Consider the following 72,089-nt stretch of genomic DNA (forward strand, 5'->3'; position numbering starts at 1 on the left):
TCGTGGAAGGAAAGTGGTGTCATTTAGCGTTCGACCCTTCTTTTTTTTTTTGGTTTTGTTATGAACCTCGTGTGACCCGGCTGAAAATCGGCACCAGCAATAAAAGTGAGAATGTGGTCTATGAGGTGCTTGTGTGTAGTTCTAGACTCTCATGGGAATTAAAAGGGAATATCCCATCATCAGCTGCCCCACGTGTGACCGTATGCAAAACGTGGCTTCCGTATGGGACACGGGACGCCTCTTGTGGCATCTGTATACGTGGTTATGTTCAAAAGGTAAGGTTGCTGGATATCAATTAAATCTGCATTCGGTGATGGTTTTTTTCTTATTCTTTATGGTTTCGCGGTTCGGATTTGGAGATTAGAGCTAGGCAGGTCCGTACAGGTTTCCCGTGGATATTCCCACAGCTGCAGGCAAGGAGTGGGGAAAAAATGTGATGCGTTAAATGTAAAAGGAACGAGCTCATAGTTGCTATCTGTCATTACAGTTAACACAGGAAAAAAAAAATAAAAGGTTTCTTTTCTTGGAAATGTCACTTATTTTTAAAGGCTTCAAAAATCTTTTCTAAAATGATTTCAAATATTTCTGCGTAAGAATATACGGAACACTTTCTGATATCCCGCTCTATGTGTTAAATTGAATTCCAATACCAATGTGAACGCAGCAAACGGAAGGAAATCTGGTCCCGATATATAAATCATTAAACTGCTATCTTTATGCTTCCAGACGGAATCAGTTACCGGAACTCTTCAGAACAATGAATGCATATCAAAGGACATTAAAGTTAATTTTTTATCACTTCACAAAATGATTAAGCAAACTTGCGCAATCGTAATCTTAAACACTTTAATGAAAAACTGTATTACTTGACCCATTCCTCCTAACTTCTACCAACTTCTAGGAGGGACTTTTCCCATCTGGGAATGGAAATTCCAAAGAGTGATGTCATATGTCATCTAACTAAACAATGGCAGGCTTATAACGGGGAAGCAAAGCGAATACCGCTTTATGGCTCGGATCAGGGTTTATCGTAGAAATGCGTTGGACGTTTGTGATCACGTCGGTCACAGTCTGATCTATAATTATTAATGTATAGATTGGAATCTCATGAAATATTCTACATTTAAAGCCGTACATTGAGATTGGATGTAATTTAGGTAGGATGTGTAGATCACCCCCCCCCCACTCATTCTTGGGTGACAAATCCGATTAAAAGGTAAAGAGGAGAAATCAAACCTACTTATTACAAGCAGTTGTCTTACTTTAAAGGATTGATCTCTGATCTTAAACCTCGACCTGAAATAAAAATCTAACTAGAGAATGATGTTTCTGAATTGATAAGAAAACGGTGAAAACATTTAACTTAAAAGTAATAGTGCTGTGCCCTCTCTCGCCCGCTCTCGGTGCTGTGCCCCCCTCGCTCCCTCTCGCTGCTGTGCTCTCTCGCTCCCTCTCGCTGCTGTGCTCTCTCGCTCCCTCTCGCTGCTGTGCTCTCTCGCTCCCTCTCGCTGCTGTGCTCTCTCGCTCCCTCTCTGGGCTATTCCCTTTTCGCTCCCTCTCGGTGCTGTGTCCCCTCTACGAATTTCATGTAAATAAAGTTTTTCCTGGTTAGTGTAAGCCCCGCTCTGTCTATGTGACAGAGGAGGCAGCCAATCAGCGAGAACGTTTTGTAGTGATGATGGGCGGGATCTGTTGTGCTGCTCACGTGCCCGCACGGTGACATCACCCCCGGGTGGTGCTGAAGTGCCGGAGAGTATACGCCGCTGGGGCGGCAGTGGGGTAGTGCGGTGCTGCCATGGAAAAGCCGCTTCACCGGGGCCTCTTGCTGCTATTGCTGACCGGGATCGGGCTGGCCCTGGCAGGTCAGTGTGTCTGGAGTAACGGGGGTCAGGCTGTAACTGTCTGCAAGGCCTTTTCGCTTTACAGCTGTCTGAAACTCTGTCCCTGACTGTCTGTCACTGTGCTGCGCGGCCTCTCTCCCCCCTTTAGCTGCACTCCCTCTGTATCTCTCTCTGTACTGTGCCCCCACTCTCTCTACGGTGCCCTCTCTCCTCTCTCTCTCTCTACGTGCCTTCTCTCCTACCTCTCTATTTCTCTACGGTACCTTCTCTCCTCTGTCTACGGTGCATTCGCTCGCTATTTACTGTGCTCTCACTTTCTTTCTCTACGATGCCTTCTTCTTTCTCTCTCTCTCTCTCTGTACTGTGCCCTCTCTCTGTACTGTGCCCTCTCTCTCTACTGTGCCCTCTCTCTCTACTGTGCCCTCTCTCTCTACTGTGCCCTCTCTCTCTCTCTCTCTCTCTCTCTCTCTCTCTTACGGGTGCTTGCTCCCTATTCTGTCTCTCTCTCTCTTGCGGTGCTGTGCTCTCACTTTCTCTCTCTACGATGCCTTCTCCTTTTCTCTCTCTGTATTGTGCCCTCTCTTTTCTCTCTCTCTCTCTCTCTCTCTCTCTCTCTCTCTCTCTCTCTCTCTCTCTCTCTCTCTCTCTCATGGTGCTGTGTTCTCTCTCCTGCTTGCTCTCTCTCCTATTCTGTCTCTCTCTCTTGCGGTGCTATGCTCTTTTTTAAAACCATAAAGGATTATTCACTAAGCAGGGTTTTCAGTTGCAATACCAGCTCCTCTTATAATGTGACCGAGGAGCAGGTTTTCAGGTTATTTTGGTTGATTAGAAAATGTTGTAGTTTGAAAAGCAAGGAGCGTCTTATTTAACAGCAAAGAGAGTTCAAGGTGGGCTGGAATGGCAAAACTCTGACAGATCTCGGTAGAGCGCTTGGCAAATGTCCAGAGACAGCCTCCCGTGTTGGACTTTCTTATATTGTATTACGCATCCGCTCCTGGAAACATCTAAACTCCGTCAGATGCTTTCTGTTTGGAGATCGAGCAGAGAGGTTTGTTCAGTTCTAGTCTTGAAGCCATCAGTCAAGCAGTACGAGGGCCACAGGCTGCGGGGCCACAGGCTGCGGGGCCACGAGTCACTCAGCAGCTCAAAATGCTTTTCTTAACCAACTCGGCTCATGTAAGATAAAAAATCTATGAAAACTTTCTGGGGTCTATTTACTAAATGGAGCTTTTGCAGGAGAATTGTGGTTTTAACTCTCTCACTTCACTGTCCGATATAACGGACCAACACCGTTGGGTTCCTTCAGCTAGAATGGTTGAGCTGGCCCTGTATAATGTATAATTTAAAGGCTGGGAAGACTGGGTAAATCTTACCAACTTAACTACACTATATGGACAAATGGAAATCAGGCGCGGTGCTGTGATCGGATGCTAACTTTGCAAAGAGTCAATGCGTGGTGGAGGAGAAATAATGGTCTGGGGCTGTTTTCAAGGTTTGGCCCCTGAGTTCCTGTGAAGGGTGATCTTTATGTTTCAGCATACCAAGACATTTTGGACAACGCTCGGCTTCCAACTTTGTGGGAACAGTCTGGGGAACTTTTCTGTTCCAGCATGACTGCGCTCCAATGCACTAAGTAAGGTTAGAGCTGCAAAGGGGGGCCAACTCCATATTAATGTCTATGTGTTTAGAATGTGATGTCATCAAAGCCCTGTTGTTGTAATGGTCAGGTGTCCCAATACTTTTGTCCATCTAGTGTATAAGCTGAAGCTTATCAGGGATGGACCTTTGTAATGCATATGAGCTGAAACACAACTCTCCTATCAACTCTCCCTTTAGTGAATAGACTTTCTTAGTGCGCTCTACAGAGTTGTGGCCCAAATCCTACATGCGACCTTACAGTAAATAATGTAACTGTGTTAAAATAAGCAACTGTATCAAAAACCTGTGTGTATCATGGATAGGATATCTTGGCTTCCTTTTCAGAGGCTCTGCCGAACCCTTCCTCCCATTGAGGTGTCTCTCCCGTGTTGTAAAGTTGCTGATTGCTGTTGATTGGTTCGGAGAACTTTGTAAACGTTGTGGATGAGACGGCGGATGCCTTCAGGACATGAAGTTAGATGTTGCTGCTCTTAGACTTAAGATCTCATGCGGTTTAAGCTAAATGTCTCAATACAGTTAATACAAGCTGTAGGTGGGTTTTCTACTACACTAAACGTTATAGCTGTAACTGTGACAATTCCCTTTTGAGTGATTGCCAGGGTATTTCCCACCTTCTGTTTGTTTTACCATTTCCTTTTTGGGGGGGCAGATAGGAGTGTTCTTTTAATACCATTTATTTATATATATATATATATATATATAATCATTTATTATGAATAAAATACTTTTCCCTTTTTTTTTAAATAACTGAATGCTCTTTTTTTGCATTTGTAGGTGCCACCGATAAAAACCCTTTCCATTTGTTTTCAGCAACGTCCATTGAGTAGTGTTTATGAGCAATGCATATGTTTTGCAAAAATTCCTCCTTGCATACAATGTTCTTTTAAAATTATTTTGGACTGGTTTGGCTGGGGCAGCAAAGGGCTTTTTTATTTTATATTTCCAGGCGGAAGTGGTGCGCAAGGTGTTAGGTCACTTTTTTATTTATGATGTTGTGGTAAGATCCTCGGAGCGTGTATGTGTGTATGTGTATATATATTTTAATTTTCTTTGAAGAGGGAGAGACTGGTTTCCCTTTCCTCACCTTCATCCCTCTCTGTCTCTTTAAACCTTTTTGTTGCAAACAATATATCTCATACATGGCACACAAGCAAGGTAAGAATCCCTGTCATGCATTAAAAAAACATTTAACAGTTCCAGTGTTGCAGAAGTAGGTGATTTGCAGCAGGAATAACACCTAAGGATTTGGGGTATGACAAAAGTCTGAGCGTCGGGGGTCAGAAGAGTCAGGACGGGAGATTAATCCTCCTCCTCCTCCTCGAGACTCAATGATGGAGTAATCTCCGATCAGCCTGTGACAGTCTCAGACAGTAACCTGTTCTCCACCTAGGTTGAGGCGACAACAAAGCATCCATGACAATTCTTCTATGGCATCTTCTGTATGAATTCCTAGGGAGACTTCCTACAAAGCTGAATCATAGGAGAACTTCCTCTCTACCGAGTCTTTGTTCGCTTTCCAGGGATCTCTATGAACCCTGTGCTAAAGCAAACTGCCAGAACGGATGTAATGCGGTCTCCTCTGCTACATGCACACAGACATAGGGGATTGCCTCCCTTAATGGTCATCCATGCCGTATGTTTGTGTCTATCGGTTAGCCTGCTTGATTATTAGGACTCCAAACCATCTCTGCTGTGCCATTGGGGAGTCCTGGAATCTGCACCGTCGTGTCTTTGGCTATGAAGCATATAGATCACCCTAAGGGGACCACAAGTCCTCCAGTCGATGGTCCTTCATAAACCTGGAAACACCCTGGTTTCTATTTCTGTACATCTACTAGATACATTTATTAGCGGTGGCTTCTTGGTAAATTTTGTTTAATTTGGTTTGCCATGTATAGGGGAATAATGGGCAAACAATAATTAGTGGTTAAAAAGAAAATAAATATATGGAAATGTCCTACCCTGAGATACCTGGTTTGCATGGAAGTAGGGGTATGTCACCAAAAAATTAGTCTATAGAGACCAAGAATGTATCACCTACGTCATGGGGTTTTGGCACTAGCAGGGTTAACTGAGATCAGGCTGTCCGATCTGGTGGCCCGTAGCTGCCAGATCGATTTTTTTTTTATTTTATTATTATTATTATTATTTTTTTTGTGCTCTAGTAGATGTCGCCATCAGGAGTTGTTGCTGAACACATATTGGGTTGTTGTTTGACAGCGACATTTTCCATCTGTAAATTCTTACCTAAAGTACGTGTGTGGAAAATAAACACACAAAAATACTACCACAAAATTTGACAAAGGGTGTTGGTCGAATTAGTGCATGAAAAGAGTTAAAACACTAGCATTTGAAATACCCTGGGGGTGTCTATTTTTTTTTAAATGTATGGTTTCGTAGGGTAAATTGAATTGGTCGGTGTCAGATTTGAAAAAAAGGTTTCGGAATAGCAAATGCAACTTGTACTACTTGCCCTATAACTTGCAAAAAAACATAAACATAAAAACATTGGGTATTTCTAAACTCAGGACAAATAGTAGCATCTGTTTAGGAGGGTTTTTCATTGCCATAGAAAGTGTGCCGTAATCTATTATTAGATAATTAGATGATACAATCAAAATAATGATATCTAATTGTCTGGGGGGAAAAGGGACAATAAATGAGAGATAAGAAAATTTGTAGCTAAACACGAGCACCGCTTAAAAATGTTAAAACAGCCTTGGTCACGAAGGGTACGCAAAAGGCCATTTCTGGATGTTTTTGTGCCTCCCGTCTCCTCTGTACCGACCCTTCTGGGTAATCTGTGCCCTGACGCCCCCCAGAAGGCAAAGCCCGATCGTCTTTCAAACCTTCAAGGTGTAATGATGGCTAATTAATAGATGCTTAATAGAATTAGCTAGGGACTATTGATGATTTCCATAATGACCTCTAATTGTCAACAAGGACGTGTATAAGTGATGACATTCTGCCTTTATTATTTAGTAATACCTGTGACTAAAGTTTGGGATGTTAATAGGGATTATGTTGCTTTTCTATCATAGGGCGCTTCTCCATTTTTTGTTTCTTTTTAACAACTCTCTTCACACTTGGAATCTTTACCCTTTTTCGTTTATTATAATCTTCTTTATAATATTCCCTCGCATGGCCTGATATTCTTATAGCCTTTTCATCAGCTTCACTGTAGAATCCATCTTCTTCTCTCCTTTTTTTTAGGTCAGAATAACCTGGAACCTCCATCAAATGTTCGTATCAGTAAAAACCACGAAGGGTTTTCAGTAACGTGGGATTGGAATAATTTAAGTGACGAGGACCCCGGCAACGTGAGGTTTTCCGTATTTGTTAAGAAGTACGTTCACTGGTTTTACGGCGATATTGATTTTTTTTTTAAACTATTTAAATAAATTATATACGCCTTAGCCAATTTCTGAAACGTACGCCCTTCTTTTCTAGGAGCTCAGAATGTTTGCTGGGTATGAGGCTATCACAGCCCTAAAAACCACGATAATAATGTATAGAGACAGCAGGAATAGGGTTTATAGATCATGCTGCATACACAAAATGCTATTTTTTTAATTGCCTAATTCGGTTACATAAATAACTGTGAACTGGTCCATAAAAATAGATAGGGACTCTCATTAACCCCCTGACTGCCAGCCACGTCTTTTATTATTGCCCGTAAAGCAGACATGTCCCTCTTTGGTCATTTTAGATTTTGGGAGGTGTACAAGACGCTTGTTCCAAGCGTACAAAAGTATTCCCCCTAACAATGTATACCCCAAAACTCAAGACATCATAGTATATATGAAGAAAGTAAACCCAAGTCTGCTAACTAAAGATGCACTTGTCAAAACATGGTCTTCTAACGACTGTTCGCGTGGCTAATGGTATTTAATTAATTGGTTAATACTTCATATTCACATACCAGAAATGTAGAAGAAGCTTATAAAGCTAGTAGACGATCTGAAATGTCTTTTCTCCGTTTTGTCTTGCATTTAAGATTGAGCACACGCCGTAGTGTAGAGTGGAGGACTGTTCCTGGATGCCTGCACGTTACTCAACGTCTTTGTAAAATCTACGTGAAAAATCTGAATCCTTATATGAGCTATAGTTTACGCGTCCGGTCTGAGATCTCACAAAAACATTCCCAGTGGTCTTCTATTGTGCCGTTTTCACCGGGAGATATAGGTAAGGTGCTTAAGAGCAATTTAACAAGAGCCAGATTTTTACTCTCCCAGGGCCAGGCTTTATGTGAAAAAGCTTAAAAGAAGAAGAAATATAAAACTTAATAATACTGTTATTGAGCGTCTTGTACAGAAAACATACGTACCTGCCCCCCCTCCGTTGTCTTCCCCAGTTAAAACTTACAGAATAATCATTTTTGAGTTTTTTTTTTTTTTAGGATGAAACAATTACGTGCATGATGAGGAATGTTATGTTTAAGAATTAAGAGGCAGATGCATTTTAGTGCAAAAATTGTTTGCCAGAATATCATGAAAAATGCTGGACGGCTTTTAACCAAATTATGCATCGTTTTTGTAATTGTTAGTGATAATAGAGAAAAAAATTGTAATATTCTATACAGTAAGTGCTACAGTTGAACAACAACCCAGTTTATGTTCAGCAACATGTCCTGACTACAGGCATACTCCACATGCGTTTTATTACTTATAATGGAAGGGTTTTTGGGGCTTGTTCTTGCCCTCGCATGGTTAACCCCACTCACACATAGTAATCTGACCTGTGAAGTTCCCAGTTATGCTCATCCCATACTATGATGTTATTATCCACCGTAAGAAATGTCTCCCAGATGCGATAATAGCGATGGATTTCTAACGATCGGCGCGTTCCGCACAGAGAAATACACACAGGAGTCGGAAGGTTTGAGGTGGATATTGAAGGCATGATGTAGGTTGAACTAATATAAAACGAGTACATGCTGTGTGATAAGTTAGTGAGCTTCCCATTAACGCAGCGCCCCTGTTCTGCAATAAACCGTATAAAATGTTAGGTAAATGTTGACAATATAATCGCCGTTTAGTGACCTAAAAAATGTATCGATGCTACGCCTTCCACAGCTTTCCGCTTATGTTTGCTGTGCCCTAATAACGTAATGGGGGTCGATTTACTTATTTCTCATATTTTAGTGGATCTCGACCATCACACTAATGTGTCTGTGGCGTTTGTTGACGGAAGGGTACAAGTCACAGTGTCGGATACAACAACAAGCGAAGCAATGGAAGATGAGGGTGACCTAATCTATAAACTGATGTTCTGGGAAAACAACTCGGAAGAAAAGGTTAGAGTCTGTTTTGATTAAATGGAAACCAAAACTGTGTGAGGTCAGCATTACTGCTTAATGTTTCCAACGTTATGCTCCTTGAGGATAAACCCTAGCGTTGTATACAGTGATGAAGGTTAACGTTCACAAAAACCTGGTTTTATCCAATTTTGTTCCAATAAAGGTCTTGTTTGCGGACCTGGAGGCGGCCATTGTTGTCAGTCATGTGATAGGACACGTGGGTGGCTTTCCCTGCTTCCAACACCACACTGAGCTGATGCTTAATGGCAATGCTAATGAAGTCTGTTCCTCCATAGACTTTCATTAGCTATAGTGTCTGGCTGGGTAATGAGACTGAGCCGCTCTGTTCTCGGCCAGGCAGTATAATAAGCAATCAGAGTGTTTGACTAGTAGGTTGGGCTAGGATTAATGAGTGACTAATATGGTGGTGCTGGAAAATATTATGTTCTGCGAAAAACAAGTACTCTTTTAAAACAGAAAACCAGTACATGATGGGAATTTCCTTTAACATTAACCCTATTATCATTAAAAGCCTGCCACTGCAGTGCCATTGCTCGCTCTGAATAGGGATTTATGGAACATTTTTATATTGACAGTGATTGCAAAGTAAACTCCAAACATTATGTTTAACCCTAGAATAGTCTGAAAAGCTTGCAATCGAATGAATATTAACCAGTAAAGACACAGCGATGAGCACAAATGCTGTCCGTGGTCTTTATTGCGTGACAAAATGAAGACCCGAAACCATGTCCAACATTATAAAATATTTCACCAGGTAATATTTGGCTGGACCCGTCGAGGACTATGTCCCCTGCTCCGTTCTCCATGTCTTCATTGCACGTGTGTTATTTGTTTACTTTAGACCCTCGCATCCTCGGATCCCGTATTTATTCTGAACGACCTTTTGCCTGATGTAGAATATTGTTTGAAAGCATGGGTGTATGACACGGAGACACAAAAGCCTGGCCCTTTCAGCAAAACCAAATGTTTTACGTTTAATGAAAAAGGTAAGCTTAGACATTAAGTTATCCTGTAATTTAAATCAAGTAAGGAAAGAACTCTGGATTATTTAAAACATACATCATGCAGGGCCGGCTTAGCCAGTCACTTGCTGCTGTTGACCCTTCATCATGAATATTGAAGTGAGTTAAAATCACAACTCTCCTCAAACTCTCCAGGCAACTCTTCCTTTAGTAAATAGCCCCATTGATATGTGCACTGAAAATGAGCACAATAAGTAGAAGCCCGGTTTAGCCGCTCCAGAGACAAGTTATTCGTGATGTATAGACCGTTCCTCCATTGTGTACACCTTAGACTCTGTGTTGTATATCTTAAGCTATAAGATTACGCGCCATATCTCTATTTACTGTACTGAGGTTTATGGTACATCTACAGCGGCGATGTAAAGGTAGAATATATTCCATTGAAGGAAAGAGTTCCTGCTCTGTAAATGTTTCCATAGGAGGGGGGCAGTGCCTGGATTAATTTAATAGAAACAGAAGGGAAATTGCGTCAGGGATGTCAGTCCAGTTTCTGTAGGTGCTTTATTCTAAATCCACGTGGAGTACCTGCGGCATGAGAACAAGTAGAACCACGGCGCGTTTCACACCTTAGTGCTGAGCCATTTCCCAGCCTGTGCCCCATGTTGTGCAATTTTATATTGCAGAAGTGAAAACGTCTCTACAATACGCAATTTCAGCAAAAAAACCCAAAACAAAGCAAAAAAAAATCCCATTGCAGTAATGACACTTTGTTTTTCAAGAAATATTTGCCTTTTTAGTGAGTAAATATTATTTGGCAAATAAGCTCATTAGAGCAGGACTCTTCTTATTCTTAGTTTCTGTAAGCATGAATTGGTATATGATCCTCTACTTGTTTATGTCCTGTGTACCCATTGTACAGCTCTGCGGAATACGATGGCGCTATATAAATAAATAATATTCCATCCGGCTGGGCCGAGGCTCTCGTCCTGCTGTAGATAAGCTTCGACTTTCTGTATGAGTAGTAACTCCAGGTTTGGCCTCGCTCTTTGCATCTGCGTTTCTGAATACTTACTAATTTCCACTTCTTTAACAGCTTTAATTTCATCTGCGTAAAAGAAAACAACATGTTTTATGCTGAAAGAAAAAAATGTAACTTTTTTATTTATTTATTTATTTATTTTGCAGGGCTCCCTGAAAACTTGAGGGTTCTGGCTGTTGACACAAACTATGTATTAATGTGGGACTGGAATTTTGAACAAGACCCAAATGTAACCTTTTCGGTAAAAATGGCAAAGTAAGTTAATTGCACATTCACATTTTTGTAAGTATGGACTTGAACAAAAACATTTTTTCACACTTTAGCCTAGCGAGAGCATCATAGGTGGTTGTAATATACTTTTTAAAAAATATATTATTTATTTATTGGGTAAAGGTATAGCATGGTAAGTAAATTTTGCTCGCTGCCTTTTACTGCATCTTCTTTAGCGATTACATTGATAATAAGAATTTAACTCCTCCCTCAGCTTCCCCTACAGAGAGCAGGCGGCGTACCGCAGTATGCTCCTTGCACATGCTCAGTAGACTCTCAATTATCGTTCCCGCTGAAAACAATGGAAGTAGCGGCAGCCTATCACATTTATCTGAACACAATTCTTTTGCTAGCCTGCATGTGATTGGCCGCTGCTTCACTCACGACAGAGCATGTGCTAGAAGTTTATTGACTAAGGCTTCCTAGTTTCAGTAGAGGCAGCTAGGGGGGGATTTAAAGGGGCAGTTCCACTAAAGAGTAATTTAATAGGCACTCTTTAAAAGAAAATCTGCCGCTACCTACCTACCATCTCCAGGGCCTACAATTCTTATTGGCTGCTGTCTTTAGATTCCGCCTCCCTTCCCTGCGACATTCGCCGAGCCGGCCCTGGAACGGACTGGCAGGAAGTATATCACGTGCCGGTACATGTGTTCTGCCAAACACACCTGCATGGAAAATATCCGGGGTATGGGGAAAGGGACAAGTGTATATGGGGATTTTGCACAATACCCACGTGCATTTTTCAAGGGGGGGCCGTGTAAATTTAAGGGGGCCACTTAGCTAACATATGCGTTATTCTAAATTCTAACTCCAATATCTAAACACACTCCAATTTGCTTGCAGTAAAATGCATTGGTGTTCGTGCAAAAAGGACTCCAAAATACAATTTTGATGACTAGAATGTTGATTATTTTTCATTGTACAGGGAGGGGGGTTAAAAATCCGCTTTTTTCTATTGCAATATAAGGTAATGTTTTTTTTTCCTTTTTTCCCATTTATTTCTTTTTTAAGGCCATTAGTGGACAGAAAATGGAGTACATTTGATGGGTGTGAAAATATATCCACGGCTGAGTGTGATGTATCCAGCATAGTGATATTAGGAACATACGAGTTTCGCGTGTTAGTACGTGATTCGCGGGGAAACCAATCCTTCTCTAGTGCTATAAAGTTTCAGCCTCTTAAGGACAGTAAGTAACGATTTCATTACGTTTGGGTATCTCCATATGTATTGTGGTGGGACTTTGTTCAAAGTTTGGACGGAGTGATCAGAAAAGTTAATTTTAAGAAGCATTTTTTTCTTTAAAATAATGAAATCCTTTCTTTCTATGTGCCCTGAATAATGACTTGAATTGGAGTAAATGGTTTCTTAGAGCCTAATCGGTTTTGAATTGCCGCAAATGCTTTTCGGCAATTCCTGTTAGGATTAGTGCTAAACCCCACCGCGGTCCATATGTCATTACATATGGTATCTTAAATCTGACGTTATGTATTGCATGCATATTCCATGCATATTCCTTAACCCCTCTGCCTCTGTCTTTCTAAAAGCTGTCATCGGACCCCCTTCTGATCTGAGGCTGAAGTTGCTGAATAACATGCTCAACATTGAGGTGGGGAATCCTGCAGGATTTGAAAAAGAAGCCCTCCGATATGATTGTGCTTGGTCCTACCATCTGGTGATGTGGCAAAATTCATCAGATTTTCATCAGGTAAAATAATATTATATGTATGTGTGTGTTAGTATGTATATGTGTGTGTATATATATATATTTATAATCTAACCCATACCAGGGAACATTGCTTAACACGTACTGTTTTGGGGACTTTATTAAAATGTTATATTCTTGACAAATGTATATCTACACAAAAGCCACGTAGATGTTTTGAATAATCTTATAGGGGGTTTATTCGCTTACGTTTGCAACCATTATGCAGAATGTCACTGGGGTTGGTCCATCATAATGCCTAATGAAGTCAGGGTGCTGCAGTGCTTCTGCCAATTCTCTCGTTTAGTGAGTAAACACCATAACGGTTCCAAAATAAATGTTTGCCTGAAGTGCGCTTTTTCCATTAAAAAAAACAAAACCCCCCACTAAAATGTATTAGTTGGTAATCAATGAAATATACGTGCGTCAGAAACTACATGTGGATCTTGTTGGCTGTGCATCATAGTAGCTTCAAATCTAAAGAAAGGAAGGAATGAGCAGCATGGAGTAACAGGTACTTTCTGATAATTCCTTTAATATGTTCCGTATCACTTGGTCATGTAGTGTCACCCCTCTGGCACTGAACAAGTTAAAGCCCGTCTTTCGGCTTCCCAAAACCTACATTCTAGAATTTTTCTACGTACAGAGGAAACCAATATAATGGTATTTACAAGTAGAAATAACATGTATTAGAATTCCGTGTTATGTGCTAACCGTGGGAAGTGCCGTTTCTCCTCTCCTATGAACGTCCTGCTCCCCCTTTGGTGGAAGCAAATTAGTCCTCACTGCCTGGCTAAGGGTGAGGAGAGGTAGGTGGTAAGATATGACGGGTTCGTTTTATTTTATGCCCCATATCTACAATTCAGTTACTCATATTGAAAGTAGAGGCTATAGGTAGCTTCAGTAAAATACTCTTGTTTTAGTGGGAACGTACGAAGGCGACTGTTCCCCCTTTTAAGATGAGCTTTGGTTACGTCGGCCCACGTGTTTGGGGAAAAAAGATCTTCTACATGTTTTTGAAAGCGTCATTTTTCCCTGAGCGTCTCGGCAAAATAATTTACTTGGGTTTGATCAGTCCTACAGTCCGTGATGATGCGACGTGTTTTGCAAGCATGAAGCAGATTTTCCATGTTGCTCGGTAGCGTGTATACGCTGCGGGTGGAAATTCTAAAGGCCGCCGGTTTTAATGTCAACACACAATTATTGCCCCCGAAACTTTGTGTCTTAAATCTTACCGTATGACCCTGATATGATAAATCCAGTTATTATGAGCAAACATAAGGTTAATGTAACAATGTAACAAAACGTTACACGTCAAATACGAGTGTATACGTCAAAATTGTAAGTCCGATTTGTAATTTTAAAATCAATGGCACTTAGAGGTAATTTTTTATTATTTTTCATGGTTGCAGATGTTCATAGAAATTGATGGCAGATAAAAACATTTCAGTCATTTCCTATGCATGTTTAAACCCCCTCACTGTGTTTACCGCTATCACTTATGCTGTGATGCTGTTCCACTTATCTACTACCCTCTCAGCGAAGTAAAACTTCATTACATCTAAGCGCCTGACCTTCTTGTTCAGAAATCGATTCTAAAGTAGCTGCTGTTTAAGGAATTTATATTCTTAAACATTATAATATTAATCTCAGAATGTCTTTTAATGTTATTGGGGAGATTTCACTCATTAGCTTTGACTTCCAGGCTGCAGTCATATTCCATGATAGTAGTAGGTGCAGATAATAATATGAATTATATTTATATAGATTTAACTATACGTACGAAGATTCTTGGCCGTTTTCTCTCACATTGGCTGCAAATCAAGGCACACAGCAGTCTGGGTTTTATGAACTGGAACATGATGGGGCAGCCACTACATCCGGCCGTGTTAGCGTTCCTGGGGTACTGGCTTGGATAAAACTGTTTTAGCAGATGGGTATTGCGGCTACCTTTTTCGTTTCTTGTCCTCTTTTTCATTCTGTCATTATTACTTCTAAAATTCTAAAATCTGAAAGCCGTTTACCTGCTTATATCAAGCGCACAGGTACCAATCCAAAAAGCTCTTGTTAACTGCTCCGATGCATGTACGGGTTTATGTGGATGTTATAATCGTTGTCTGATGTTTATCGTTGCAATGTTTCTGTGTTTAAAACCATTGCGTCTAAAATGAAATCGCAGGAAACGTCTAATTAATCAAAAGCTTTCAAATAGTCAATATATCGGATGCTGTGCCTTAATGCTGCAACGTTCAATATGTTACAGGAAGAACATTTTAAAGAGCCAATATTTACAGTAAATCATTTGAAGCCATCGACAGAATATTGTCTCAAAGTGCAATTGGTATGTAAACCTGACAACAGATCGGGACTGTTTAGTGAGACCCGCTGCATTTCAACAGAGCCAGGTAATGAGTGTATGGTAATTATCAGCCTCTGTTTTTGTTTTTAACAGTACCGTTTTTACTTAGAAACAAGAATTACCCCTTGACGACGATTGACGGCCGCTTTCTTCACCCAAACGGTGTTGCTGTAATGCCTCGATGTCGAGGCATTCAGCAACACCGAGTTCGGCTTCCGGGGCGGCAGACTGGTGGTAGAATTAGTGCATGGGAAGAGTTAAAATACTAGCATTTGAAATAAACTAGGGGTGTCTAGTCTTCAAAAATATATGGTTTGATGGGATAAATTGCAATGGCCGGCTTCAAAGATACCTGAAATAGCACATGGGGGGGAAGAATTACCAGATTTTTAAAAAATGGTTTAGCCCCATAACGTGCAGAAAAAAAAAACAACATAAAAACCATTGGGTATTTCTAAACTCAGGACAAATAGTAGATTCTATTTAGCATTTTTTTCTCATTCACTTTTATAGATTTTTATACATAGTCTTTTTTTTTCCTTCTTTTTTCACCATTTTTTATAGTAAATGATATACAATCAAAAGCCCTTCTTGTCCTGAAAAAAGCAATATATAACTTGTGTGGGCTCAGTAAACAGGAAAGAATAAAATTACAGCTAAACACGAGCACTGCAGAAATGTTAAAACAGCCATTGTCAGGAAGGGGTTAAAGTATGTTCACTTTTGCTGCCTGGATGTCAACGCCACACTCATGGAAAGCCTGACTAACCAAATAATATTTGTAAAAAATATTATATTTGCTCGAAAAGGAAATCACACCCACTTAGTAGTGTAATTGCTTGATTTTCACCAGACCTCCGATCCACACCGCCGATCCTCTGATATAGCGCTTCTGCCGTCTACCGTAGCCCCCCTGGACGCATTAAATGCACGTTTGCCTGCATTGAGAGACGTGCCAGACTCTGAACTGCACGCCGGTATGTGTCCGCGCGTCAGAGCGGGTCATGTGAGTTACGCAGAGATCATGTGACCCCAGCGCCAAGGCACGATCATCAGAAAGCTTATGCTGCATAACGCGTAATCAGTCTGTGGAGAGAACCTGCCTCAAATAGGGGCAAATATCCCATCATTCTTAAGGTGAACAAAGAGTGTGCGGAAAGAAAAATAAATCTCAGCGTTACTACCCAAACTGCTTTTTATATACCTTTTTTGTGTTAAGCTGTTCTTTAACCCCTTAAGGACAATGGGCGGTCCCTAAACCCATTGAAAACAATGCATTTTGAGCCCGTACATGTACGGGCTTTGTCATTAAGGGGTTAAAATGTTTTATTTATTTTTTATTTATTTATTTATTTATTTTTTAGATTACTGGTTCTTTTGGCACATATGGGGGACGCTTGTTATCATCGTAGGATTAGCTCTGATTTCAGGCCTGGTTTACATCTGTCTTTGTCCTTTACAACGGTACATCAAGCATATATTCTGCCCAACAGGAAAACTCCCCGCAAGCATCGAAAATGTGAGTAAGAGTTTTGAGCTCTATCAGCGGATGAGAGGAATAGATGAGAGCTAACGGCGCATGGATGTCATAATGTGCGTTGTCTTTTATAGGGTATCCCTAACTCGCCATTCAGCACCACCAACAATCAGTTACTACTCGAAGAAGAAGAGATAACAGACCCGTGCTACATAATCCCGTCCAGCGAAGATCGTACGGAGCAGTACAAAATATCGGACAGAGACGGCAGAGACTCCGGGAACTATTCAAACGAGGACGAAACCACAGCGAATGGGCTTCTCTGACTACAGAGGACTGTTGACATTTTGTACGGTGTAAAAATGTATAGCGGATTTGTAGCCAAAAATTGCTCTCTGGATCTACCAAGAGTGCAAATGTTAACCTTTAACGTGCCAGTGATGTGAAGGATCCTTAAGACTTCTCCCTGCCTGAATCAAAGGGATGTATTGAGTATAGACAGATGTATTGGAAGCACACACTACGTGGGATCTCTTTCTTGAGGACCAGCATGGTGGTTTACGTATAAATACAATGGCTCTGGTTTGAAAAGCGGTCTCGTTCCTATTATCAGCCAAAGCAAAGATCCAAGGAGCAGGAATGTTCTGTTGCTTGTAGTAGAGAGACCACTTCTCCCATTCTGTGCCATAATCATTTTTTAGGCTTTCCCAACTTGTTGTGGATTTTTGATGTAAGGGCTTCCATCGTGTGGCAAACGTGTGATTGACAAACACTCTTAAGCATTTAACTATAGAAACATATAGTCGAGGGCTGATGAGAACCATTCAACCCACCCAGACTGCCATCATAGATTCAGGATAGCTATATGCCTACCCATGTTTACATTCACTTACTATATAAACCTATACCACTTCTGCTGGGAGGCTGTTCCGCTTATGTCCAAAAGCTACAGTTCAGTATAACTACATTACACTATATCTAATCCGCTGACTCTCAAGCTCTACGCTACTAAAATGAAATTATCATGTATATGGAAGAGGCTGTACGCCAACAACGGAAAGGTATTCACGGATTGAGTTTATTCTGTTGATTTACATGTCTCACTGTGCTTTTGGCTTGCAGTCAAGGACCCTGTATATGGGCAACCGAGGCATGGCACAGGATTGCCATCGATGGTTTGCCATTACCTGTGTGTCACTGTTGTAAAGGTGCACAGTGTGGGATATAGAGCACACTTCGGTCGTGTACATTGTGTATGTTCATGATGATTTGTAACCACAGTAACATTGTTACAGCCATTACCCGTGGTGCTTGTGGTTGTATCTGGTTGAAGATTGTGGTTGTGATTTTCATCTCAAGGAATTTTTTACAGATTTGCCATAAACAAGGCAAATTCAGACATTCCAGGGGCAGACTGGAATGGTTGGCAGTTTGGTGCGTTCTCCCAATGTTGTACCCGTACCCCATATTCCTCCTCCTGGAGCTGTTACCCATGCTGCTTGCAGGTACTCCACCAACTAAACCACTGGGTTCACTGGCCTTTTACATAGGCGCTTGCTCCTATCTTGATGGGGATGGTTACAGCTCCTCCATGATGTTGGGTCCAATACAGGTAGAGGCTAACGGTCACCCAACACTGTACTTCTCCCACTGTTGCGGTGGTTTTGCATCTAAAATATTTTTATCCTTACTCACCTCCTTCTAAATACTTTGTATAGACTGTGATTTTCTTGGCTAGTTCTGTATGACCTCCGGAGGTGTTCTTCATGGTGGATGTACCTGTGAGCTGCACAGTTGCCGAGCTCGGCATGACAAAAAGTGAATTTAGCAATGATTTTCTTTTCTCCAAACGTATTAAGGAATTCCAAAAATATCAAGCAAAAAATGTTGTGAGCGACCACTACCGCAAATATCCTAAATATTTTTCAGATTCCTTGAATTAGGAGCACTTGTTTTTTTTTCCCCTTGTAATTATGTATTATAAATATATATTATTTTTTATGTATAGAATACATATTTTCAAATTTCAGATGGATCTATTTATAAATAAAGACAAGAAAACCCATTTCTGGTCACCTGCTGTTACTTCACATAATACTGTGATGCTACAATAAATAACTCCGTGTCTAGTTCTGGGCTTTGTCCCCACGGCTCCTGGCGCGTGTATCCGGCTTTGCCGTGTATATGCAGGTATATCTCGCCTATACTCGAGCCCTCTATGTCACCACCACACTTTGACTATATGGTAAAGATACCTTTATATCAGATAACTCAATTGTATTAGATTGCAAGCTTCTGAGACAACTTAGGTCTCTTTTAGGTTGAAGAAGAGAACAAATTAAGTGGGACAGCTTGTAATCTAGTGGAAATCGCGTAGTCAATAACCTCATTTGTTTTCTGTAACAAAATGAAAGGGCTTTGAAGGGTTAACAGTTGGCAGACGAACCTGCTTGGGCTCATGCTCAGCTCAAGTGAGCCCGGTCCGTGGTCTGACTCAACTCAAGCTCAGCCCGCGGTGTTATACAGCTGGTTTACCCGTCTAGATGGGGGGGGTTCCTCTGGAAACGGAGACCACCCCAAAGGCTCGTACCCTGTGAACACGGTGAGTTCATCCATTAGTGAATAGACCACAGTGTACTCGTCACAAGACCATCCTTTTCACATGTATTTTAGTGGCTTCCTGTTTCCGCCACCAGAGTGCGGAGGGATTCCTGTCTGAACAAGTAAATAGGGTGACAGCGGGCCGGAGAGCTGACATTTAAGTGCTGCGATGTCACTTGCATCACGTTATTTGACCGTGTAGACAGGCTGGTAATTCCACACGGATATTCGCTTTGGGTTTCTAATTTTAATCTCGAGAGGTCACATACAGTCAGTTTATTATAGCTCCAGTGCTGTCATATAAACACACATGCCAACTGTCCCGCTGCGATTGTAGAACACTCGCCAATGGCTCATATGCCCCACCAGTGGCATGTGCCAAATACTGCCCAGTATGCTGAGCCGGTTGGGGCTCTCCCATGTTCTCTTATATGTAACAAGCAAGTGTTATTTTTTTAGATTTAAAAATTCTTGTGTTTATTTACTAAAGATACCAACAAATTAACACCTTTTTTTTTTTTTTTTTTCTTCCAGTTGTGTCAATTCTTACCACCCTTACTGGAAAGCTATTCTCCGCAACCACAATGTATTGTAGTATGGCAAAAAGAGTAATATAGTGTAAGGCACCTGATTTCCTAACAAAGTGCAGCAAACATATGAAAATAAAAATAACGATACTTATCTTATATTTGGGATGACTCAGCCATATATACGTGTAAAAAATAGAAATAATAATAATGTTTTATAGAATTCAGAGATCCACAAGGCTAATCTCCAAAATTTAGACGGTTCAGAGTCGGGTACGTTGAAGAGGAAAACAAGAGAAAATATTATTATTATATTAAAATGATATAAAATGTATATAAATTATAGTTACTTTAAGTATCGTGTTTTAACTGGCGTGTAGGGTCCGTTCGTGATAAGGAGACAAATCTTTGTGTCAAACGGGGGAAGATATTACAATAAAGATAAAAATTAGAATCACACATTCCTTTTATCTGGATTTTTTTTACATGTATACGCATGCGTCATCCCTAAAAACTTTGTAGAGATAAGTATCTTTATATTTATTCTTTTTTTCATATACTTTTGCGCAATGCTTTTTTTTCCCACTACTTGATTTTGAAGTATGAGTCCTCCTGGCTGACCCCGACGGACCCCGAGCTTCAGGCTGTCTACGCAATAGTAACCGATACTAAAGACTAATAAATAATTACGATAATTATAAATATTATAACGGCCGTAGTGGAAGCAAATCGGAGTTTAGAATCTTTGGGAAAGTTACTTTATCCGGAGATCCAAGAAAACGAGGAGGTCAGCAAATCAATACGCGAGAAGAACGTCTACAGACCAAACGAGATATAAATATTAGCCTGAGAATCTAAATGACCATTTATCATACAGAAGCAAATTACTTTATACTTATTATTAAAGCTGCTGTCCCACTTGCTCTGCTATATTATAGAATTACAGGAACTATTCACACTCACTTTCTCCTCTTCCCTTTTAAGAAAAAAAAACGTCTCAAGTTCTGAGAATTTTTGCATCGGAGAAGTGAAACTAAACGATGGTGTTCATGGTCACGTCCCCAGGATCCAGTTCCAGATCACGGCAGATGCTCGCTAAGAGTTACCTTTTTTAAAATGTTATAAATTTGGTCAAGTTTGAGCTCGGTCACGCACCAAACGTATACGACACGCTCGGCAAACTGAGACACAACGCGGAACACAAACAGCAGCAGCCTAACCAAGTACATACAGGAGTTTGGCCAAAAGTCCAACGGTTGGGGGATCAGGAGAGTGGCAACTAACGAGTAATGCTCCTCCTTGAGACCGTCAATGATGGAGTAGTCTCTGAGCAAGCTGAGGATCAGCCTGAGACGGTCTCGGACGGTGACATGTTCCCTTCTCAAGATCAGGCGGTTCCTGACAAACCACAAAGCATCCTTAATACAACACATCGGGCACCGAGCTTCTTCTTCTGGTTGAGATCCTGGAAAGGATCCATACGAAACCCAATGACAGGCGAGGAACGTCTTTGAGTTCATTTTGCAGCTTACACAAAAATGTCACACGAAACAAAGTTGAGACGCGCAACCGAGGACGGGCGGCCGCCTCATAGCATAGCCTGTCCCGTTACAGAGGAAAAATCCACTTTATGGCCAATGGTCATATCAAACAGGAGTACGGGTACTACGTATACGGCTGTTTTACTTCACGTTAAAGGAAAATAATTCATTGCTAAATACGTCTGAAAACTCTCAGGTCAACAACGAGCCTTACAAAGATGATGTTACCAATGCAGCTGCCAGGAAACTACTGCATGATGTAACACTTCGACTTCCTGTTTTTTTCTCTAGGACACTATAACTAAAGAGAAAACACGTTAAAATAAACAGCATCTCGCTATATAACTATATCACCTATCCATCTCTCTCTATATATATATATATATATCCCCTCATTAAAATAACAGCTTCTCTGTCGAAGTCCACCTATAGAAATCACGTCTCTGCATCACGCCAGGGAGGGCTTTAGTAACAACATCTATGATCATACCTTAGAACTCGTGGGTGTGGCCCGCTGACATCGGTGGGCGGTCCTGCTGGCATCGGGGGAGCTCCTGCTAATGTCAGTGGGCGTTTCCACCTACAGGTGGATGCATGTGGCGACCCGGAGCTTCCCAGGCATGTATATGATTGGATCTTCACTTTAGATCCCACCCAGCGTGCCCTGTGACATGAGGGTGGAAAGCAGTTACAACTGAGTGGCCCTCTGGCCCCCGGGATGCCGCCCTCTCACCCGGATAACCAACATACACTCACTCTTACACATATTTACACTAAAACATACGCACTCCATCACACCTCTCACCCTTACTGCGCTTCTGCCTCCACAACAAGGCCTATCCAAGTCGGACCAGCCATGGAGACAACTGCCCCCCAGGCCTGCCCGTCCCTGTTCTCAGGTGTCCCTTTTTCCTCCCCTGATGCCCCTCTTTTCCAGGAGCTCGGAATGTTTGCTGGGTATGAGGGTATCACAGGGTTCTACAGTCCTAAAAACCCCAATAATGTGCATAGAAACAGCAGGGAACGGGATTTATAAATTAATAATTGATAAAATACATTGTTTTCATATGTTTACATATATGTAAATTTATATAATATACGATATAATATAAATTAATTTATAAAATAATCTATATAAATGTATATTTGTGTGTATATATATATATATATATATATATATATACAAGCCCGGACTGGCCATCGGGCACACCGGGCATTTGCCCGGTGGGCCGGGCCACGGCAGGGCCGCATTGACTTAGGGACTGATGGAGCTGCAGCTCCAGGCCCCTACCCTACCTACGGCCGCATTAACGCAGGGCATAAGGGGCACCTGCCCCTTAAGCCCGCCGCAACTGCGACCGGGTCCGCCACTCTAAGGGGCCAGGAAGTCCCCACCAAGGCCGGCCTTACGGGTCTGCGGCCGCACAGGGTTTAAATTAAAACATCGGGTTTTTTTAACTTTATTTAACATCCTCCATGTTAAATAAAGTTTTTTTTAACTTTATTTAACATGGAGGATGTTAAATAAAGTTGAAAAAAAAAACCCTGATGTTTTAATTTAAACCCTGTGCGGCCGCAGACCCCTAAGGCCGGCCCTGGTGGGGGCTTCCCGGCCCCTTAGAGCAGGGCCGGCCTTTGGGGTGTGCGACCGCAGAGGGCGCCACGCTCCAGGGGGCGCGACAAGGGGGGTCTGCACCGGGTGCCGCTCATCAGGGGGTGCCAATTTGCGGCACCCGGCACCCCTCCAGAGACGGACAGTAATGTCCGCCGCTGGAGGAGCAGGCTCGCAAGGGAGCGGTATCGGAGGTCTTTAACAGACCTCCGGCTCCCTTGAGTGATTTTAAGCCGCGTTCAACCCGGCTTAAAATCACTCAAGGGAGCCGGAGGTCTGTTAAAGACCTCCGATACCGCTCCCTTGTGATCCGCGCGGCAACAGCTGCTGTGCGCCGGGGTTTGTTGTCAGATCCCGGCGCACAACACTGAAGCCGCGCCCACCACTGTCCGTGCCCTCTGACCCGGAAGAAGACAGAGAAGACAGAAGAACTGAAGAAGAGGAGCGAAGAGGAGGAAAAGGAGCTGTAAGGAGGAAAGGTAGGAAAACATTCAGTGAGAGTGGATTGGTATATATGTGTGGATTGGTGTATATATGTGTGGATTGGTGTATATATATGTGTGGATTGGTATATGTGTGTGGATTGGTATATATGTGTGGATTGGTATATATGTGTGGATTGCTATATGTGTGTGGATTGCTATATGTGTGGATTGGTATATGTGTGTGGATTGGTATATGTGTTTGGATTGGTATATGTGTGAGAGTGATGGGTGTTATGCTGTACCATTTCCAATGTCTTTTTCATGATCTAATTATGCTCTAAAAGTACATCATAACTCCCATCACTCTATACTGTTCCATACAGTGGCAGAGCTGGGAGGCAGAGGCCTTGCACCCCCACCACAGGACTCCTGAAAGGTAAGTGAACTTCAAAGAGGGAGAGGGTAGATAGTTAGGAGGGGGTAGTTGCGGCGGGCTTAAGGGGCTCTGCGTTAATGCGGCCATATAGGACCAGTCAGTCCAGTCCTGACTGGGCCTATTTTAAGGTGGGGGCCTGGAGCTGCAGCTCCATCAGCCCCTAAGTCAATCCTGCCCTGGCACAGGCGCGGTCGCAGTTGCTGCTTGCTCTGGTAACAAGGTAAGTAGGGTGAGGGAGGGGGGTGCAGTGAGAAGGGGCAGAGGGGGGTGCAGTGAGAAGGGGCAGAGGGGGGTTAGATAGTGAGAAAGGGGGAGAGGGGAAAGATAGAGGCGGTACATATTGAGAGGTGGGGAAGGGGGTTACATAGTGAGAAGGGGCAGATAAGATTAAGGGAGGGGGTAGTGTGAATGCGTATGAGAATGAATGAATAAATGTGTGGATGAATTGTGTGAATGCGTATGACAATTAATGAATTCACGTGAGGATGAATTGCTTGAATGATTTGTGAGACTGCATAAATGAATGTGTTAATGATTTGTGTGAATGATTAAATGCAAAGATGGTACGGGTGGGCTTTAACAATAAATAAATAAATAAATATGGGCTGCTCAGGCTTAAATGACCGGGCCTATTTTTTGTCCCAGTCCGGGCCTGTATATATACATATCAATCAATCGTGATAAAAGCGCACATAAAAAGTTCCGTTAACTTCACTCTATTTATTCCGCCCCATTTTTTTTATATTAATACATGCAGGGGATCTGCCCGGCTCAGGGTAGTTGAGAAGACCCCTAATAACCCGGTGACCGGTGGTCGGCCAGCTGCAAGCTCCCTTATCGCACGGCACAGGCATCCTGATGGCAGCGCACGTCACGCGTGAGTCACCCTGCGTGGGAAGTCCCCTGCCAGCAGCAGCGTGGTGGACTGGGGAGGCGCTTGCTTGCTGCGTTCCTGCTATCGTTGGCCTAGGAGCTCGCGTCCTGTTCTCGGGGTACATCTCGGAGCCATGGGGGGACCGGACACAAGATGAGGCGCTGTACCCCCGACCCCGCATCGCTGATCCTGCTCCTCCTGGGGCTGTTGCCCGTCCTGCTGGCAGGTACTGCGCCAAGTAAACCGACTGCCGACTCCGCTTCCCTTTAACATACGCGGTGCCCTTGTTATGAATAGAGGCGACTCCCATCATCCTCAGCCACATCCCATGGCTTTAGGGCTAATACAGGGCCACTGATGACCAGTACTGTAGCGCATTACACAGTGAGGGGTATCTTATGACGTAATGGAGTAACTGTCCGTTATGAAGGTTTATTAGTGTTCCTGCATCATATATTATAGATCTGTGTGATTAATAAAGGATCGATAGAGCTGATTGGCTGGAGGCCGTATCGATTCCTGACATGCTGATAGTTTTCTTGTTGTTTGCGATTGTTTACATTATATACCCTCCTTGTACAGGCAGGAGCGTCCTGCACGGATTAATAAAGCACTCGTTTGATTAAATTGGAACAGGGTGATGAGAGTAGGTGTGATGGGACGGGGAGGGGGATGTCTGTGTAATGACCCTTTGATGACCGGCGATATATTTGTTTTATTATTATTATGATCTGTTGGGTTATTGTTACGAGAAGGTAGAAGCTGTTTACACTAGCACTTGTATTGCAACTCCTGTGTGGCTATTTCATATTAACCCTTCATGTGCTGTAAGGTGTCATACCCCACTGGCGCCTGGCACTCAAAGGGTGTAATTGCTTTTTTGGTTACTTCAGGTGTACACTTTCCTGTGAAAAATTTTTCTAAGAATCTTGTAAACTGCAGAACCTGTAATAAAACCAGTTTTTTTTTTTTAAATTAAATTTCCAGGTATGGCGCCCGGGGGTATTTAGCATAGCGGAGATTTTTTTCTTTTCGCTGTGTCATCGGCAGGCATTGTGTTCTGAATGTCTAAAAATAGCAAAGTTTCTACCTCTTCCAAAAACAAAATTTAAATTAGTAGTCCCCAAGGGTATCGATTAGTCATGATACAATCAGAGCACCGGGGGGGGGACTAGTTGGCGGGGTTCGGGAGAATGGTAACCGAGCAAAAGCTCTGGCTTTTTAGGGTGTTACAAACCTTTGGTCATGAAGGAGTTAAGCTACAGCTATATCCTAACTGGATCATTTTTGTGCTTGTTTTCTGTATACTTGATCAGGGCCGGTCGGATCTGCCAATTTTGTTCTCGCCGTTATTCGTTTGCTGAACTGGACAGAATGGTCCAATGGAACTACTGCATTAGGAACGAGGTGCCGATACTTTCTTCTCTATTAAGTAAAGAAATCTGGCTGCTTGTGAGTAGATCGCGCATGTCCACCGCAAGCGGGAGACGCTTTCCGGCAGGCCAAGGAGCTTGGGGGCGGCAAGGAAAGGGGCAGACCCGACGAATCCCCGCCATGCATTTACAAGGGGACAAAAAATGATCATTTAAAGGGCGAGCTCAGCAATCATATGTATTCTAGCACAAGATCATTACCATCCGCTGGCTCCAAAGCCCTTTGTAGTGAGAAATATTTCATCACAGGCTCTACCACTTCTCCTTTCATGGTTTGTTGGCGTCGCTGCAGTTCGCTGAATTGTTTGTTTGATGCTGGGAACTTCGGAGGAAGGAGAGGAAGGAGAGGAGGCTATATATATATACTGCTCCAAAAATTAAAGGGAACACTAAGATTACACATCCTACATCTGAATGAATGAACTAATCGTATGACCATACTTGCGTCTTTACATAGCTGAATGTGCTGACAACAAAATCACACAAAAATTCTTAATGGAAATCAAATTTATCAACCCATGTGCTGGGACAGTTCTACGTAAAGCTAGACAATTAGCCCCTGGGTTATTTGCGGAATCATTTCCCTCTTCGTCATCTTGTTTTTGTTTCTATCCCGGCTCGCTTTGGTGCCAAACTACGCGGGGCAGAGGTTTCCTATCCCTGTAGGTAGACTCCGCCGTACGAGACGGTGCCGACGTACTACACCGGGAGATGTTTCCATATGGTAACCAAGACTGGGAGAGGGAATGGCTGTGGATAAATTATCAGCCCCCATGAGCTCTACAATGGCTTTTCTCTTTGGGACCAGAACGGGTTTCTTCACATTCACGGAATCCACTTTTCCCTGATGGCTAGCTTGGATTAGTTTTTGTTCTTCGCTCTGACAGGGTCTCTGAAGACTCGTTTTTTTGTCGGTGGAGGTGAGATAGCCTCTGGGTTTCTGCCCCCCCCTTGAAGATTTCAGAAGTTCCTCTGTTTGTGGGATCCCTAGAAGATCTTGCCCTCTACCTCTGGCTTCGGCTACGTAGGGATGGAGGGGTCGCCGTATCCCTAATTAGTAGCTGTGGTTCTGTATGTGGGGCCTTGGGTTTGAGCCCCTACTCATTTTGCACTGGGGGGGGTAAAGTTTCTCCTGTATAATATATTTGAGCTAAAAAAAGAAAAAAGCAGCCTAGAATATTTGATGTCTGGAGATGTCAAAGATTACCTAACGCCGAGAGGATCAAAATATACAAAATGATATCCACATTGTAATAGGTACTTTACAAGCACATTGGGATAGGTACCGACCGTGTTACTTCTTTCTTTTAGATGAATTTTTGGGGCAATTGCCTGCCCCGGAGAATGTAAAAATTCACTCCTACAACCTAGAGAAGGAGCTGAGGTGGGACCCCGTGCGTGTGCTGGATGATCGGCCCACAACGTACACAGCGCAGTATAAGTAGTAAGTATTTGCCTTACCAGCTTATAACCGTATTTTTGGTGTTTAGGGGTCACTTAGAAATGTCCTTGTTTTTGAAGGAAAAGCGCATTTTGTCCATGAAAATAACATAAAATGGATCAGAAATCCAGCGCACTCGGGGTTAATGTTGTAAATGACTATTGTAGGTGGAAACGGCTGAATCTCTTCATAAGTCTACAGAGACCCTTTATCACTCCCATCACTCCTGTGTCCCAATGGCCCTTTATCACTCCCATCACTCCTGTGTCCCAATGGCCCTTTATCGCTCCCATCACTCCTGTGTTCCAATGGCCCTTTATCACTCCCATCACTCCTGTGTTCCAATGGCTCTTTATCACTCCCATCACTCCTGTGTTCCAGTGGCCCTTTATCGCTCCCATCACTCCTGTGTCCCCATGTCACGTTGTGTTCCCTGATCCACGTTTAAGTTTAAAAGGCTAGTTGATGGTTAGAAAACCCTTTTTGCAATTATGTTACAGCCAGAAGTGTCCTTGTTTTCCATGAAAACAACTCAGTGACCCCAAACGCTTGAACGGTATTGTATATACATTTGGCCATGAAATTTGCATTTCTTTCAAAAACAAGGACATTTATAAAACGTATATAATCTAGTGACCTGAACTCTGAGAGCTCTTAGGAGTTTTACAATATGGCTACCTGTGTACTGCAAGCGCATGCGCGTAACCAGACAGCCGTCTGTTCAATATCAAAATGCTGAATAGAGAGCTTTGCAAGTGTGCATACAGCCCACCTGGCAGCCATGTTTTTTTGGGGGGAGTGGGGGGGTGGATTTAAGATTTTAAATTTTATACATTTTTCTCTTATACAGTTTCTAGCACATCTTGTAATTTTTTTGAGAGATGTACCGTATTTGCTCGATTATAAGACGACCCCCCAAAATCTAAATATTAACTTAGGAAAAAAAGAAAAAGCCTGAATATAAGACGACCCCAAAGGAAAAAAGTTTTACCAGTAAATGTTAATTCATGTAAACTATTTTTTTTAATAAAAGCTATGATTGAGAAAAATATTTTTTTTTGTTTTTATTTCTTGTATTTTCCAACCTGTCCCCCAGTTACGCACATCTGCCCCCAGGCTTGCCACTCCAATATGGCACTGTGGCCCATGATATGCCTTTTAACCCTCTATATGCCACTGTGCCCCATGGTATGCCTTTTGACCCCCTATGTGCCTCCAGAAATGCCTTATACCCCTATATCCCATTCTGTCATTTAGGGGGTTAAAATGCATATTATGGGGCAGAGTGGCATATAGGGAGGTATAAGGCATTTCAGGAGGCAGAGTGGCATTAAGGGAGTTAAAAGGCATTGTATAGAGCACTCTGCCTCCAGAAATGCCTTATACCCCTATATGCCACTCTGGCATTTAGGGGGTTAAAAGGCATATTATGGGGCAGAGTGCCATATAGGGAGGTATAAGGCATTTCAGGAGGCAGAGTGCTCTATTAAATGCCCCCTTAACGCCACTCCAGAAATGCCCTATGCCCCCATTTAACACACACACACACACCCTATACCCCCATTTAACTAACACACACACACACACTCTCTCTTTCTCTCACCCCTCTCAGCCCTCTCTTACCGGTGCTTCCAGCCGGGGCAGCGGGTTGACGTCGCCTTCCGCGGCAGCGGGAAGGAGGTGGAGTTGGCAGCGGGGGTTTGTATGCGTCCGTCGCGTATACTTTCCCCGGCTGTCAGAGATCAGAGCTCTGATCTCTGACAGTCGGGGAAGGTCTTTGCGACGGACGCAGACAACCCCCGCTGCTAGCCACACCTCCTTCCGGCTGCAGCGGACGTTGTCTACGCGGATCGCGTAGACGTCAACCCGCTGCCCCGGCAACACAGCAGGAAGCACCGGTAAGTGTGTGTATGGGGGGGGGGGGACAGGAGGATCCAGGTCCCCTGCAGCGGTGCGGGGGATCTGGATCTTAGTCTCCTAATCAGACCTCTATTTGAGGTCTGATTAGAAGACGACCCCGATTAGAAGACGAGGGGTATTTTTCAGAGCATTTGCTCTGAAAAAAACCTTGTCTTATAATCGAGCAAATACGGTACTTTAATTCCATATGATAACCCTATGTATTTAGGTCTCTCCTAAATATCTGCCACATCCTGGCCTAGGGAGGCTCAGCACAGCCTCTATAGACTGTGCGCCATATGATGTCATAGCCCGCGAGGGTGGTGATCCCGAGCCAGAAACTTCCCTCTCATATTTAATGAGGTTGTGACGTATTCTGAATGTGTTGCTGGTGTATTTTGACCTGAGTAGCGATGTTTCATTGAAGTTTTGCAGATGACGACGATGAGTATACTGACCTGTGTGTCAACGTAACCCAGACACTTTGTGACTTTACTGAAGAAGTAAGAGATACCTGGAAAGTTATATTACGAGTCCAAGCCCAGCAGGGAGATCTGACCTCAAACTGGGTCCAAACGCCTGTGTTTCAAGCAACCAAAAACAGTAAGAAAATAGATTTATGACATCTAGGGCTGCTTTGATGCTTCACTCCAACTTTGCCTATGCATTTCGCAATACAAGGCTGGCTCTCTGTACATGTTTTCTTGAACTATACCTTTAATCCAACATAGACATTTCTATACATTGTAAAGTCTTGAATATGGCTTTAGAACTACAGCCTATATATTAATTTCCCTACAGAGTTCACCGGCTGTTAAAATGACAGATCTTTAAGGGATGAGATATTTGGCCTATGCATTGAGCTAGACATGTTAGAAATGTATAGGGTAAATATTGTAGCTGAAAATGACCATAAGTATAGCTTTACCTTTATTAGTGTATAGATTGTACGTAAGGTGTGATTCATTCTTTACATTTTGCACACATTGAATACAAGCACGCAGCACACAAGCAGTCTAATGCACATTTTCATGCCCAATGTCTTGCTTCGCTGCAGCCATTCTAGGACCCGTGACTTCTCTAACATTATCTGCGTATAAAGAAGAGCATTATTCGTTGTACGTTACATTTCAAGACCCTTTGCGAAGGCAGCATCGTTGGACTGTATGTTATAACTTGAGTTACTGGATGAAAGGTTCTGATCAGAAGGTAAGACATGGACTTTCCACGTTGTGTCGGTAAAGAGAAAGGCTCTCTAATGGCTGCCATAGAGTGTTGGGGGCAGGGCGGTGGGTTTTGCAACGCGTTCTTCCCAGAATCAGCGAATCCCTCTGAGCAAGACTCTCTCGTATGAACAGATAAAGTTACCTGCTACGTAACATCACTTATGGCCACGTTTAATATAAAGTTCCGCTGTAGAGCCTGAATAGCTGAATGTGGGAATAATGCTCCGCCATCTTGGATGTAGCGACTTAAGATGAGTCTCCAATAAAACTTCTAGCTTCACTTACCCGTGCTTAGCAGAGCCGTGAGCTGGTAGGCCATTAAGAGTTTAGCTTATCCTAGACTACTTTTTGCAACCATGTGCTATTACGAGATTTTTTTTTTATGCCTTCTTATGTTTTCTTTATTTAGCAAACGAAACCTACTTTTCAAACATCCACAAGACTCGCGGATCTGAAACCTTGGACCGAATACTGCGTAGAAGTGACCGTGTTTACACAAGATATCACAGGCGAAAAAAGTGAAACTGTTTGCGCACAGCCAACTGGTCCAGGTAACGAGACTCCAATGAGACATTTTCCAACAACGCTCGCCTTTTAGTGATGACACCACGTAGGGTATTGAGTAACGTCTTCTGACTTTTTATTCATATGATTTATCGTAAATTAGAAGAGAGTACAAGAAAAGACACTCCTTAAGCATGTCTTATGCATAGACAAGCCTTTGCTTTCACTTGTACTGTAATAGCCCTCTGGCGATGCTGGGAATAGTAAACTCGCTCTTTCTATTGCCCTTAACATCTCCCCGTATGTTATAATTGTCATTGGAACAATAAATCGTACATATTTTGATTCTTTTCCATTCATGCGAGGGCAGGGTATGGCTTATCGGAGCTGCTATAACTTTCCCCAGGGTCATACGGGCTTGGTATGGATTGATTGCCATAAGATTAAATGCTGAAGCTGACCACTGAGAATACACATGGAGTGCGTGTGCGCGCCTGCTCCACACACGTGTATGGGCACACGCGTGTGTAAAATGGACAGAGTGTATTTACACTAATGTCCTCGCTGATTTTACTTTAAAATGATGGCAACAAGATGGGACTGGTGGGGAGCTGATCCAGCCACATTTCACAAGGAAACAATTTGTTTTACTAATCCTGGTAAAAAAAAAAAAAGAAAAACATATATAAAATGATTAGACTAAAAATATTATTTTTTTTTTTTCATTCCGTTTATACCTTTCAGTTGTGGTATTTTATAGATCTTTGCTTATAACCGATGTTTATATGTTTTTTATCCGTATACTTCAGCTTTGACTACTGGAGGAAGCATAGCGCTGTTTGTGTCCGTTGCCGGTCTGTGTATTGTTATTGCGGGGATCTCCTATGTGATGTACGAACATCACGCGATTATCAAGAGCTGGTTGTACGCGCCGCTGCAAATACCCGTTCACATACAGCAGGTGAGTGCGCGATTATCCTATACCCAGAGACGGGGCTCCGTGTGCTACAAGAGATTAGTAAATAGAGGAGATGGGAAGATCCATAGGTGGCTGGCACTGTTGACCCACGGAATATCACCGCTTAATGGTTTTTTTTTTGTAAATAAATATAAATATACACAATTAACATACTTTAGAACAAATTAGCAGATGGTCTATACACTCGCCAGCTTTTAACCCCTTAATGACATAGCCCATACATGTACGGGCTTAAAATGCATTGTTTTCAAAGGGTTTAGGGACCGCCCATTATCCTTAAGGGGTTAAACATGATGGATCATATGGTGTTGGTGAATGAGAGCTGTATGTGGCATACTGAGCTACATGTTCAACAAGTTTCACATACCACGAATCAGAATCTCATCCAACTGGTTCACTGAAGTCATTCAAAACGCTGCTTTTTACTTAAAATAGCAGTTTAATAAATTGTCAATCTTTTTTTTTTTTAGCTCATGTACGAATAGAATAACAGAAACACATGGTTCCCGCATAAATTAGGTATGAGCTCCTGTTCTATGTAACGTTGCTTTTCCCTGTTTATAGTATTTTGAAGATCATAATGACTTGGACCACGAGGAGGAGAGTGAATCTAAGCCGGCGGAGGCTAACAGCGATCACGTCTCCGTTGTCGAGATCGAAGTCCTACAGGAGAGCAGCCATACCTTTCCAGAAGACAGCAGTTTGTCCGAAAAGACATGAGGAGGACCCATTTAGCTATCAGAGCCTTAAGACGTTGATATTGGGTGTTCATCTCATAGGGCTCACATAAGCCATGGAGCATCAGCTCAAATACGTTGATGAGTAGCAACCCATTGCGGATTCCGGGACAACGCTAAGAAATAAAAATGACACAGCTACATTTTGCTCAGGGGTTTAAATTTGACTCTAAGAAATAGAATATTTGTTCACCCCATGCACAGTTATGCATTTTTTTTTATTTCATCATTTCCATCATGCTTCTTTGTGAAAGTAGTAACTACCTTGTGATTTTGACATTTGTTCAAAGAGACACGGACGGGGACCTATTTTGCATCCAAAAGGTGCATTAGTTGAACTGTTGGTAACTAATAAAATAAATCACAAAAGTGGAAGGAGGGTATGGTGACTACAGACCGGTGTGCCTCATATCAGGTTTTTTTTGCAAACGCCAAACTGCTTGTCTGTATTTGGAGAGGAACCTGTTTCGTATGTGATCTTTTGATGGGACTGTGACGGCTAAGATCCCGAACTACGCAAGATGAACCAATCAGGGTTCCAGCAGCACCCCGGGGATCTATGATAGGACTGGTGCTTTTATATTTTAATATGTTTTGTGTATGACGACGTACCGCTTATGTCAAAGCTGTAGTACGAAAGCTGCATTGCAAATGCAGAATATAATTGTAAAGCTCTACGCCAGTGATCAGTACATTGATCTTTTGTACAAAAATCCGCCCCCCCAATAAAGAAGTGTTACTGCTTCTTTAACATGCCAAGCTCACTCACTTTAAAGCACCTTTAACATTCTCCTTCTGCTGCTGTCATTGAATATAGTTGGTTTAACTTATTTATGTAAATTAAGCTGTCATCTGAAATAGATTTTATTCTTTATTAAACCGTGTGAAGAAAATCAGAGTCTAATTTACTCCTAAATTATGTTTTTCTGATGTCATTTATGAACACATTGATGGAGACAAGCAACATAATTTCTAACCTCGAGTGCGTTTGCGGTTATTTGCGTCATATGGGTGCATATTTATTTATTTACTTTTTTTTTTTTTTTTTTACATTCTTCACAGAAAAAAAAAAAATTGTAAAGCTCGATCGCTGATCAGCTGCACCCATATGACCCAATTAACCACATTAATGTGTTGTAGGCTTTCTTATCCTCCTGAGCCGTGATATAGTAATTTATAGGGTGGTTCCAATGTGAAGAATAGAACTGGCTTGTATTATGTAGAATGCAATGAGTCAAAAGAAAGCTCGCTGATTGAACTATACATTATACATTATACATTATACAGGGCCAGCCAAGCCCACTGGGGTTGGTGCTTCATAATGTAAAGTGAAGTCAAGGAGTTAAAAACACAAAGTCTTTAAATTCTCCCTTTAGTGTAACCCCCCCCCCCACACACACACACAATGTTAAGCATTTTTTTGGCTCATCTGACACAGAACAAGGGAAAAATAAAACTTAATCGTTGTCATTTGCAGACACACATTGCTTTCAACCATTGATACAACACATATATATATATATATATATATATATATATACTGTATATGCATTGTGACTTGTATTGACAATACCTTTACATACCATGTAACAAAGTAAGATAGTGAACTGTGCCGAGTAAATGGCTAAAAGAGAGCTGTCCAAATGCTGAGTGACCCCTGTAAGACCTTTATTTTGGGATATTAGCTGAGCATCATGGGAGAACCATAGAAGGGGGGGCTGCCATTTAGCCCCCGCTTCCTGCAATCTGATTTTGTGTGCAGTTGCTCTCTCCTGCCGCTATGAAAGTCTTGCTTTGTTTTAACGCACACGTGGGGTTTTGGCACTACAATGTGGCAGCCCCCCCACCCTCCAATTCTTCCTTTCCCCCCAAAAAACACACAAAATGTATATGAATATATTATTTAAATAATGTGAACACATAACGATAATGAAATCCATCAACTCACAAAAGTAGGTATACCAGAGGTGCAAAAATCATGTCTTAATTGGCACAGGAGTCTCCCATGATTAAACAATAAATGCTCCAATCTGCAGGAACTACAAGAGACCATTGAGACCTCCACCACCACCACCAACACGCAGACATCCTACTGTTTTATGATGTGACAGGTGGTTTGGTGTCCCTTGGAATATTATGGGTTATTACAGTACGGGTCATGCGGAATAACTGCCCTCAGTCAGGGGCAAAATAATTTAACTCGTTTCCATAAGGGGTAGTACGCTGCGGGGCGGCCGTTCATCAGATGAGTCGGTTTCTTGTATTTTATGTTTCGCTTTTCCTGATCTCTCTGCTTTTTGATACTATTCACTTGGTCATTTGTATTTGGAATAGTATTAGCGTAACAAACCGGTATAGTTTTGTAGCATAATTTGACCATCTGACCAATCTTCAGTTTGGGGAGAATTAAGGAAAAATAGGAAAAAAAAACGTAATGTGAAAACGTTAAACTTTTCTCCCTCCTTAAAGTGCCAAAATAAAACCTGTCACTAATTATTAACATATCAGACAGTCTATATGTCATGTAATAACTCCATATAGTGGATTTTAATTAAAAAGATTTGAACTTTCTCCTTGCATGCAACTTGGCGCAAAAACAGGAAGTGGGTGGAGCTTTCAAGAAGCACCCACTCTGCCCACAGGAAACTGAATTTCCCTAAAGGTGGGTTAAAACAAATGACTATAACCAATATGGTCCAAGTGAAGTGGGAGTGTTTAGCGGAGGGTGGCACCACTTATGGGTCCAAACACGAGGAAAAAGGTGAAAAGTTACATAACTGAAACATTTTATTACATGTTCCTATTTGTTTCTTTCTTTTTCTCAATACATCTATATGCATTGTACACTATGGCCAATCAGGGCCTGCACAGGGGGTAAAAAAAAGGGGGTTATGTATTAAAAAAGGGATTGTGGAGAAGCATTACAAATATTGTTTATAAACATAACAACCAGTTGCTATAGTGACAGTAACACCCTCACTGTATGATGCAACAAAGCTGTTTTGGTAGCTGTGGCTTCTCGTTCACAGGAATGACAGACACCTACAGCCATGCAGCTCACTTACCTTACACGCCTGGATACATCTCTACATGACTTACATCATATGTATCCTCGACAAACACTTCACCCCGTCCATCTTGGAGCAGCACGGCATCCGGTACTCACGTGTGACCTGCGACTGGTAAGAGAGTTGGGAGTTTCAGGGATTAATATATGATCTCAATATGATTTTTTTAAATGAATAGAACGGATGATAGGTACATTAATGATAAACTAATGGACTGTAAGAGGCAGGTATGAGAGGTTAATGTATTGTTAAGATAGGGAGGGGTAGTATGAAGAATATTAGCATTAATAAAGGACAGATAATCATATAGGGTGAGGTTAATAGTGCAGTAATAGTAATTGCACTCTCCAATATGTTAAGCAAATAAACCTCAGCAGATCAATCATTTTATTGTCCGCTCTAATGGTTTAATCCAATAAAACACGACAGACAAACCTTTAATAAGCTTTTCTAGTCTTTATGGTAATGGCCTATTAGGATTTTGAAGCAGATTGATCGCAGGGTATAGACTCGTTAGCAGTTTTTCAGTATACACCTTGTGTTAAGATGCCTACAGGATATGATTTAAGTAATAATGAGACAATTGCATCATACCCATGCATTACTTATAGCTGCTTAACCTCACACTTATTCAACTTTACTTTCAATTATTATTTTAACCTCCTTTTTCTTCTACAACTTTATGTTCTTCTTTCTAGCAGGTAAACGGTCGACATGGAGCCGAAGTTCAATGAACATCAGCTCAGTGAAAAGAAAACATGAACGAGAACACCATAAAGATGAACCTTACATCTACAAAATAACCCGTAGGTACGTCCGAGCAGCCGTATAGGAATGACCCAGGCACTGGCAACATTCAGATAAGTACACATTTTCTAGTGTAATATCTATATAATGTGTTGTGTTCAGGGCCGGCCCAAGGCAAAATGCCACCTGGGGCGAATTTTAAAATGCCGCCCCCCCTTATCTACCCTTCCTCCCCCTCCGTTCCTGCCGCCCCCCCCATTATCTACCCTTCCTCTCCCTCCCTATTATCTACCCTTAACCCCCCCCTTGTACTTACCTTTCAGCAGTCCTGCGGCGAGTCTCCCTGTTCGGTCTCGGTGCCGGCTTTAGGGGCATGAATATGTCTCTCCATGACTCTATCCATCCGTCTATCACCTCAATTTTTTTTTTTTTTTTAAAATACTTACTTTTTCTTCTTCCACTGACGTGCTCTTCTCCCTCGAGATCTTCTCCTTGTCACGCGGTGACGGGCAACTGCTCTGCGTGAGCCCGCCCCCTTGAGCGTCACGGCGCATCTTCAAGGGGGTGGAACGAAGAGCCGAACAGATTTAAATCTGTGTTAAAACCGGCGGCGGTAGCCGCATCGGATGACAAAAAAGCGGCACTTGGGGCGGCAAAGTGCCGCCCCTTCAAAAGTGCCGCCTGGGGCAATTGCCCCAGTCTGCCCCATTATAGGGCCGGCCCTGGTTGTGTTTACCTGCAGTGAACTTGGTCATCCACACTTTCTGGATGATAGGTCCACTTTCATATACCGGTGTGTGTATATATATATATATATGTATATATATATATATATATATATATATATATATATATATATAGCAGTTACTTACATGGATAGATATAGATAGAATGACATAGATATGAAGAACTCTATGCAAACGTCTCCTAGGAGTTAATAGAGTTGCACAGTCAAGGTTTTTTTAAAAAAACGATCTCATCTTGCAAAAAGCGAGGTCTTTTTTTTTTTTTTTTAGAGATTTATAGACGTGATTATTCTGATGATAGAGATAACTGCATGACTGGTGTAGCCTCGACTCCTGGGCTGTGCCATGCCCAATGTCAACACATAAAAACACGATGTGGGTTCAAGAGGCCACAGACAGTTTATTTACAAAAGCCATTGCCACACAACATGTAATCATAAAGGTGCGTTAACCTGGTTACATACATTAAAGCCCATAAACCATAACACCTCAAAGCTGCCATGATCTACTGGGGCCAAATCATAAATGTCACCTATGGGAGGGCATACCATGATACCCCACCTGAGGTTCCAGCACCCATGCCCATAAAGTAACCTGCCACCAATGGTTATAACACTGCACACCACCCCAGCTACCTGGCAAGCTACTACCACAAGCCCATCGCTAGACCCCTTAAGCCAAAATCACTCATATGCAATGTCCTGGACAAACTGGATCCCCCCGGATTTGCTTGCCATTACCAAAAACATCGGTCTTCGATGCCACATCAACACCTCCCCTTCTCCACACACCACTTCTCAGACTGCCAACCCCCCTTGTACTGACCTACACATGCTAACCAACACAGACACCCAGAAGGCCACAAAAAAGGCCAACACGAATTCTGCCCTAAACAGCACAGCTTCAAAAATGTCCACACACACCTCTTCCAAAGCCCCCACACAACCACAGCAAACGTTCAGCTGACAAGGACCACATAGAATCGGGGGAAACAGCGCCCCTTCCTAATTCCCCGCACCACGAAATGTTTTGTTAACCCAACTCTGTCACTTGAAACAAAATACCAGTATTGACATAAATCTATCCACCCCAGTCGGGGATGTGCCACAAAACTGCCAAAGCACCAGGAACCACAACAATACATCCAATCGCTCGCCAACCCCAGCAAATGACCCAGCACTGGCCACCTGGCATGGATTGAAAAGGACGCCAACCCCCCCCAGGGGACTCTCCTTATCAAATTTCTCTGGCACAACCTTTGGATACTCCAACACAGACTTCAAATTACACCGTAAAGTGCCCCCCGACACAAACGGTTGGATATAGAAAGCCCTTCTGGTGCTGTTTCCCGCCAGGAGTTAAAGGTCTGTACGATCGATTCTATTGGTGGCCGGCAGGGAGCACCTCTGCCAGAGTTTTGTCACCAGAATTTTAAAAGTCTGTACGAGTGGCTCTATTGGTCGCTGGCAGGGGGCTCTTATTTACCCCTTATAAAAAACAAACAAACATGAAGAATGTACGTAAATATTTGCCTCAACCGAACATGAAGATGAGCGCAAAGAGTTGGCCATCGCCCAACTCTATTTAAAAATCCTTAAAATAACCCCAAAGACCCCATCAACCATAACTGCCCCAACAATAACCCTAAAGACCCCGTCAACCATAACTGCCCCAAAAATAACCCTAAAGACATTGTCAACCATAACTGCCCCTAAATTAACCCTAAAGACCCAATCAACCATAACTGCCCCTAAAATAACCCTAAACATCCTGAGAACCATAACTGCCCCTAAATTAACCCTAAACATCCCGAGAACCATAACTGCCTCTAAATTAACCCTAAAGACCCCATCAATCATAACTGCCCCTAAAATAACACTAAACATCCTGTGAACCATAACTGCCTGTAAATTAACCCTAAAGACCCCATGAATCATAACTGCCCATAAATTAACCCTAAGCATCTGTCAACCATATCTGTCCCTAAATTAACCCTAAAGACCCCGTCAACCATAACTGCCCATAAATTAACCCTAAGCATCCGTCAACCATATCTGTCCCTAAATTAACCCTAAAGACCCCGTCAACCATATCTGTCCCTAAATTAACCCTAAAGACCCCGTCAACCATAACTGCCCCTAAATTAACCCCAAAGATCGCGTCAACCAAAAACTGCCCCTAAATTAACCATAAAGACCCCATTATTCATAACTGCCTCTAAATTAACCCTAAACACCCAATCAACCATAACTGTCCCTAAATTAACCCTAATTACCCCGCAAACCATAAATGCCTCTAAATTAACCCCAAAGACCCCGTCAACTATAACTGCTCCTAATTTAACCGAAACACCCCTTCAACCATAACTGCCCCTAAATTAACCCCAAAGACCCCGTCAATAATAACTACCCCTAAATTAACCCCAAAGACCCCATCAACCATTACTGCCCCTAAATTAACCCTAAAGACCCCATCAACCATAACTGCCCCTAAAATGACCCTAAACATCCTGTCACCAATAACTGGCCGTAAATTAACCCTAAAGACCCCATGAACCATAACTGCCCCTAAATTAACCCGAAAGACCCCATCAATCATAACTGCCCCTAAATTAACTCTAAAAATCCTGTCAACCATAACTGCCTGTAAATTAATCCTAAAGACCCCATGAACCATAACTGCCCATAAATTAACCCTAAGCATCCCGTCAACCATAACTGTCCCTAAATTAACCCTAAATACCCCATCAATCATAACTACCCCTAAATTAACCCTAAAGACCCCATTAATCATAATTGCCCCTAAATTAAGACTAAACGTCCCGTCAATCATAACTGCGCCTAAATTAACACTAAACATCCCGTCAACCATAACTGCCCCTAAATTAACCATGAAGATCCCATCAACCATAACTGCCCCTAAATTAACCCTAAAGACCCCGTCAACCATAACTGCCCCTAAATTAACCCTAAAGACCCGTCAACCATAACTGCCCCTAAATTAAGACTAAACATCCTGTCAACCATAACTGCCCCTGAATTAACCCAAAAGACTCTGTCAACCATAAGTGCCCCTAAATTAACCCTAAAGACCCCATCAATCATAACTGCCCCTAAATTAAGACTAAACATCCTGTCAACCATAACTGCCGCTAAATTAACCATAAACATCCTGTCAACCATAACTGCTCGTAAATTAACCCCAAGGACCCCGTAAACCATAACTGCTCCTAAATTAACCCTAAAGACCCCATCAATCATAACTGCCCCTAAATTAACACTAAACATCACGTCAACCATAACTTACCCTAAATTAACACTAAACATCACGTCAACCATAACTGCCCCTAAATTAACCTGAAACATCACGTCAACCATAACTGCCCTTAAATTTACCCTAAAGAATCCATCAATAATAACTGCCCCTAAACTAACCATAGACACCCCATCAACCATAACTGCCCCTATATTAACCCTAAAGACCATAACTGCCCCTAAAACCCTAAAGAATCCATAAACCATAACCGCCCCTAGTTATCAACCATAACTGCCCATAAATAAACACAAAACACCCCATCCACCATAACGGCCCCAAGCTACCAACCATAACTGCCCCTAAATTAACCCTAAACTACCCATCAACCATAACGTCCCCTAAATTAACCCTAAACACCCCATCAACCATAACTACCCCTAAATTACCCCTAAAGACCCCATCAACCATAACTGCCCCTAAATTAACTCTAAAAATCCTGTCAACCATAATTGCCTGTAAATTAATCCTAAAGACCCCATGAACCATAACTGCCCATAAATTAACCCTAAGCATCCCGTCAACCATAACTGTCCCTAAATTAACCCTAAATACCCCATCAATCATAACTACCCCTAAATTAACCCTAAAGACCCCATTAATCATAATTGCCCCTAAATTAAGACTAAACGTCCCGTCAATCATAACTGCGCCTAAATTAACACTAAACATCCCGTCAACCATAACTGCCCCTAAATTAACCATGAAGATCCCATCAACCATAACTGCCCCTAAATTAACCCTAAAGACCCCGTCAACCATAACTGCCCCTAAATTAACCCTAAAGACCCGTCAACCATAACTGCCCCTAAATTAAGACTAAACATCCTGTCAACCATAACTGCCCCTGAATTAACCCAAAAGGCTCTGTCAACCATAAGTTCCCCTAAATTAACCCTAAAGACCCCATCAATCATAACTGCCCCTAAATTAAGACTAAACATCCTGTCAACCATAACTGCCGCTAAATTAACCATAAACATCCTGTCAACCATAACTGCTCGTAAATTAACCCCAAGGACCCCGTAAACCATAACTGCTCCTAAGTTAACCCCAAAGACTCCGTCAACCATGACTGCCCCTAAATTAACCCTACCCATCCCGTCAACCATAACTGCCTCTAAATTAACCCTTAAGACCCCATCAATCATAACTGCCCCTAAAATAACCCTAAAGACCCCATGAACCATAACTGCCCGTATATTAACCCTAAGCACCCCGTCAACCATAACTGTCCCTAAATTAACCCTAAAGACCCCATCAATCATAACTACCCCTAAATTAAGACTAAACATCCCGTCAATCATAACTAACCCTAAATTAACCCTAAAGACCCCATCAGTCATAACTGCCCCTAAATTAACACTAAACATCCTGTCAACCATAACTGCCCCTAAATTAACCCTAAACACCCAATCAACCCAAACTGTCCCTAAATTAACCCTAATTACCCCGCAAACCATAAATGCCTCTAAATTAACCCCAAAGACCCCGTCAACTATAGCTGCTCCTAATTTAACCCGAAACACCCTGTCAACCATAACTGCCCCTAAATTAACCCCAAAGACCCCATCAACCATTACTGCCCCTAAATTAACCCTAAAGACCCCATCAACCATAACTGCCCCTAAAATGACCCTAAACATCCTGCCAACCATAACTGCCTGTAAATTAACCCTAAAGACCCCATGAACCATAACTGCCCCTAAATTAACCCTAAAGACCCCATCAATCATAACTACCCCTAAATTAACACTAAACATCCTGTCAACCATAACTGCCCCTAAATTAACCCTAAACACCCAATCAACCATAACTGTCCCTAAATTAACCCTAATTACCCCGCCAACCATATATGCCTCTAAATTAACCCCAAAGACCCCGTCAACTATAACTGCCCCTAATTTAGCCCGAAACACCCCGTCAACCATAACTGCCCCTAAATTAACCCCAAAGACCCTGTAAACCATAAGGGCCCCTAAATTAACACCAATGACCCCGTCAACCAAAACTGCGCCTAAGTTAACCCCAAAGACCCCGTCAACAATAACTACCCCTAAATTAACCCCAAAGACTCCGTCAACCATAACTGCCCCTAAATTAACCCTAAAGACCCCATCAACCATAACTGCCCCTCAAATAACACTAAACATCCTGTCAACCATAACTGCCTGCAAATTAACCCTAAAGACCTCATAAACCATAACTGCCCGTAAATTAACCCCAAAGACCCTGTCAACCATAAGGGCCCCTAAATTAACACCAAAAACCCTGTCAACCCTAACTGCACCTAAGTCAACCCCAAAGACCCCGTCAAAAATAACTACCCCTAAATTAACGCCAAAGACCCCGTCAACCATAACTGCCCCTAACTTAACCCTAAAGACCCCATCAACCATAACTGCCCCTAAATTAACCCTAAAGACCCCATCAACCATAAATGCCCCTAGAATAACCCTAAACATCCTGTCAACCATAACTGCTCATAAATTAACCCCAAGGATCCGGTAAACCATAACTGCTTCTAAATTAACCCCATAGACTCCGTCAACCATGACTGCCCCTAAATTAACCCTAACCATTCCGTCAACCAGAACTGCCTCTAAATTAACCCTTAAGACCCCATCAATCATACTGCCCCTAAAATAACCCTAAACATTCTGTCAATCATAACTGCCCCTAAAATAACCCTAAACATTCTGTCAACCATAACTGCCCGTAAATTAACCCTAAGCACCCCGTCAACCATAACGGTCCCTAAATTAACCCTAAAGACCTCATCAATCATAACTGCCCCTAAATTAACCCTAAAGACCCCATCAATCATAACTACCCCTAAATTAAGACTAAACATCCCATCAATCATGACTGCCCCTAAATTAACCCTAAAGACCCCATCAATCATAACTGCCCATAAATTAACACTAAACATCCTTTCAACCATAACTGCCCCTAAATTAACCCTACACACCCCGCAAACCATAAATGCCTCTAAATTAACCCCAAAGACCCGTCAACTATAACTGCCCCTAATTTAACCCGAAACACCCCGTCAACCATAACTGCTCAAAAATTAACCCCAAAGACTCCGTCAACCATGACTGCCCCTAAATTAACCCTAACCATCCCGTCAACCATAACTGCCTCTAAATTAACCCTAAAGACCCCATCAATCATAACTGCCCATAAAATAACCCTAAACATCCTGTCAACCATAACTGCCTGTAAATTAACCCTAAAGACCTCATAAACCATAACTGCCCGTAAATTAACCCTAAGCATCCCATAAACGATACCTGTCCCTAAATTAACCCTAAAGACCCCATGAACCATAACTGCCCATAAATTAACCCTAAACACCCCATAAACCATAAATGTCCCTAAATCAACCCTAATTATCCCATCAACTATAAATGCCCCTAAATTAACCCCAAAGACCCTGTCAACCATAACTGCCCCTAAATTAACCCTAAACACCCCATCAACCATAACTGCACCTAAATTAACCCTAAACACCCCATCAACCATAACTGTCCCTAAATTAACCTGAAAGATTCCATCAACAATAACTGCCTCTAAATTAACCTTAAAGACCCCATCAACCATAACTGTCCCAAAAGTAACTGTAAAGCCCAGTCAACAATAACTGCCCCTAAATGAACCCTAAACACCCCATCAAACCATACCTGCTCCTAAAATTAACCATAAACACCCCATCAACCATAACTGCCCCTAAATTAACACTAAACATCCCGTCAACCATAACTGCCCCTAAATTAACCCTAACAAACCCATCAATCACAACTGCCCCTAAATTAACCCTTACGACCCTGTTTCAATGTTACTGTGCATTAACAGGACTGTAAGACTCCAGCTGCAGTGTTCTAATGATTTTATTATCAGATGTTTTTAAAACATACTGTATAAACTTCAACACCAACTTATACTCCTGTGACTCATCCACTTAACTACATCCTGGTTAACTGGAAGTTGATCTCTGTAAAGTTCAATTCCAGAAGGAATATTAATTCTTAGTAATTAATGAGCATTAGTCTACATAATCATTTATTTATGTTGGTTTTCAGATAGATCTCCCACTTTTAGTTTGGTTGTTTCTGGATCCCTGTGGTTGTTCAGGCATGATTCTGTTGTCACCCTGTAGCATATCTGTGTCTGAAATCTCAATGTTTGTTTTTTCTCGAACTTCTGCTGGGCTATTTGCCAATGATTGCTTGTTTGTATTCTTGAATTGAGATTCTTCTTGGGTGCTTATTTGAGGCATGTAGCGTCCAGTACCTCTTAGATGCCTCCTGTTTCTTCTCAGAACTTGTCCTGACTCCGTTACCACTTCATAAGCCCCCGTCAACCATAACTGCGTCTAAGTTAACCCCAAAGACCCCGTCAAAAATAACTACCCCTAAATTAACGCCAAAGACCCCGTCAACCATAACTGCCCCTAAATTAACCCTAAAGACCCCATCAACCATAAATGCCCCTAAAATAACCCTAAACATCCTGTCAACCATAACTGCTTATAAATTAACCCCAAGGACCCGATAAACCATGACTGCCCCTAAATTAACCCTAACCATTCCGTCAACCATAACTGCCTCTAAATTAACCCTTAAGACCCCATCAATCATAACTGCCTGTAAATGAACCCCAAAGACCCTGACAACCATAAGGGCCCCTAAATTAACACCAAAGACCCCGTCAACCATAACTGCGCCTAAGTTAACCCCAAAGATCCCATCAAAAATAACTACCCCTGAATTAACACCAAAGACCCTGTCAACCATAACTGCCCCTAAATTAACCCTAAAGACCTCATAAACCATAAACGCCCCTAAAATAACCCTAAAGATCCTGTCAACCATAACTGCTTATACATTAACCCCAAGGACCCTGTAAACCATAACTGGTCCTAAAATTAACCCCAAAGACTCCGTCAACCATGACTGCCCCTAAACTAACCCTAACCATCCCGTCTACCATAACTGCCTCTAAATTAACCCTAAACATTCTGTCAATCGTAACTGCCCCTAAAATAACCCTAAACATTCTGTCAACCATAAATGCCTGTAAATTAACCCTAAGCACCCCGTCAACCATAACTGTCCCTAAATTAACCCTAAAGACCCCATCAATCATAACTGCCCCTAAATTAACCCTAAAGACCCCATCAATCATAACTACCCCTAAATTAAGACTAAACATCCCGTCAATCACAACTGCCCCTAAATTAACCCTAAAGACCCCATCAACCATAACTGCCCCTTAAATAACCCTAAACATCCTGTCAACCATAACTGCCTGTAAATTAACCCTAAAGACCTCATAAACCATAACTGCCTGTAAATGAACCCCAAAGACCCTGTCAACCATAAGGGCCCCTAAATTAACACCAAAGACCCCGTCAACCATAACTGCGTCTAAGTTAATCCCAAAGACCCCGTCAAAAATAACTACCCCTAAATTAACGCCAAAGACCACGTCAACCATAACTGCCCCTAAATTAACCATAAAGACCCCATCAACCATAAATGCCCCTAAAATAACCCTAAACATCCTGTCAACCATAACTGCTTATAAATTAACCCCAAGGACCCGGTAAACCATGACTGCCCCTAAATTAACCCTAACCATTCCGTCAACCATAACTGCCTCTAAATTAACCCTTAAGACCCATTCAATCATAACTACCCCTAAAATAACTCTAAACATCCTGTCAACCATAACTGCCTGTAAATTAACCCTAAAGACCTCATAAACCATAACTGCCTGTAAATGAACCCCAAAGACCCTGTCAACCATAAGGGCCCCTAAATTAACACCAAAGACCCCGTCAACCATAACTGCGCCTAAGTTAACCCCAAAGATCCCATCAAAAATAACTACCCCTGAATTAACGCCAAAGACCCTGTCAACCATAACTGCCCCTAATTTAACCCTAAAGACCTCATAAACCATAAACGCCCCTAAAATAACCCTAAAGATCCTGTCAACCATAACTGCTTATACATTAACCCCAAGGACCCTGTAAACCATAACTGGTCCTAAAATCAACCCCAAAGACTCCGTCAACCATGACTGCCCCTAAATTAACCCTAACCATCCCGTCAACCATAACTGCCTCTAAATTAACCCTAAACATTCTGTCAATCGTAACTGCCCCTAAAATAACCCTAAACATTCTGTCAACCATAAATGCCTGTAAATTAACCCTAAGCACCCCGTCAACCATAACTGTCCCTAAATTAACCCTAAAGACCCCATCAATCATAACTGCCCCTAAATTAACCCTAAAGACCCCATCAATCATAACTACCCCTAAATTAAGACTAAACATCACGTCAATCATAACTGCCCCTAAATTAACCCTAAAGACCCCATCAACCATAACTGCCCCTAAAATAACCCTAAACATCCTGTCAACCATAACTGCCTGTAAATTAACCCTAAAGACCTCATAAACCATAACTGCCTGTAAATGAACCCCAAAGACCCTGTCAACCATAAGGGCCCCTAAATTAACACCAAAGACCTCGTCAACCATAACTGCGCCTAAGTTAACCCCAAAGACCCCGTCAAAAATAACTACCCCTAAATTAACGCCAAAGACCCCGTCAACCATAACTGCCCCTAAATTAACCATAAAGACCCCATCAACCATAAATGCCCCTAAAATAACCCTAAACATCCTGTCAACCATAACTGCTTATAAATTAACCCCAAGGACCCGGTAAACCATGACTGCCCCTAAAAAAACCCTAACCATTCCGTCAACCATAACTGCCTCTAAATTAATCCTTAAGACCCCATCAATCATAACTGCCCCTAAAATAACTCTAAACATCCTGTCAACCATAACTGCCTGTAAATTAACCCTAAAGACCTCATAAACCATAACTGCCTGTAAATGAACCCCAAAGACCCTGTCAACCATAAGGGCCCCTAAATTAACACCAAAGACCCCGTCAACCATAACTGCGCCTAAGTTAACCCCAAAGATCCCATCAAAAATAACTACCCCTAAATTAACGCCAAAGACCGTGTCAACCATAACTGCCCCTAAATTAACCCTAAAGACCTCATAAACCATAAACGCCCCTAAAATAACCCTAAAGATCCTGTCAACCATAACTGCTTATACATTAACCCCAAGGACCCTGTAAACCATAACTGGTCCTAAAATTAACCCCAAAGACTCCGTCAACCATGAATGCCCCTAAATTAACCCTAACCATCCCGTCAACCATAACTGCCTCTAAATTAACCCTAAACATTCTGTCAATCGTAACTGCCCCTAAAATAACCCTAAACATTCTGTCAACCATAAATGCCTGTAAATTAACCCTAAGCACCCCGTCAATCATAACTTCCCCTAAATTAACCCTAAAGACCCCATCAATCATAACTGCCCCTAAATTAACCCTAAAGACCCCATCAATCATAACTGCCCCTAAAATAACCGTAAACATCCTGTCAACCATAACTGCCTGTAAATTAACCCTCAAGACCTCATAAACCATAACTGCCTGTAAATGAACCCCAAAGACCCTGTCAACCATAAGGGCCCCTAAATTAACACCAAAGACCCCGTCAACCATAACTGCGCCTAAGTTAACCCCAAAGACCCTGTCAAAAATAACTACCCCTAAATTAACGCCAAAGACCCTGTCAACCATAACCGCCCCTAAATTAACCCTAAAGACCTCATAAACCATAAATGCCCCTAAAATAACCCTAAAGATCCTGTCAACCATAACTGCTTATAAAGTAACCCCAAGGACCCTGTAAACCATAACTGGTCCTAAAATTAACCCCAAAGACTCCGTCAACCATGACTGCCCCTAAATTAACCCAAACCATCCCGTCAACCATAACTGCCTCTAAATTAACCCTTAAGACCCCATCAATCATAACTGCCCCTAAAATAACCCTAAACATTCTGTCAATCATAACTGCCCCTAAAATAACCCTAAACATTCTGTCAACCATAACTGCCCGTAAATTAACCCTAAGCACCCCGTCAACCATAACTGTCCCTAAATTAACCCTAAAGACCTCATCAATCATAACTGCCCCTAAATTAACCCTAAAGACCCCATCAATCATAACTACCCCTAAATTAAGACTAAACATCCCATCAATCATGACTGCCCCTAAATTAACCCTAAAGACCCCATCAATCATAACTGCCCATAAATTAACACTAAACATCCTTTCAACCATAACTGCCCCTAAATTAACCCTACACACCCCGCAAACCATAAATGCCTCTAAATTAACCCCAAAGACCCGTCAACTATAACTGCCCCTAATTTAACCCGAAACACCCCGTCAACCATAACTGCTCAAAAATTAACCCCAAAGACTCCGTCAACCATGACTGCCCCTAAATTAACCCTAACCATCCCGTCAACCATAACTGCCTCTAAATTAACCCTAAAGACCCCATCAATCATAACTGCCCATAAAATAACCCTAAACATCCTGTCAACCATAACTGCCTGTAAATTAACCCTAAAGACCTCATAAACCATAACTGCCCGTAAATTAACCCTAAGCATCCCATAAACGATACCTGTCCCTAAATTAACCCTAAAGACCCCATGAACCATAACTGCCCATAAATTAACCCTAAACACCCCATAAACCATAAATGTCCCTAAATCAACCCTAATTATCCCATCAACTATAAATGCCCCTAAATTAACCCCAAAGACCCTGTCAACCATAACTGCCCCTAAATTAACCCTAAACACCCCATCAACCATAACTGCACCTAAATTAACCCTAAACACCCCATCAACCATAACTGTCCCTAAATTAACCTGAAAGATTCCATCAACAATAACTGCCTCTAAATTAACCTTAAAGACCCCATCAACCATAACTGTCCCAAAAGTAACTGTAAAGCCCAGTCAACAATAACTGCCCCTAAATGAACACCCCATCAAACCATACCTGCTCCTAAGTTAACCATAAAGATCCCATCAACCATAACTGCCCCTAAATTAACACTAGACCCCATCAACCATAACTGGTCCTAAAATTAACCATAAACACCCCATCAACCATAACTTCCCCTAAATTAACACTAAACATCCCGTCAACCATAACTGCCCCTAAATTAACCCTAACAAACCCATCAATCACAACTGCCCCTAAATTAACCCTTACGACCCTGTTTCAATGTTACTGTGCATTAACAGGACTGTAAGACTCCAGCTGCAGTGTTCTAATGATTTTATTATCAGATGTTTTTAAAACATACTGTATTAACTTCAACACCAACTTATACTCCTGTGACTCATCCACTTAACTACATCCTGGTTAACTGGAAGTTGATCTCTGTAAAGTTCAATTCCAGAAGGAATATTAATTCTTAGTAATTAATGAGCATTAGTCTACATAATCATTTATTTATGTTGGTTTTCAGATAGATCTCCCACTTTTAGTTTGGTTGTTTCTGGATCCCTGTGGTTGTTCAGGCATGATTCTGTTGTCACCCTGTAGCATATCTGTGTCTGAAATCTCAATGTTTGTTTTTTCTCGAACTTCTGCTGGGCTATTTGCCAATGATTGCTTGTTTGTATTCTTGAATTGAGATTCTTCTTGGGTGCTTATTTGAGGCATGTAGCGTCCAGTACCTCTTAGATGCCTCCTGTTTCTTCTCAGAACTTGTCCTGACTCCGTTACCACTTCATAAGCCCCCGTCAACCATAACTGCGTCTAAGTTAACCCCAAAGACCCCGTCAAAAATAACTACCCCTAAATTAACGCCAAAGACCCCGTCAACCATAACTGCCCCTAAATTAACCCTAAAGACCCCATCAACCATAAATGCCCCTAAAATAACCCTAAACATCCTGTCAACCATAACTGCTTATAAATTAACCCCAAGGACCCGGTAAACCATGACTGCCCCTAAATTAACCCTAACCATTCCGTCAACCATAACTGCCTCTAAATTAACCCTTAAGACCCCATCAATCATAAATGCCCCTAAAATAACCCTAAACATCCTGTCAACCATAACTGCTTATAAATTAACCCCAAGGACCCGGTAAACCATGACTGCCCCTAAATTAACCCTAACCATTCCGTCAACCATAACTGCCTCTAAATTAACCCTTAAGACCCCATCAATCATAACTGCCCCTAAAATAACTCTAAACATCCTGTCAACCATAACTGCCTGTAAATTAACCCTAAAGACCTCATAAACCATAACTGCCTGTAAATGAACCCCAAAGACCCTGAGGGCCCCTAAATTAACACCAAAGACCCCGTCAACCATAACTGCGCCTAAGTTAACCCCAAAGATCCCATCAAAAATAACTACCCCTGAATTAACGCCAAAGACCCTGTCAACCATAACGCCCCTAAATTAACCCTAAAGACCTCATAAACCATAAACGCCCCTAAAATAACCCTAAAGATCCTGTCAACCATAACTGCTTATACATTAACCCCAAGGACCCTGTAAACCATAACTGGTCCTAAAATTAACCCCAAAGACTCCGTCAACCATGACTGCCCCTAAACTAACCCTAACCATCCCGTCAACCATAACTGCCTCTAAATTAACCCTAAACATTCTGTCAATCGTAACTGCCCCTAAAATAACCCTAAACATTCTGTCAACCATAAATGCCTGTAAATTAACCCTAAGCACCCCGTCAACCATAACTGTCCCTAAATTAACCCTAAAGACCCCATAAATCATAACTGCCCCTAAATTAACCCTAAAGACCCCATCAATCATAACTACCCCTAAATTAAGACTAAACATCACGTCAATCATAACTGCCCCTAAATTAACCCTAAAGACCCCATCAACCATAACTGCCCCTAAAATAACCCTAAACATCCTGTCAACCATAACTGCCTGTAAATTAACCCTAAAGACCTCATAAACCATAACTGCCTGTAAATGAACCCCAAAGACCCTGTCAACCATAAGGGCCCCTAAATTAACACCAAAGACCTCGTCAACCATAACTGCGCCTAAGTTAACCCCAAAGACCCCGTCAAAAATAACTACCCCTAAATTAACGCCAAAGACCCCGTCAACCATAACTGCCCCTAAATTAACCATAAAGACCCCATCAACCATAAATGCCCCTAAAATAACCCTAAACATCCTGTCAACCATAACTGCTTATAAATTAACCCCAAGGACCCGGTAAACCATGACTGCCCCTAAAAAAACCCTAACCATTCTGTCAACCATAACTGCCTCTAAATTAATCCTTAAGACCCCATCAATCATAACTGCCCCTAAAATAACTCTAAACATCCTGTCGACCATAACTGCCTGTAAATTAACCCTAAAGACCTCATAAACCATAACTGCCTGTAAATGAACCCCAAAGACCCTGTCAACCATAAGGGCCCCTAAATTAACACCAAAGACCCCGTCAACCATAACTGCGCCTAAGTTAACCCCAAAGATCCCATCAAAAATAACTACCCCTGAATTAACGCCAAAGACCCTGTCAACCATAACTGCCCCTAAATTAACCCTAAAGACCTCATAAACCATAAACGCCCCTAAAATAACCCTAAAGATCCTGTCAACCATAACTGCTTATACATTAACCCCAAGGACCCTGTAAACCATAACTGGTCCTAAAATTAACCCCAAAGACTCCGTCAACCATGAATGCCCCTAAATTAACCCTAACCATCCCGTCAACCATAACTGCCTCTAAATTAACCCTAAACATTCTGTCAATCGTAACTGCCCCTAAAATAACCCTAAACATTCTGTCAACCATAAATGCCTGTAAATTAACCCTAAGCACCCCGTCAATCATAACTTCCCCTAAATTAACCCTAAAGACCCCATCAATCATAACTGCCCCTAAATTAACCCTAAAGACCCCATCAATCATAACTGCCCCTAAAATAACCCTAAACATCCTGTCAACCATAACTGCCTGTAAATTAACCCTCAAGACCTCATAAACCATAACTGCCTGTAAATGAACCCCAAAGACCCTGTCAACCATAAGGGCCCCTAAATTAACACCAAAGACCCCGTCAACCATAACTGCGCCTAAGTTAACCCCAAAGACCCTGTCAAAAATAACTACCCCTAAATTAACGCCAAAGACCCTGTCAACCATAACCGCCCCTAAATTAACCCTAAAGACCTCATAAACCATAAATGCCCCTAAAATAACCCTAAAGATCCTGTCAACCATAACTGCTTATAAAGTAACCCCAAGGACCCTGTAAACCATAACTGGTCCTAAAATTAACCCCAAAGACTCCGTCAACCATGACTGCCCCTAAATTAACCCAAACCATCCCGTCAACCATAACTGCCTCTAAATTAACCCTTAAGACCCCATCAATCATAACTGCCCCTAAAATAACCCTAAACATTCTGTCAATCATAACTGCCCCTAAAATAACCCTAAACATTCTGTCAACCATAACTGCCCGTAAATTAACCCTAAGCACCCCGTCAACCATAACTGTCCCTAAATTAACCCTAAAGACCTCATCAATCATAACTGCCCCTAAATTAACCCTAAAGACCCCATCAATCATAACTACCCCTAAATTAAGACTAAACATCCCATCAATCATGACTGCCCCTAAATTAACCCTAAAGACCCCATCAATCATAACTGCCCATAAATTAACACTAAACATCCTTTCAACCATAACTGCCCCTAAATTAACCCTACACACCCCGCAAACCATAAATGCCTCTAAATTAACCCCAAAGACCCGTCAACTATAACTGCCCCTAATTTAACCCGAAACACCCCGTCAACCATAACTGCTCAAAAATTAACCCCAAAGACTCCGTCAACCATGACTGCCCCTAAATTAACCCTAACCATCCCGTCAACCATAACTGCCTCTAAATTAACCCTAAAGACCCCATCAATCATAACTGCCCATAAAATAACCCTAAACATCCTGTCAACCATAACTGCCTGTAAATTAACCCTAAAGACCTCATAAACCATAAATGCCCCTAAAATAACCCTAAAGATCCTGTCAACCATAACTGCTTATAAAGTAACCCCAAGGACCCTGTAAACCATAACTGGTCCTAAAATTAACCCCAAAGACTCCGTCAACCATGACTGCCCCTAAATTAACCCAAACCATCCCGTCAACCATAACTGCCTCTAAATTAACCCTTAAGACCCCATCAATCATAACTGCCCCTAAAATAACCCTAAACATTCTGTCAATCATAACTGCCCCTAAAATAACCCTAAACATTCTGTCAACCATAACTGCCCGTAAATTAACCCTAAGCACCCCGTCAACCATAACTGTCCCTAAATTAACCCTAAAGACCTCATCAATCATAACTGCCCCTAAATTAACCCTAAAGACCCCATCAATCATAACTACCCCTAAATTAAGACTAAACATCCCATCAATCATGACTGCCCCTAAATTAACCCTAAAGACCCCATCAATCATAACTGCCCATAAATTAACACTAAACATCCTTTCAACCATAACTGCCCCTAAATTAACCCTACACACCCCGCAAACCATAAATGCCTCTAAATTAACCCCAAAGACCCGTCAACTATAACTGCCCCTAATTTAACCCGAAACACCCCGTCAACCATAACTGCTCAAAAATTAACCCCAAAGACTCCGTCAACCATGACTGCCCCTAAATTAACCCTAACCATCCCGTCAACCATAACTGCCTCTAAATTAACCCTAAAGACCCCATCAATCATAACTGCCCATAAAATAACCCTAAACATCCTGTCAACCATAACTGCCTGTAAATTAACCCTAAAGACCTCATAAACCATAACTGCCCGTAAATTAACCCTAAGCATCCCATAAACGATACCTGTCCCTAAATTAACCCTAAAGACCCCATGAACCATAACTGCCCATAAATTAACCCTAAACACCCCATAAACCATAAATGTCCCTAAATCAACCCTAATTATCCCATCAACTATAAATGCCCCTAAATTAACCCCAAAGACCCTGTCAACCATAACTGCCCCTAAATTAACCCTAAACACCCCATCAACCATAACTGCACCTAAATTAACCCTAAACACCCCATCAACCATAACTGTCCCTAAATTAACCTGAAAGATTCCATCAACAATAACTGCCTCTAAATTAACCTTAAAGACCCCATCAACCATAACTGTCCCAAAAGTAACTGTAAAGCCCAGTCAACAATAACTGCCCCTAAATGAACACCCCATCAAACCATACCTGCTCCTAAGTTAACCATAAAGATCCCATCAACCATAACTGCCCCTAAATTAACACTAGACCCCATCAACCATAACTGGTCCTAAAATTAACCATAAACACCCCATCAACCATAACTTCCCCTAAATTAACACTAAACATCCCGTCAACCATAACTGCCCCTAAATTAACCCTAACAAACCCATCAATCACAACTGCCCCTAAATTAACCCTTACGACCCTGTTTCAATGTTACTGTGCATTAACAGGACTGTAAGACTCCAGCTGCAGTGTTCTAATGATTTTATTATCAGATGTTTTTAAAACATACTGTATTAACTTCAACACCAACTTATACTCCTGTGACTCATCCACTTAACTACATCCTGGTTAACTGGAAGTTGATCTCTGTAAAGTTCAATTCCAGAAGGAATATTAATTCTTAGTAATTAATGAGCATTAGTCTACATAATCATTTATTTATGTTGGTTTTCAGATAGATCTCCCACTTTTAGTTTGGTTGTTTCTGGATCCCTGTGGTTGTTCAGGCATGATTCTGTTGTCACCCTGTAGCATATCTGTGTCTGAAATCTCAATGTTTGTTTTTTCTCGAACTTCTGCTGGGCTATTTGCCAATGATTGCTTGTTTGTATTCTTGAATTGAGATTCTTCTTGGGTGCTTATTTGAGGCATGTAGCGTCCAGTACCTCTTAGATGCCTCCTGTTTCTTCTCAGAACTTGTCCTGACTCCGTTACCACTTCATAAGCCCCCGTCAACCATAACTGCGTCTAAGTTAACCCCAAAGACCCCGTCAAAAATAACTACCCCTAAATTAACGCCAAAGACCCCGTCAACCATAACTGCCCCTAAATTAACCCTAAAGACCCCATCAACCATAAATGCCCCTAAAATAACCCTAAACATCCTGTCAACCATAACTGCTTATAAATTAACCCCAAGGACCCGGTAAACCATGACTGCCCCTAAATTAACCCTAACCATTCCGTCAACCATAACTGCCTCTAAATTAACCCTTAAGACCCCATCAATCATAAATGCCCCTAAAATAACCCTAAACATCCTGTCAACCATAACTGCTTATAAATTAACCCCAAGGACCCGGTAAACCATGACTGCCCCTAAATTAACCCTAACCATTCCGTCAACCATAACTGCCTCTAAATTAACCCTTAAGACCCCATCAATCATAACTGCCCCTAAAATAACTCTAAACATCCTGTCAACCATAACTGCCTGTAAATTAACCCTAAAGACCTCATAAACCATAACTGCCTGTAAATGAACCCCAAAGACCCTGAGGGCCCCTAAATTAACACCAAAGACCCCGTCAACCATAACTGCGCCTAAGTTAACCCCAAAGATCCCATCAAAAATAACTACCCCTGAATTAACGCCAAAGACCCTGTCAACCATAACGCCCCTAAATTAACCCTAAAGACCTCATAAACCATAAACGCCCCTAAAATAACCCTAAAGATCCTGTCAACCATAACTGCTTATACATTAACCCCAAGGACCCTGTAAACCATAACTGGTCCTAAAATTAACCCCAAAGACTCCGTCAACCATGACTGCCCCTAAACTAACCCTAACCATCCCGTCAACCATAACTGCCTCTAAATTAACCCTAAACATTCTGTCAATCGTAACTGCCCCTAAAATAACCCTAAACATTCTGTCAACCATAAATGCCTGTAAATTAACCCTAAGCACCCCGTCAACCATAACTGTCCCTAAATTAACCCTAAAGACCCCATAAATCATAACTGCCCCTAAATTAACCCTAAAGACCCCATCAATCATAACTACCCCTAAATTAAGACTAAACATCACGTCAATCATAACTGCCCCTAAATTAACCCTAAAGACCCCATCAACCATAACTGCCCCTAAAATAACCCTAAACATCCTGTCAACCATAACTGCCTGTAAATTAACCCTAAAGACCTCATAAACCATAACTGCCTGTAAATGAACCCCAAAGACCCTGTCAACCATAAGGGCCCCTAAATTAACACCAAAGACCTCGTCAACCATAACTGCGCCTAAGTTAACCCCAAAGACCCCGTCAAAAATAACTACCCCTAAATTAACGCCAAAGACCCCGTCAACCATAACTGCCCCTAAATTAACCATAAAGACCCCATCAACCATAAATGCCCCTAAAATAACCCTAAACATCCTGTCAACCATAACTGCTTATAAATTAACCCCAAGGACCCGGTAAACCATGACTGCCCCTAAAAAAACCCTAACCATTCTGTCAACCATAACTGCCTCTAAATTAATCCTTAAGACCCCATCAATCATAACTGCCCCTAAAATAACTCTAAACATCCTGTCGACCATAACTGCCTGTAAATTAACCCTAAAGACCTCATAAACCATAACTGCCTGTAAATGAACCCCAAAGACCCTGTCAACCATAAGGGCCCCTAAATTAACACCAAAGACCCCGTCAACCATAACTGCGCCTAAGTTAACCCCAAAGATCCCATCAAAAATAACTACCCCTGAATTAACGCCAAAGACCCTGTCAACCATAACTGCCCCTAAATTAACCCTAAAGACCTCATAAACCATAAACGCCCCTAAAATAACCCTAAAGATCCTGTCAACCATAACTGCTTATACATTAACCCCAAGGACCCTGTAAACCATAACTGGTCCTAAAATTAACCCCAAAGACTCCGTCAACCATGAATGCCCCTAAATTAACCCTAACCATCCCGTCAACCATAACTGCCTCTAAATTAACCCTAAACATTCTGTCAATCGTAACTGCCCCTAAAATAACCCTAAACATTCTGTCAACCATAAATGCCTGTAAATTAACCCTAAGCACCCCGTCAATCATAACTTCCCCTAAATTAACCCTAAAGACCCCATCAATCATAACTGCCCCTAAATTAACCCTAAAGACCCCATCAATCATAACTGCCCCTAAAATAACCCTAAACATCCTGTCAACCATAACTGCCTGTAAATTAACCCTCAAGACCTCATAAACCATAACTGCCTGTAAATGAACCCCAAAGACCCTGTCAACCATAAGGGCCCCTAAATTAACACCAAAGACCCCGTCAACCATAACTGCGCCTAAGTTAACCCCAAAGACCCTGTCAAAAATAACTACCCCTAAATTAACGCCAAAGACCCTGTCAACCATAACCGCCCCTAAATTAACCCTAAAGACCTCATAAACCATAAATGCCCCTAAAATAACCCTAAAGATCCTGTCAACCATAACTGCTTATAAAGTAACCCCAAGGACCCTGTAAACCATAACTGGTCCTAAAATTAACCCCAAAGACTCCGTCAACCATGACTGCCCCTAAATTAACCCAAACCATCCCGTCAACCATAACTGCCTCTAAATTAACCCTTAAGACCCCATCAATCATAACTGCCCCTAAAATAACCCTAAACATTCTGTCAATCATAACTGCCCCTAAAATAACCCTAAACATTCTGTCAACCATAACTGCCCGTAAATTAACCCTAAGCACCCCGTCAACCATAACTGTCCCTAAATTAACCCTAAAGACCTCATCAATCATAACTGCCCCTAAATTAACCCTAAAGACCCCATCAATCATAACTACCCCTAAATTAAGACTAAACATCCCATCAATCATGACTGCCCCTAAATTAACCCTAAAGACCCCATCAATCATAACTGCCCATAAATTAACACTAAACATCCTTTCAACCATAACTGCCCCTAAATTAACCCTACACACCCCGCAAACCATAAATGCCTCTAAATTAACCCCAAAGACCCGTCAACTATAACTGCCCCTAATTTAACCCGAAACACCCCGTCAACCATAACTGCTCAAAAATTAACCCCAAAGACTCCGTCAACCATGACTGCCCCTAAATTAACCCTAACCATCCCGTCAACCATAACTGCCTCTAAATTAACCCTAAAGACCCCATCAATCATAACTGCCCATAAAATAACCCTAAACATCCTGTCAACCATAACTGCCTGTAAATTAACCCTAAAGACCTCATAAACCATAAATGCCCCTAAAATAACCCTAAAGATCCTGTCAACCATAACTGCTTATAAAGTAACCCCAAGGACCCTGTAAACCATAACTGGTCCTAAAATTAACCCCAAAGACTCCGTCAACCATGACTGCCCCTAAATTAACCCAAACCATCCCGTCAACCATAACTGCCTCTAAATTAACCCTTAAGACCCCATCAATCATAACTGCCCCTAAAATAACCCTAAACATTCTGTCAATCAGAACTGCCCCTAAAATAACCCTAAACATTCTGTCAACCATAACTGCCCGTAAATTAACCCTAAGCACCCCGTCAACCATAACTGTCCCTAAATTAACCCTAAAGACCTCATCAATCATAACTGCCCCTAAATTAACCCTAAAGACCCCATCAATCATAACTACCCCTAAATTAAGACTAAACATCCCATCAATCATGACTGCCCCTAAATTAACACTAAAGACCCCATCAATCATAACTGCCCATAAATTAACACTAAACATCCTTTCAACCATAACTGCCCCTAAATTAACCCTACACACCCCGCAAACCATAAATGCCTCTAAATTAACCCCAAAGACCCGTCAACTATAACTGCCCCTAATTTAACCCGAAACACCCCGTCAACCATAACTGCTCAAAAATTAACCCCAAAGACTCCGTCAACCATGACTGCCCCTAAATTAACCCTAACCATCCCGTCAACCATAACTGCCTCTAAATTAACCCTAAAGACCCCATCAATCATAACTGCCCATAAAATAACCCTAAACATCCTGTCAACCATAACTGCCTGTAAATTAACCCTAAAGACCTCATAAACCATAACTGCCCGTAAATTAACCCTAAGCATCCCATAAACGATACCTGTCCCTAAATTAACCCTAAAGACCCCTGTAAGAAAATATATAGGGCCAATACAAACTTCAAATAATTGGATCACATATAAATGTATGTGCGTCAAAAATAGGCAGAGTCACTTAGATGCAAACAAAGGTAAAACATTTAATACGAACAAAAATAGACGAAGAATATAAAAAGAAGATAACAAAAATAATACGAAACAAGTCTTACAAAACCTTGGAAAGGAATTTAGTTGATGGCATCTGTCCTATGCATTCCTGAGGATGGAGGGAGGGAGTGTTGGGACAAGAAGAGTCTGTGGATGGCAAGTACATCTCTCCTCTACCTCCCCTCCCATGCCTCTCGTACACCAAGCTTATATACCATTTGAAAATGATGTCAGTCTATTGGTCTTCACCTAATTAGGTGTTCAAACATGTTCACTTAGGTCTTACACGCCCAAACCCTATTTTAGGTGGTCACTGTACGTATATTGTAATGCCCTTTTAGAGTTACAACTATACCATGCATTAGCAAGCTACTATCCTATCTATAGACTGCCTGTTCAGCAAATCCTTCATTCTATATTTAAGGTCAAGGAAACCTTGAAACCTACCATTGAAACATATAAATATATCTTAATTATCATTTATTTATGCCCAATGATTACACATCTTTGACTATTGCCTATACTAATAATTATATATGGTCCATTTCTTAATTGAGGTTAGAAAATGTATTAGAATATTTTACAATTCCCCCTGATGATAGGATAATATCCTTATCATATCTTTTCAAATATTCACATTTACTCACCATTCGTATCACATTCGTATCACATTTATACTACAATCACATCACACTTTACCTGGGACCATATGATAATCATTAGCATGAGACACCCTTTTCTCTACATTTGTTATGGAATGAGAGGATTGTGCTCTTTTTATCAATTCCCGTAATATTCCATCTCCCTTATCTACTTCATACTTAACATGTTTATATATCTTACTTATTCTACACATAAGAAAACTTTGATAAATAATACATAATAAAACAAGTATAGCTATAATAACAATTGGATTCAACAATATATTCCCAGCTGCGGATTTTACCGAAGATTGTGACCACATATTTACTGATTTTTTAAAATTTGACCACCAACTAACTCCAGACATATCATTCCATTGATGTTGAATTTGTTCTAATTCACCTTGTTTATGTTGGAAAACAATTTCTGCATCTTTCAATTGTTGCTTTAATATGGCCAATAATCCCTTATCTTTCTTTATTTCCTCAGTCCATGTTTTCCAAGGAAAATGGTCTATCTGTGTGAGATTAAATTGCAGAGGTAGTGTTTTTAAACGCTCTATGCCCATAGTGGAGACATTAAACTTTTTCCCATCTATCTCCAACTTTTTCAATTCTCCTTCTATGCAATATAATCCTCTGTGAAGAGTTTCATTATGCATACAATTTGAAAAGAATGCTCTGACCAATGACTCTTCCTTCATTACCTGAAAACAAACTTTTCCTATCTTTACTTGAGTCATTAATTCATGCATAGATGTAACACTTTCAATCCTGGCCTCACATGATGAATGATTGTGAAAACAAGAATGATAGACAACTTTTTCTTGCCCTGGAAGACATATTACTTTAGAAACAAAATGAAGACAAGCTGAAACATCTAATTGTTCCAGATTTTCCTATCAAATACAAAATCTGTATATCTTAACCATAATTAATGTAATTCGTCCAACAATGTCTCTTGATGTATCAATGTCCGATGTCAGGAGTTGATCCACTCGAAATTCTCTTATTTTATGTGATAACAGTGTCTCCTGTGGTAAATCCTTTGTCGGATCATCAATTCCAATTGGCTTCTGGTACAGATCAAACAATACAGCTATCAAAAAACTATGCTATCTTGATGTCACGATTCTTGTATTGCTGTTTCTCAGAATGTTCTCCTTCCAATAGTTAACAGTTTTGTTCCTCCATTTTCTTGCAGAACTGTGTTCCTGCAAGAACAGAATTTAGTTAGAAACATACAATTTACACTGGTCAACATGTACCCACAGCTTCTGCTGCCTACGGGTATTTTTCACTGTTTTTTCTGTTCTTTGAACAAGGATCATAACTTGACCCATCGTGTCGATTATTTCAAACGGTCCTTCCCAATTACTTTCCCAAGGTCCCGCCTTCCTAAAAGTCTTAATCATTACTGATGCTCCTCTCACAAATTTAGAAGAGTGAGGCGGTACCATACGCTGCATTCTAGACGCTGCGTGAGGAAGAATTGTTTTTAAATTCTCCTGAAGTATCTGTAACCACTTAGTTCTTGCAATGGCATCTTTCTGTGGAGTAGACAAAAACCGTTCATGAGGAAAGATCAATGGCATTTTCCTTCCTGTCATTAATTCAAAAGGTGTATACTGGGTAGTTGAGGAGCTCGTTCCCCTAATACTCATCAATATCAGAGGTACTGCATCAACCCAAGTATTTCCTTTATCGAGTAACATTTTTGCAATTCTAGACTTAATCGTTCTGTTCATTCTTTCTACAATACCTGCGGACTGAGGATGGTATGGAACATGGAATTGTTGACGTACCCCCAGGATTGCGCAAACAGCCTGCATGACTTTGCCAGTAAAATGGCTCCCCCTGTCAGATGAAATCATCCTTGGGATTCCCCAAGTACAAAAAACATGATTCACTAATGCTTTTGCCGTAGACAAAGCATCATCTTTCCTGACAGGCAACAGTTCTACCCACTTAGAAAATACATCTACCACAACCAATGCGTACCTGAGACCTTGTTTACCTGAAGGTAGGGGACCTACGTAGTCAATCTGCAATGTAGACCACGGACCGTCTGCAGGTGCAATTCTTAGAAGTGGAGGCTTTTGTCCTTTAGGCCTGGGGTTTACTTGAGCACAAATGAGACATGACTGAACAACATTTTGTACAGAGTCCTCCATTTTGTCCCAATAAAACTTTTCTTTGAGAATTTCCAGCAACTTTTGCTGACCCACATGACCTAAACTTTCATGATTATAGCGGGTGAATTCCGTCTGCAAGTGTTTAGGCACAACTGGAAGTAAATTACCTTGCTTTTCATAACAAATCACTCCATTTTCACAAACAAAAGGAGGTGTTATTTTATTCTTACATTCCACAATGAACGGATCTTTCATCTGTTCATCACTAAATGAAGGTAAATTTGCTTCCTTACTCTTTACTGGTAGTACTTCCAACGGTTCTAGTTCCATCACTATCTCTCCTATCAAAGCTGCTTCCTTGGCTAGAGAATCTGCTTTCTCATTTCCCAAAGCTAAATCACTAGTTCCTCTGCTATGGCCAGGTACTTTGACAATAGCATCTCGGTTAGGATTTTTAGAAGCAAGCTCAAAGATAGTCTGCAATGTATCAACATGACTTAAGATTTTGTTAGATGAATCCACAAAACCTCGTTTTTTCCACACAGGTAAGTAGTCTGTTAGTGAACGTACGACATATGAACTATCGCTATAGATTACCAAAGGATCATTATTTTCTTTCTCATTAATTTCCAATACTGTTTTAACAGCTTCAATTTCTGCTCTCTGTGCAGAAAAATGTCCTGGTAGTCTATGCTGAATAGCTCGGCCTTTCTTTGGAAACCAAATGGCATATCCGGTATGATATTGTCCTTTCAAACAAAATCTAGAACCATCTACAAATACTGGTTCATCAGTTTCCTCTACTTCTTTTCTAAAAAGAGATGGAAAATCCCCCTGAAATGTCTCAACACACTCATGTGATTCGCCCTCATATTGCATTAGTTGAGGGAGCACATATTTAGCTTTATGATCCACTTCAATCTGTTTTGGAGATAAAGACAACAACCAATGTGCAAATCTTTGATGTGACACTCCTGGGATACTTTTTTCAAAAAGCAATTTCAAAGTGGAGTGAGGGGTCTGCAGAATTAGTTTGTTAAACCCAACAATATGTTCAGTCGCCTTGACTGCAAAGTGTACACCCACCAGATGTCTTGCACACGTTTCAAACCCTTTTTCCACAGGTGAAAGGAGTTTGGAAAAATAGCCAACTATTCTCCATTCCTTTCCCTGTAGCTGCAGTAAAACTGCCGAGACAGCCGTCTCCGAGGTATGAACTTGTAAAGCAAAAGGCTTAGATGGATACACAGTTGTCAAAGCTGGTGCTCTCTGTAAATCAAGTTTAAGTTGTTCAAACGCTTTCTGCTGCTCATCTCCCCATGGACCAAACAAATTGTCATCATCAGTACTTTTTAGTAAGTCATATAAGGGTTTAGCTTTTTCAGCAAAGCCCTCTATGAAGTCTCTAGAAAAATTTACAAGTCCCAGGAATTGTCTTAAAGCTTTGAAAGTTGTAGGTACAGGCAAAGCTGCTACTGTTGCTACTCTTTCCTGCAAAGGACGTCTCTGGCCTGGACTTATCAAAACTCCCAAGTACTGAACCTCTTGTTTCAGTAATTGGACCTTCCTTGGATTTAATTTCAATCCTGACTCGTACAACAGATTAAACAATTCTGCTAGCAAGGTGAGGTGTTCCTCTCTACTCTCTGTTGCCAACAAGATATCATCCACATACTGTAGAATACAATCTTGCCTTGAGAATTTTGATAACACTTTTGCCAATGCCTGATGAAACAGACTAGGTGACATGTGCGCCCCTTGTGGTAATCTGCAAAATACATATTGCTCATTCAGAAAAGTAAAAGCAAATTTGTATTGACAACTCCTCTCTATCTGAATACTGAAAAAACCATTACTGATATCCAGTACCGAGAAAAACTTTGCCTTAGCATTCAATCGAGACATGATGTCGGGGGTATCTGCTACAATTGGCGCCACATTTGGGGTACATTTAGTAAACATACGCAGATCTAGAAGCATTCTATAAGAATTATCTGGTTTCTTAACTGCCCATAACGGATAGTTTGTCACCGAATTTGATTTGCGTATGACGCCTTGTTGAAGTAGTTCTTCAATAATTTTGGACAAAGGCTCAATTGAATCTGGAGGCAATCGGTACTGTTTCTGAGCTATGGGATCTGTTCCTTCCACTTTGACAACAACATCTTTCATCGTCCCTACCTCATTCTTAGATTGAGCCCATAACGAGGGATGTTTCTGCACAATTTCTACAAGAGTCAAGTCATTACAATCCATTTGTGGCCAAACATGATTTGGGGATACCTCCTCAATTAAATTGATGACGGCCACTACACTGTAGTCACTTGGATCAATTACTACAGGCCCTTTAAGGTTATTACTTCTCCAAATCACTTGATTCCCTAAGTCAATGACCCAACCTCGTTCTCTCATTACATCAGCCCCTAAGATATTTTCTGAGCTAGGACAATGCCAGATATCAATTTCAGTACACAAATAGCCAGGAATCTCAAACAAAACACCAGTAACCAAAGTTGCTGAAGTAGTACCTTTACCACTAAAACCTACAATCGTGCAAACAGGTGAGTTAGATGTTATAGGTAAAGCTTGATTAGTCACACTTAATTGAGCTCCTGTATCAATTAGGAATGTAATCTCTTTTCCCTGTAATTTTCCCTTGACATATGGTCTGCCACAGTTGTCAGTTGACACTGGAGCTACATAAGTCAACTTACAGAGTGATTGATTCTTATCTAGTCACTGAGAGGGTGTCAGACCCCCCCTGACATTCTTTCCTGTTACATTAGTAGCAGTACTATTTGTTGTGAGCTCTTGCACCTGTCTTATTAGTGGAGTGTATGGGGACGTTGACTTAAATTGTTCACCAGTAGGTGGGGCTGTTGGCATCAGCCCATTTTCTTTCCCAAAATTTTGTGATCTAGGGACAAATTTTCTATTTTGAAGAAATTGTTTACACTGCCACTTCAAATGTCCTCTTTGACCACAATGATAACAACTAACATTTGGTCTGAATATCTTTCGGTTAGTATTATCAAATCGTTCAAAATTAGTAGGATTAGTTTGTGGCTTGTGACAGTCATTATGAGTTAATTCTCGCCGTTTGTCAATTAGTTCCTGTACTGTAGATACTTTTACCTTTACAGTTGACATTTTCATTGCTCTTCTAATACGATCAATGAATATGGCTGCTTCTTGCAAACTAGGTTTTTCAGAGGCAAGCTGAACTGATACAGGATCTAGATATTTAAATTTCCTTACAAATGCTATAATCATTGCCTGTGGTTCATCTCCATCATCAACTCCCATTACCATTCTATAGGCTTTCTCAAATTTCAACAAAAATGCAAAGGGATCATCTTGAAGATTTACTTTTAGAGATTCGATTAAGTCAAGAGATGGAGATGAGTCACCAGTTGTAAACAGAATTAATTGCTTCAATCTATCCATGTCATTTGCATGCACTAATTGACCTAATGCATCCTCTGTAGGTGTGTCCTGTAACCTTTTGGACATATGTGAAGGTATCCATTGCTTAAAAATGGCGTTTCTTTGTTTATTACTTAATTGGAATTTGTCTGTATTTGTTTCAAAAACATCAATATTATGGAATGCATCCATCTTATCGTCATATTTAGGAATATCTTTGGCAATTTTCATTAATTGATCATTAATTTTTAAAGTCAATTTTGTTGCACTGTCTCTGAGCTTTTGTCTCTCAACTCCTCCTACGTCAAGTTCCTCATCAGAATCTATTGTTGAGGTACCAGCTATTTCAGGGACAAAAGATACGCCCTTCTTACCTTCTTGTCTTGTGATAACTGACACCTTCTTATTTTCTAAACATAGTTTAGACAGTAACTGAGCTTGTCTGTCCCTAGCCCTCTCCAAGTTCTCTAATTGCTGAGCTAAAACAAAACAGTCGGGACAGCTGTTAAAGTCGTCAGTATTGTCATCAGGGTTAGATTCTGGTACAACTTTGTTAATCATGCAAATACTTTGTCTAGGTTGTAAATCCTCCACAATCAAGTCATTAAACGTTTTAAACATGCTTAGGACATTTTGCAGTTTCTTCTTAAGTTTATCAATACATAACAATTTATTATCTATCTTCATGTTCTCTAGCTCACATTGTTTGTACATACTAGCCCATAACTGTGCATTAGTAGGACAATTATCAAATTGAAAAGTTATTTTACTTTTGTTAGCATATGTTTTTATAAAATCCATGACTTACCCTGTTTAGTGAACTCTCCTTGAGTGGCTGTTGTATCACGCTGTATGGCTTTCTTGCGTCTGCCGTCAATAGCGTCTTTTAGCACTTTTGGTTCCAATAAAATCTGAAAGTCTGTATCCTCAAAGGTTCTTTTCTTAATCTCTCCCGACAGTTTGCAAAAAGTGTACAGATATATCTGCCCTTCCCCCTGAGCAAGCTGGAGGGCAACGGTCAGGAAAAAATACGCAGGGCTGGCACGCCAGATATGTAAGAAAATATATAGGGCCAATACAAACTTCAAATAATTGGATCACATATAAATGTATGTGCGTCAAAAATAGGCAGAGTCACTTAGATGCAAACAAAGGTAAAACATTTAATACGAACAAAAATAGACGAAGAATATAAAAAGAAGATAACAAAAATAATACGAAACAAGTCTTACAAAACCTTGGAAAGGAATTTAGTTGATGGCATCTGTCCTATGCATTCCTGAGGATGGAGGGAGGGAGTGTTGGGACAAGAAGAGTCTGTGGATGGCAAGTACATCTCTCCTCTACCTCCCCTCCCATGCCTCTCGTACACCAAGCTTATATACCATTTGAAAATGATGTCAGTCTATTGGTCTTCACCTAATTAGGTGTTCAAACATGTTCACTTAGGTCTTACACGCCCAAACCCTATTTTAGGTGGTCACTGTACGTATATTGTAATGCCCTTTTAGAGTTACAACTATACCATGCATTAGCAAGCTACTATCCTATCTATAGACTGCCTGTTCAGCAAATCCTTCATTCTATATTTAAGGTCAAGGAAACCTTGAAACCTACCATTGAAACATATAAATATATCTTAATTATCATTTATTTATGCCCAATGATTACACATCTTTGACTATTGCCTATACTAATAATTATATATGGTCCATTTCTTAATTGAGGTTAGAAAATGTATTAGAATATTTTACAACCCCATGAACCATAACTGCCCATAAATTAACCCTAAACACCCCATAAACCATAAATGTCCCTAAATCAACCCTAATTATACCATCAACTATAAATGCCCCTAAATTAACCCCAAAGACCCTGTCAACCATAACTGCCCCTAAATTAACCCTAAACACCCCATCAACCATAACTGCACCTAAATTAACCCTAAACACCCCATCAACCATAACTGTCCCTAAATTAACCTGAAAGATTCCATCAACAATAACTGCCTCTAAATTAACCTTAAAGACCCCATCAACCATAACTGTCCCAAAAGTAACTGTAAAGCCCAGTCAACAATAACTGCCCCTAAATGAACCCTAAACACCCCATCAAACCATACCTGCTCCTAAGTTAACCATAAAGATCCCATCAACCATAACTGCCCCTAAATTAACACTAGACCCCATCAACCATAACTGGCCCTAAAATTAACCATAAACACCCCATCAACCATAACTGCCCCTAAATTAACACTAAACATCCCGTCAACCATAACTGCCCCTAAATTAACCCTAACAAACCCATCAATCACAACTGCCCCTAAATTAACCCTTACGACCCTGTTTCAATGTTACTGTGCATTAACAGGACTGTAAGACTCCAGCTGCAGTGTTCTAATGATTTTATTATCAGATGTTTTTAAAACATACTGTATAAACTTCAACACCAACTTATACTCCTGTGACTCATCCACTTTACTACATCCTGGTTAACTGGAAGTTGATCTCTGTAAAGTTCAATTCCAGAAGGAATATTAATTCTTAGTAATTAATGAGCATTAGTCTACATAATCATTTATTTATGTTGGTTTTCAGATAGATCTCCCACTTTTAGTTTGGTTGTTTCTGGATCCCTGTGGGTGTTCAGGCATGATTCTGTTGTCACCCTGTAGCATATCTGTGTCTGAAATCTCAATTTTTGTTTTTTCTCGAACTTCTGCTGGGCTATTTGCCAATGATTGCTTGTTTGTATTCTTGAATTGAGATTCTTCTTGGGTGCTTATTTGAGGCATGTAGCGTCCAGTACCTCTTAGATGCCTCCTGTTTCTTCTCAGAACTTGTCCTGACTCCGTTACCACTTCATAAGCCCCCGTCAACCATAACTGCGTCTAAGTTAACCCCAAAGACCCCGTCAAAAATAACTACCCCTAAATTAACGCCAAAGACCCCGTCAACCATAACTGCCCCTAAATTAACCCTAAAGACCCCATCAACCATAAATGCCCCTAAAATAACCCTAAACATCCTGTCAACCATAACTGCTTATAAATTAACCCCAAGGACCCGGTAAACCATGACTGCCCCTAAATTAACCCTAACCATTCCGTCAACCATAACTGCCTCTAAATTAACCCTTAAGACCCCATCAATCATAACTGCCCCTCAAAATAACTCTAAACATCCTGTCAACCATAACTGCCTGTAAATTAACCCTAAAGACCTCATAAACCATAACTGCCTGTAAATGAACCCCAAAGACCCTGTCAACCATAAGGGCCCCTAAATTAACACCAAAGACCCCGTCAACCATAACTGCGCCTAAGTTAACCCCAAAGGTCCCATCAAAAATAACTACCCCTGAATTAACGCCAAAGACCCTGTCAACCATAACTGCCCCTAAATTAACCCTAAAGACCTCATAAACCATAAACGCCCCTAAAATAACCCTAAAGATCCTGTCAACCATAACTGCTTATACATTAACCCCAAGGACCCTGTAAACCATAACTGGTCCTAAAATTAACCCCAAAGACTCCGTCAACCATAACTGTCTCTAAATTAACCCTAACCATCCCGTCAACCATAACTGCCTCTAAATTAACCCTTAAGACCCCATCAATCATAACTGCCCCTAAAATAACCCTAAACATTCTGTCAATCATAACTGCCCCTAAAATAACCCTAAACATTCTGTCAACCATAACTGCCCGTAAATTAACCCTAAGCACCCCGTCAACCATAACTGTCCCTAAATTAACCCTAAAGACCTCATCAATCATAACTGCCCCTAAATTAACCCTAAAGACCCCATCAATCATAACTACCCCTAAATTAAGACTAAACATCCCATCAATCATGACTGCCCCTAAATTAACCCTAAAGACCCCATCAATCATAACTGCCCATAAATTAACACTAAACATCCTTTCAACCATAACTGCCCCTAAATTAACCCTACACACCCCGCAAACCATAAATGCCTCTAAATTAACCCCAAAGACCCGTCAACTATAACTGCCCCTAATTTAACCCGAAACACCCCGTCAACCATAACTGCTCAAAAATTAACCCCAAAGACTCCGTCAACCATGACTGCCCCTAAATTAACCCTAACCATCCCGTCAACCATAACTGCCTCTAAATTAACCCTAAAGACCCCATCAATCATAACTGCCCATAAAATAACCCTAAACATCCTGTCAACCATAACTGCCTGTAAATTAACCCTAAAGACCTCATAAACCATAAATGCCCCTAAAATAACCCTAAAGATCCTGTCAACCATAACTGCTTATAAAGTAACCCCAAGGACCCTGTAAACCATAACTGGTCCTAAAATTAACCCCAAAGACTCCGTCAACCATGACTGCCCCTAAATTAACCCAAACCATCCCGTCAACCATAACTGCCTCTAAATTAACCCTTAAGACCCCATCAATCATAACTGCCCCTAAAATAACCCTAAACATTCTGTCAATCAGAACTGCCCCTAAAATAACCCTAAACATTCTGTCAACCATAACTGCCCGTAAATTAACCCTAAGCACCCCGTCAACCATAACTGTCCCTAAATTAACCCTAAAGACCTCATCAATCATAACTGCCCCTAAATTAACCCTAAAGACCCCATCAATCATAACTACCCCTAAATTAAGACTAAACATCCCATCAATCATGACTGCCCCTAAATTAACACTAAAGACCCCATCAATCATAACTGCCCATAAATTAACACTAAACATCCTTTCAACCATAACTGCCCCTAAATTAACCCTACACACCCCGCAAACCATAAATGCCTCTAAATTAACCCCAAAGACCCGTCAACTATAACTGCCCCTAATTTAACCCGAAACACCCCGTCAACCATAACTGCTCAAAAATTAACCCCAAAGACTCCGTCAACCATGACTGCCCCTAAATTAACCCTAACCATCCCGTCAACCATAACTGCCTCTAAATTAACCCTAAAGACCCCATCAATCATAACTGCCCATAAAATAACCCTAAACATCCTGTCAACCATAACTGCCTGTAAATTAACCCTAAAGACCTCATAAACCATAACTGCCCGTAAATTAACCCTAAGCATCCCATAAACGATACCTGTCCCTAAATTAACCCTAAAGACCCCATGAACCATAACTGCCCATAAATTAACCCTAAACACCCCATAAACCATAAATGTCCCTAAATCAACCCTAATTATCCCATCAACTATAAATGCCCCTAAATTAACCCCAAAGACCCTGTCAACCATAACTGCCCCTAAATTAACCCTAAACACCCCATCAACCATAACTGCACCTAAATTAACCCTAAACACCCCATCAACCATAACTGTCCCTAAATTAACCTGAAAGATTCCATCAACAATAACTGCCTCTAAATTAACCTTAAAGACCCCATCAACCATAACTGTCCCAAAAGTAACTGTAAAGCCCAGTCAACAATAACTGCCCCTAAATGAACCCTAAACACCCCATCAAACCATACCTGCTCCTAAGTTAACCATAAAGATCCCATCAACCATAACTGCCCCTAAATTAACACTAGACCCCATCAACCATAACTGGTCCTAAAATTAACCATAAACACCCCATCAACCATAACTGCCCCTAAATTAACACTAAACATCCCGTCAACCATAACTGCCCCTAAATTAACCCTAACAAACCCATCAATCACAACTGCCCCTAAATTAACCCTTACGACCCTGTTTCAATGTTACTGTGCATTAACAGGACTGTAAGACTCCAGCTGCAGTGTTCTAATGATTTTATTATCAGATGTTTTTAAAACATACTGTATAAACTTCAACACCAACTTATACTCCTGTGACTCATCCACTTTACTACATCCTGGTTAACTGG

General features: G+C 41.3%; 2 protein-coding genes across 3 annotated transcripts; both read left to right on the forward strand.

The window, feature by feature from the left end:
• Nucleotides 1-1,718: 1,718 nt before the first annotated feature.
• On the forward strand, nucleotides 1,719-17,106 carry IFNAR1 (interferon alpha and beta receptor subunit 1). The gene is made up of 11 exons (XM_053457382.1): nucleotides 1,719-1,862; nucleotides 6,714-6,846; nucleotides 7,498-7,685; nucleotides 8,645-8,796; nucleotides 9,662-9,806; nucleotides 10,968-11,076; nucleotides 12,103-12,278; nucleotides 12,637-12,797; nucleotides 15,058-15,199; nucleotides 16,518-16,672; nucleotides 16,765-17,106. The coding sequence occupies exons 1-11, from the start codon at nucleotides 1,796-1,798 to the stop codon at nucleotides 16,954-16,956; spliced, it is 1,620 nt and encodes a 539-aa protein (XP_053313357.1). The 5' UTR covers nucleotides 1,719-1,795; the 3' UTR covers nucleotides 16,957-17,106.
• Nucleotides 17,107-24,705: 7,599 nt separating this feature from the next.
• IFNGR2 (interferon gamma receptor 2) lies at nucleotides 24,706-33,758 on the forward strand. 2 transcript variants are annotated; one of them, XM_053456633.1, is made up of 7 exons: nucleotides 24,706-24,872; nucleotides 27,391-27,523; nucleotides 29,847-30,022; nucleotides 30,477-30,628; nucleotides 31,055-31,196; nucleotides 31,959-32,110; nucleotides 32,693-33,758. In XM_053456633.1, exons 1-7 carry the CDS (start codon nucleotides 24,800-24,802, stop codon nucleotides 32,846-32,848), a joined length of 984 nt encoding a protein of 327 aa, XP_053312608.1. In that variant the 5' UTR covers nucleotides 24,706-24,799; the 3' UTR covers nucleotides 32,849-33,758. The 2 variants fall into 2 exon arrangements, with proteins under 2 accessions (XP_053312608.1, XP_053312609.1); XM_053456634.1 differs by having other exon boundaries at nucleotides 27,391-27,520.
• The last annotated feature ends 38,331 nt before the right edge of the window (nucleotides 33,759-72,089 follow it).

Source organism: Spea bombifrons, chromosome 2, assembly GCF_027358695.1.
Source record: "Spea bombifrons isolate aSpeBom1 chromosome 2, aSpeBom1.2.pri, whole genome shotgun sequence".
NCBI classification, from domain to species: Eukaryota; Metazoa; Chordata; class Amphibia; order Anura; family Pelobatidae; genus Spea; species Spea bombifrons.

Bases quoted from the DNA above. Each gene is read 5' to 3' on its own strand.
- IFNAR1 (XM_053457382.1), top strand. From the start codon at position 1,796: ATGGAAAAGCCGCTTCACCGGGGCCTCTTGCTGCTATTGCTGACCGGG. The intron at 15,200-16,517 runs GTAATGAGTGTA...TTTATTTTTTAG, and splicing joins CTGCATTTCAACAGAGCCAG to ATTACTGGTTCTTTTGGCAC. The intron at 16,673-16,764 runs GTGAGTAAGAGT...TGTCTTTTATAG, and splicing joins TCCCCGCAAGCATCGAAAAT to GGTATCCCTAACTCGCCATT.
- IFNGR2 (XM_053456633.1), top strand. From the start codon at position 24,800: ATGAGGCGCTGTACCCCCGACCCCGCATCGCTGATCCTGCTCCTCCTG. The intron at 24,873-27,390 runs GTACTGCGCCAA...TCTTTCTTTTAG, and splicing joins GTTGCCCGTCCTGCTGGCAG to ATGAATTTTTGGGGCAATTG. The intron at 32,111-32,692 runs GTGAGTGCGCGA...CCCTGTTTATAG, and splicing joins TACCCGTTCACATACAGCAG to TATTTTGAAGATCATAATGA.